This window comes from Oncorhynchus mykiss, chromosome 3 (genome assembly GCF_057628025.1).
Source record: "Oncorhynchus mykiss isolate SJ-2025 chromosome 3, ASM5762802v1, whole genome shotgun sequence".
NCBI lineage: Eukaryota > Metazoa > Chordata > Actinopteri > Salmoniformes > Salmonidae > Oncorhynchus > Oncorhynchus mykiss.
The window spans coordinates 48,504,046-48,572,124 of record NC_143024.1 but is presented as its reverse complement, the minus strand read 5'-3'; the positions used below and the strand labels follow the sequence as shown (position 1 = coordinate 48,572,124).

At 42.4% G+C, this 68,079-nt stretch overlaps 2 protein-coding genes across 2 annotated transcripts; one reads left to right on the top strand and one right to left on the bottom strand.

Annotated features, from left to right (window-relative positions):
* Positions 1–24,943: 24,943 nt before the first annotated feature.
* On the bottom strand, positions 24,944–41,033 carry LOC149984568 (uncharacterized). The gene is made up of 2 exons (XM_090230584.1): positions 40,171–41,033; positions 24,944–25,271 (listed from the first exon to the last, which is right to left on the bottom strand). The coding sequence occupies exons 1-2, from the start codon at positions 41,031–41,033 to the stop codon at positions 24,944–24,946; spliced, it is 1,191 nt and encodes a 396-aa protein (XP_090086710.1).
* Positions 41,034–59,044: 18,011 nt separating this feature from the next.
* On the top strand, positions 59,045–59,976 carry LOC149984567 (G protein-coupled receptor 183-like). Its single transcript, XM_090230553.1, has one exon. The coding sequence runs from the start codon at positions 59,048–59,050 to the stop codon at positions 59,912–59,914; it is 867 nt and encodes a 288-aa protein (XP_090086679.1). The 5' UTR covers positions 59,045–59,047; the 3' UTR covers positions 59,915–59,976.
* Positions 59,977–68,079: the final 8,103 nt, after the last annotated feature.

Sequence of the window (68,079 nt, the reverse complement as noted above, 5' to 3'; positions counted from 1 at the left end):
CTGTAAACAGCCCATATATTGTATCTACCTACCTCATCCCCATACTGGTATTTATTTATTTTGCTCCTTTGCACCCCAGTATCTCTACCTGCACATTCATCTTCTGCCGATCTACCAATCCAGTGTTTAATTGCTATATTGTAATTACTTCGCCACCATGGCCTATTTATTTCCTTAACTTACCTCATTTGCACTCACTGTATATAGACTTTTCGTTTTCTTTTGTTCTACTGTATTATTGACTGTATGTTTTGTTTATTCCATGTGTAACTCTGTGTTGTTGTATGTGTCGAATTGCTACGCTTTATCTTGGCCAGGTCGCAGTTGCAAATGAGAACTTGTTCTCAACTAGCCTACCTGGTGAAATAAAGGTGAAATAAATAAAATAAAATAAATGGTTGTGGTAAGTAGTTGTGGTCAGTAGTTGTAATCAGCAGTTGTGGTCAGTAGTGTTCAGTAGTTTTGGAAAGTAGGTGTGTGGTTCAGTAATTGTGGTCAGTAGTCTTGTGGTTGTGGTCAGTAGTTGTGGTCAGTAGTGGTCAGTACTTTTGTGGTTGTGGTCAGTAGTTGAGGTTCAGTAGTTGTAGTCAGTAGTTATGTGGCTGTGGTCAGCATTTATTTTTCTGTGTCTAAACTACAATTGATGCGTGTGAAATCTGAAAGAAGTGTGATTAGAATTGATTTGGTGAAATATGAAGTGCTTGAACAGAGACAGCTTCACTCTATCCAATCAGAGCAGCAGGATCAACATACTGCTCGCTCTTCTTTTCACAGAAAGGAAAACTAGCCAGTTATTTAGAGCACAGGGCACAATTCTGAGAAGGAGGACGATGCCTTAGCTGCCTCCTTATAGCCACTTGGTTTTCACAATTCATCATTATTACACTATTGTTCCGAAGTCAATCCTCTTCTCCACCTTCCTCATCATTTTTGCCTGTGCTGCCACGTGTGTTTCTCTTCCTGTGTGAATATCCATAGCAATGGCTTCATTTGGGCTGCTCAATGATGATACATGAAAGAGCTGTTTGCTGACGTTAGCTAGCTACATTAAGATCTAGAGGCAAAAGAAACGCACTCCTATTTAGGCGAGGTGCTGGCTAGCGGAGTTGTTTTCATCAGGGTATAATGACAAACACTGCGAGATGACTCATTTGTATAGTGTCAAAAGACACACAGGTGTCTGTAATCATAGCCGGGTGTGGGCTGATATCATTGGTTAATTCTCATATATTAAAAAAGCATGCAAAAAACATATGGATAGCGTACGATCATAGATACAATTTGGCTACATAAGCCTGCAAACATTTACATGAGCAAAATCACAATAATCACAAGAATGGCAAGAAAGATCAAAGTCTACATTGAGACCGAAGGGAGCAAGGGTCTTTAAATTAAAGATCCAAGCAGCCTCTCATTATAACAATAAATTGTCAAGGTCATCCCCTCTCCTAGGGAGGGTGACATATTCGATGCCAAAATAACGTAGAGACGAAATTGAGTGGTATTATTCCAAAAAGTGGGCTGCAACTGGGTAAGTCGAGTTTTTGCACCTAAATGGTGCTCCGAGATAGGTACTTTTAATTTGCGCTTTGTTTACCCACATAATTTTTACCACAAGGACAAGTTATAAGATAAATAACTGTCTTAGTGAGGCACGTGATAACAACTTTGATTGGAATGTGTTTCCCTGTTTGGGGGTGTTTGAAGGATCTACATTCATAAGTGCCATTGCATTGAGCACAGCCATTACACTTGTCGTTTCCATCCAGTAGGGGCGCAAATACATGTTGTGCAGGGATATCTTGGGGTGGTAAATCAGAGTTTACCAGTTGATCTCTGAGGTTTCTGCCCCGCGAGAATACGACCAGGGGAAGGTCCGAAAAACACATTACCGATACTATCGTCAGATCTTAGAATGTGCAAATGTTTGTGAACGATTCCCTTAATTTGTTCAGTGCACTTTGAATAGCGGGTAGTTAGAATGCAAGAATGCTTATTTTTGCGAGACTGACCTTGAAAAAGGTAATGTCTCGTTTTGAATTTTCTCAATGGCAGTATTAATGTTTGCGTCACAGCCATATTTCTGTCAAAATCTGATTGTTTTTTACAATTTATTTTGATTCGACAGAATTGGCTGTAGGGCAAACTGTTTTTCAAGGGAAGTGGGTGACAACTATCAGCCCTCAACAAACTGTTATGGTCAGTAGGTTTCCTGTAAAGATCAGTGTATAGTACATTATCTTCACACAAGATCTGAAGATTAAGAAAACTGATTTGACGTGTATCAGATTGCAATGTAAATCTCAGATGCTCGGAACATGAGTTAAGAAAAGCATGGAACCCCTGGAGCTGTTTTGCATCACCCTTCCACAGAACAAAAATATCATCAATATACCATTTCCAAATAACGATGTTAGGCAAGAAAACACTTTTGAGAGGATTGAAAATAGACTGTTTCTCCATGTAACCCACATACAAATTCGTATAGTTAGGAGCCATGGGGGATCCCATAGCAGTACCCTTCATCTGAATAAAGAAATAATTTAGAAACATGAAGTAATTATGTGTGAGTACTCCTCCTCGTTAAAACCTCTAAGGGATAGTTGTTGCTCAATATGCAATAATGTGACTAGAAAACGTTGTATACAACAGCCAACTTTCCAGTACATAGACATTACCTATATGGGCAGAAAGCTTAAATTCTTGTTAATCTAACTGCAGTGTCCAATTTACATAAGCTATTACAGAAAAAAAGACCATGCTATTGTTTGAGTAGAGTGCACAACAACAAAACACTTTTCTCACAGCAACTGGTTTGATACATTCACCTCTGAAGGTAAATAATGTACTTACATTCAGTAATCTTGCTCTGATTTATCATCCTGAGGGTTCCAAAGATAAAATGGGTTGTGTAGAATAGTGTAGTCTAGTGTAGTTTTGTTTGAAAAAATATATTTGTAAATTCAAATGTAGGAACTGGGTTCTTCAATTTGGCCCCACCCACTGCTGTCTCTAGCTCCAAACCCCACCCCGCTCGGCCATCTAAATGTGGGAGTGGGAGTGGGAGTGTGTAAATTAAATGTTTTATTACTATAGCATTTTTGTATGTTCTCTATAGTTATGTACTTGAAAATGTATAAATTGACCAATTCGGCACATTTGCGAAAATTCCTGACAGACATGCTGCAAAATATTGTGTTGTGAAGTAATTCTTCACTGAATCAGTCTGAAGCTTTGCACGCAAACTGCTGCCATCTTGTGGCCAAAATCTAAATTACACCTAGGATCCTATCTTATTACATCCTCCTTTTACAAAAACGCTTGTTTTTTTGTTTGTATTATATTTTACCAGATCTAATGTGTTATAGTCTCCTACATAAATTTCACATTTCCACAAACTTAAAAGTGTTTCCTTTCAAATGTTATCAAGAATATGCATATCCTTGCTTCAGGTCCTGAGCTTCAGGCAGTTAGATTTGGGTGTGTGACTTTAGGCAAAAAAAATTAAAAAGCGCACAATCCATATTAATTCACATAGAAGTAGCCCATTTCATTGTGGCGGACAATTTACATTTGAGGCATGTTATGCTCATGTCAGGCGAGGACTAGCTAGATGAGCCAGACAAACTTCTCTCTTCGATGAGAGCCCAAAGCACTTCCCCAGTGTTTTGCCAGGTCAAGTAAATCAAAGCAAATTTTATTTGTCACATACACATGGTTAGCATACATAAGGGAGCATTTTGACATTCGCCATATGGTTAGTGAGACCGACCACATTGCAAATGTACGGTCCCTTACTAGATGTCCGAAAACGTTTGTAAAATTCGCGGACGGCGTCGGGCCGGATCTTCCGGGAAGTCAGCAAACGAACTCTCTCGGACATTTCCGTTTTATAAAATAATCTAATTTTGGTAATTTTTCCGCTGTCCCGGCAAATCCCACAAGAGGGCAAATGCAATCATATTGCAATTGTACAAAATATCACGAATCACGACGTGGCCTTATCTCCTAAACGGAAAATATTTCGAAGCCGAAACTTGGTGAGCATAGGTTTGGCATAATGGGCAGTTGGCCCCGAACAAGATGGCGTCTAGGCCTCAACGGTTTTTGAGTTATGGCCATTTTTCTGAGATTAAAGGTCCAAAATGAAAATAGAGCAATAATTTTTCCGCTTCACGTCAAAGTCAAGGAACCTCCGGTGTCAATAAAAAAAGAACCAGCCATTTATCTATCATCATTTAAGAGAAATCGTACAATGTCAAATTGGTGATGTTCAAAAATAGGTGTTTAAAAAAAAAACAGTTACAGATCCAGTTGCAGCGTGTTCATACGAATCTTTTTAAAGTGTGCTTCGGAGCTCTGCGAGATTTCTGTGATTTTCTGTGATTTTCTGAAATAACACACACTCACTAAACCCTCCGTAAATAAGTCAGTTCTTAACATAAAGACGGAAAACTCAAAATTATATAATTGCCTACCCCAAGGAGGATATGTGTTCACTTTCAGCATCCTGTGTAAACCGGAAGTGCCTTAAAATGGTGTCATAGGTGCTGTTTCGAAGGGTTAAAAAGGTCAGATCTTTTCAAAACTTCATATGTGTGATTAGGCAACCCCCATGAACTGTAAGTCAGTCATTTCTCCCAACAGATGTCAAAGAAAAGCTGTCACACACACACACACACACACACACACACACACACACACACACACACACACACACACACACACACACACACACACACACACACACAGCAAGGATGGAGTGACAAAGTGCGGTGCTTAAAGACACACAGAGCCTGCAATGGCATTTCCATATACTCTAGGCCATGCCGAGTTCAACGAGATGCCCCGCTTGACCGTAGCTCGCTCTGAGTGCAGCGACCGTGAAAAAAGTAGGCCCAAAATGAAGCCTGGCCCTAAATGTAATTTGCTTTTGGGTGACAGTGAGAGAACCGTTAGGGTGAGAAGCACAATTCAACCTCAGGTACGATCCTGAGGTCCTCCCGATCTGTGCAAACCTTGACCGTGTGGCATTAACCCTTAACAGTAAAACAGGGTTTTTTGATCTCACAGATTACAATGACATTTCTCCCCATAGGAATACATTGCCTGCTCCTCTAAAGTCAACCTGAAGCCTATGTGGGTTATGAATGCCTTATGAACCTGTCTTCTATGACAGTCCATCAGGACACTATGAGGTCTGCCTGTGTCAATTCTAAGCTTCCTGAAGCAACCGGAAGTGGTTAAAATCACCCTAAACGTGTTTTTCCATACCCAACCAGCAGTTTGTGATAAATAGTGCATTCAACCCTGAGTAAATCGGTCAGTTCTTAACGTAAACACTTAAAACTCAGCATTCTGTAAAGGCATACCCCAATGAGGATATGTGTTTACTTATATAGAACGTAACTATGTGTTTTCCGTTTTTATTATGGTTTGAACAGAAGGCGTTGTGAATTTTGGGCCAGCTCTGAAGTATGTGATAGTTGGCTACTAAACGAGATGGAAAAAGTGGGTTTGGTGTCAGTTTGTATCAGTTTGTTATCAGAATGATATCTAATTGACTGATGGACGGTGACTTGCTGGTGACTATTGTCCATTTGCAATATGTTTAAACAGTGAGGTACCATCACCAAAGTGACATTCTGAAATCAACCCTAACGAGCGATGGAGAGGAACCAGAATCACTGCCCAGCCATCCCGAGTTCATCGGGCCAGTAAATTTTGCATTCCTGTAGGATTTTTGAGCATGCCAAATTCGTGATGGTAAATGCACCTTGAAACATATGGCAAATGCACGTGAATTTGCAATATGATTCAATAGTGAAAAAAACATCACCAAATGGACATAATGAAATCAACACAACGAGCGATGGAAAGGAACAACTATCACTGTCCGGCCATCCTGTGTTCATCAGGCCAGTCAATTTTGACATTTCTGCAGGATTTTTGAGCATGACAAATTCGTGATGGTAAATGCCCATTGAAACATATTGCAAATGCACGTGCATTTGCAATATGATTCAACAGTGAAAAAAACATCACCAAATGGACATGATGAAATCAACACAACGAGCGATGGAAAGGAACAACTATCACTGCCCAGCCATCCCGAGTTCATCAGGCCAATCAATTTTGCATTTCTGCAGTATTTTTGAGCATGTCAAATTCGTGATGGTACATGGCAAATGGACATAACATCCGGATTTGGCATTTTCAAATCTTTCATATTGCATTTGGACATTTCTTATGGCATTCGGCCCCCAAAAAAGTGACTTTTGATTTTGACTTTGACTTCCTACGAAATCATATTGCAAATGGACAAAACATATGCCTTATGCACAAGTAAAATTTAAAAAATATGATAATAAAAGTTGACAAAAGTATATTCTACAGTTCTTACACATGATTAATTGACAAAAAAATCGTAAGATTTTTGAAAAACGGTCCAGAAAGCACTTTTTAAGGGGGTGATAAGTTTTTGAAAAAAAGTTCACATTTGACTTTTGGATGTTGACTTGTGTTACATTTGCAATATGAAAAACCACGGTGGAGCGCACTCGCCACCTGTTGGATGTTTAAAGTGTTTACACCTGGCATTTGCCATATGGCATTTGCAATCAACTTTGAATGAAACAACGCCGAATTGAGTGGTATTGGACACCGTGTATATGGTTTGTCGAGTGCCAATGACTTCCCATTCATTTTTGTCCATTACAGGGGGGTGTTCCCTTACATGACACCCACTTCAATTTGCTCACCGCCCTAATAGATTCACAGATGATGCAATCGCCATTGTACTGGAAACTGCCCTATCCCATCTGGACAAGAGGAATACCTATGTAAGAAGGCTGTTCATTGACTATAGCACAGCATTCAACACCCTAGTACCCTCCAAGCTCATCATACAGCTTGGGCCCTGGGTCTGAACCCCGCCCTGTGCAACTGGGGCCTATACTTCCTGACGGGCCACCCCCAGGTGGTAAAGGTAGGAAACAACACCTCCACTTCACTGAACCTCAACACAGGGGCCCTAAGGGGGTGCGTGCTCAGGCATCTCCTGTACTCCATGTATACCCATGACTGTGTTTCCATGCACGTGCCCAACTCAATCATCAAGTTTGCAGACGACAACAGTAGTAGACCTGATTACGAACAATGACGAGACAGCCCACAGAGAAGAGACCCTGGGAGTGTGGTGCCAGGAAAATAACCTCACTCAATGTCGACAAAACAAAGGAGCAGATCGTGCACAGGAAACAGCAGAGGGAGCACGCCCCTATCCACATCTACGGGACCACAGTCGAGCAGGTAGAAAGCTTCAAGTTCCTTGGAGTACACATCACTGATGATCTGAAATGGTCCACCCACACACAGTGTGGTGAAGAAGGCACAACAGCACCTCACCTCAGGAGGCTGAATAAATTTTGCTTGGCCCCTAAGTCCCTCACAAACCTTAACAGATGCACAATTGAGAGCATCCTGCTGGGCTGTATCACCGCCTGGTACAGCAACGGCACAGCCCGCAACTGCAGGGCTTTCCAGAGGGTGGTGCGGTCTGCCCAACGCATCACTGGGGGCAAATGACCTACCCTCCAGGTCACTTACAGCACCCGATGTCACAGGAAAGCCAAAAGATCATCAAGGAAAGCAACCACCCAAGCCACTGCCGGTTCACAGGTGCATCAAAGCTGGGACCATGAGACTGAAAAATAATTATATCTCAAGGCCATCAATAGCCATCACTAGGCGGCTTCCCCCCGGTTACATAACCCTGCACCTGAGAGGCTGCTACCCTATGTACATAGAAATGACTGGCCACTTTAATAATGGAACACTAGTCACTTTCATAATCTTCACATATTTTTACTTTTCTCATCTCATACAGTTAACATACACCTTAGCCAAATACATTTCAACTGAGTTTTTCACAATTCTTGAAATTTTATCTAAAAATCCCCGTCTTAGGTCAATTAGGATCACCACTTTATTTTAAGAATGTGAAATGTCAGAATAATAGTAGAAAGAATCATTTATTTGAGCTTTTTATTTCTTTCATCACATTCCCAGTGGGTCAGGAGTTTACATACACTCAATTAGTATTTGGTAGCATTGCTTTTAAATTGTTTAACTTGGGTCAAACATTTCGGGTAGCCTTCCACAAGCTTCATGAGAGAGCTGGTGTAACCGAGTCAGGATTGTAGGCCTCCTTGCTCACACACGCTTTTTCAGTTCTGCACACAAAATGTCTATAGAATTAAGGTCTTTGTGATGGCCACTTCAATACCTTGACTTTGTTGTCCTTAAGCCATTTTGCCACAACTTTGGAAGTATGCTTGGGGTCATTGTCCATTTGGAAGACCCATTTGCGACCAAGTTTCAACTTCCTGACCGATGTCTTAAGATGTTGCTTCAATATATCGACATAATTTTCCCTGCCTCATGATGCCATCTATTTTGTGTAGTGCACCAGTCCCTCCTGCAGCACCCCACAACAGCACCCCCACAACATGATGCTTCCACCCCTGTGCTTCACGGTTGGGATGGTGTTCTTCGGCTTGCAAGCATCCCCCTTTTTCTTCCAAACATAACGATGGTCCTTTTGGCCAAACAATTCTATTTTTGTTTCATCAGACCAGAGGAAAATTCTCTAAAAAGTGCATTCTTTGTCCCCATGTACAGTTGCAAACCGTAGTCTGTTTTTTTTATGGCAGTTTTGGAGCAGTGGCTTCTTCCTTGCTGATCGGCCTTTCAAGTTACAGTATGTTGATATAGACCTTGTTTTACTGTGGATATAGATAATTTTGTACCTGTTTCCTCCAGCATCTTCACAAGGTCCTTTGCTGTTGTTCTGGGATTGATTTGCACTTTTCGCACCAAAGTAAATTAATCTCTAGGAGATAGAAGGCGTCTCCTTCCTGAGTGGTGTGACGGCTGCATGGTGCCATGGTGTTTATACTTGCATACTATTGTTTGTACAGATGAAGGTGGTACCTTCAGGCGTTTGGAAATTGCTCCCAAGGATGAACCAGAATTGTGAATGTCTACAATTGTTTTCTGAAGTCTTGGCTGATTTATTTTGATTTACTCATGATGTCAAGCAAAGAGGCACTGAGTTTGAAGGTAGGCCTTGAAATTAATCCACAGGTACACTTCCAATTGACTCAAATGATGTCAATTAGCCTATCAGAAGCTTCTAAAGCCATGACATAATTTTCGGGAATTTTTCTATCTGTTTAAAGGCACATTCGACATACTGTATGTAAAGTTCTGACCCACTGGAATTGTGCTACAGTGAATAAGTGAAATAATCTGTCTGTAAACAATTGTTGGAAAAATGACTTGTCATGCACAAAGTAGATGTCCTAACCGACTTGCCAAAACTATAGTTTGTTAACAAAAATTTGTGGAGTGGTTGAAAAACAATAAATAATGACTCCAACCTAAGTGTATGTAAACTTCTGACCTTAACTGTATGTTTTTACTGTGTTTTAGTCTATGCCACTCTGACATTGCTCATCCTAATATTTACATGTTCTTTATTTCCATTATTTTACTTTTAGATTGTGTGTATTGTTATGAATTGTTAGATATTACTGCACTGTTGGAGCTAGAAACACAAGCATTTCGCTACACACGCAACATCTGCTAAATACGTGTTTTTGACAAACAAAATTTGATTTGATGTTGTTGCCTTACCTAGCTCAAGTCACTTGATAAATGACCTAAATGTAAATGTGGTAGCACTTCTTTAAGCTTAACTTCCGACCACACTTTCATTTTGTACAAAGAAAGTACTGTCAATATGGTGCCTTTCTTTCGCTTCCTCTCTCTCTATGCCAGTGAGATTGAACATGCGGGTACAACCCGCTGTCCATGCTGGAGTTGGCCATCACTACAGAACAGTCCGTAGAGACCAGCATTGCCAACTGGAGGTCCAAGTACATCAGCCTGAGTCAGAAACAACAACCTTGCCTGGAGTATAGCTCCTTATTTGGCCCTGAAACTGCCTGCAAGGTACACACGCACATACACACACATACAGGCATAAACGTACGTGTGCTCAAAAACACACCTCCAATATGAAAACACACACACTGAAATATATTCTATTCGCTATGGTTTATTCTTTCTCCTTTTTATCATCTTTAATCCTGGATGTGGGTATGCCGTGATATGGCTGTATGTATTTTTAGATGTTCAAATGTAATCTATCTATGGATCCATCAGGTTTAAGAACAGTGAGGCCATTGTAGCGGAGGTGACTTGTCTGGTGCATTTGGACCTAACAGCTGTGGGTGACATACCTGAGGACGTCAAGGTGAGAGAGAAAGACCTTGTGCCTGAGAGCATCCAATAGCCCCTCTCAGGCTGCACTTACTACACTTGGATCAGTTGATTTATTTTCACATAGAAACATTAAAAACTGAGGAGACTATGACTTGTACACTCGGACATGTGCTCATCTCTCTAGACTGGCACTTACACAAAATCTTCTCCCTTCAGGTCTGCAAACATTGAAGAAGTAGAAGCCAAGATCAGGAGTAAGGCCAGGGTGTAGGGCACAAAAACCTGATTGAGCTCCAGGGTTGATGATTAGTTCATTAGTTGAATCAAGTGTCTTATAGTGCTAGGCCAAAAACTAAAATGTGCACCCCTAAAGGTCTGTAGGACCGCGATTGGGAAAACACTGGTCTATGGGTTGTTTTGAGTCATTACTGCTGTTGAAGACAGCTCTCGTGTTCAGTCTGTTCTGGTGACTTAGTTCTGCATGGATAGGCCTTCCTGGTAAACTGCCTAATGAGCCCCCCCCCCCCGTAAGGGGGAGGGGTGATACTCTGAAGGGGTAGGGCTCGTCTCTGGACTACCGTTCATAACAGCTCCACCATTCCCTCAGTTAGTGGAGAGGTGATGCTCTCTGACAGGCCATGGCTGTTTGTTCCTTTCCCCTTCTCCTCACTGGTCCTCTGGGGTGTGTGGTGAAGTTGTTCTTAGATGCTGATCTAGGGTCAGTTTAACTTTTCCCCCACTTAGCAGTTAAGGTTAGAATTGCAGGAGGTGAAGCTGATCCGAGATTTGCACATAGGGGAAACTTCATTCGTGAGTGATCCTCTGGAGGCGGAGGCTCATTAGCACCATCACAGCCAGGGGGATTGGGCAACTTTGTGCCTTATGAAATTTGGTCGGGCAAAACAATGATGGAATAATATCACTTTCAATTTATGATAACCAAGAAGTTGTACGGGTGACACAATAAGCATAGGATAACACATAGAGGTTAAATATGTGGATTTACAGTAGTAACCTACTCATTCACTTCTCCAGACCCAGACCACCTCTTCTGAGACCTGGACAAAAAAACTATTTTAATGGAAATTCTCAATTGTGCATGCTTTTTATTACAGGATTAGTCTTAATCTCTGTCTGCAAAACCAGCCCCCAAAATGGGTATAATAATAATAATAATAACTCTTTTCAACACAAGTAACAAAATAGCTATTCAAATAATACATTGAAATCATACACTTTTATATAGATGTTTTTAATATATCTTCAGCAGGGATATAAAAAGAGGCACTGAATCGGCAAGCCTGATCTCCTCTGGCAGACCATTCCAAAGTCTAATGGCAAATGTCTTTCCTTTTCAACCTAGAATTTGGAATGGTCAACAGTGCCCTGCTGGATGATCTCAGGCTGCATTCTGGCTCATAAGGAGGTAAAATATCTGAGAAATAGAATGGGGCTAAACCTATCCTTAAACGTGATCTATCTTATGTGTAAATTCAAGGTGGGTGCTGCTATGGTGACCAGTGAACTGAGATAAGGCAAGGTTTTACTTAGCAAAGAATTATAGATGACCTGGAGCCAGTGGGTTTGGCGACGAGTATGAAGTGATGGCCAGCCAACGAGAGCATACATGTCGCAGTGGTGGGTAGTATATGGGGCTTTGGTGACAAAACGGATGGCACTGTGATAGACTGCATCCAATTTGTTGGGTAGAGTGTTGGAGGCTATTCTGTAAATGACATCGCCAAAGTCGAGGATCGGTAGGATAGTCAGTTTTACGAGGGTATGTTTGGCAGCATGAGTGAAGGAGGCATTGTTGCGAAATAGGAAGCCGATTCTAGATTTAATTTTGGATTGAAGATGTTTAATTTGGGTCTGGAAGGAGAGTTTACAGTCTAACCAGACAGCTATTAATTTGTAGCTGTCCACATATTCTAGGTCAGAACCGTCCAGAGTAGTGATGCTGGACGGGCGGGCAGGTGCGGGCAGTGATCGGTTGAAGAGCATGCTTTTAGTTTTACTTGCATTTAAGAGTAGTTGGAGGCCACATAAGGAGAGTTGTATGGCATTGAAGCTCGTCTGGAGATTAGTTAGCACAGTGTCCAAAGCAGGGCCAGAAGTATACAGAATGGTGTCGTCTGCGTAGAGGTGGATCAGAGAATCACCAGCAGCAAGAGCGACATCATTGATGTATACAGAGAAGAGAGTCGGTCCAAGAATTTAACCCTGTGGCACCCCCATAGAGACTGTTAGAGGTCCGGACAACAGGCCCTCCGATTTGACACACTGAACTCTATCAGAGAAGTAGTTGGTAAACCAGGCGAGGCAGTCATTTGAGAAACCAAGACTATTGAGTCTGCCGATAAGAATGTGGTGATTGACAGAGTCGATAGCCTTGGCCAGGTCGATGAATACGGCTGCACAGCATTGTCTCTTATCCTCCTACTTGTCTCTTATCCCCACGAAATTGTCTCTTATCCCCCTGCACCCCATCACTGCTCAGTACGGGGTAAAAGTACTGCGCTCCTTTCTCCCCGGTACGCATGCACGAACACACACATGCCAAGTAGGACTGATCTGTAACATCATGGGCCAAAAAGGTGACAAAAAATATTTTTGTATGGTGCAAGGAACCACTTTACAAAATAAACTCCCAATAATGAGAGCTTGAGAGGCGGTTTTACAATAGGACTTGGGGATGCAGATAGCCTAGTGGTTAAAGTATTCGACAATGGCAGCTCTTCCTTTAAAGAACTCCAGGCCTCAAGAGAGCAGATAACCAAAAACACGGGTGGAACTAAAAAATTGAGCCAGGATTTCTGGAGGGACTACTTTTACATGCGCACCTGGCAGGTAAGCATGGGTATAAAATGTTTGGGCTTAGCTTTGCTTGGGTCCTCAACATACAAACAGCTTATTGTTCAACCCTAAAGACGCAACTGGTATGTAATGTTTGGAATTATTTATTATGTTGCATCCAGTGCTTAGCACAATTTACATGTTTAACTCTGGTAGGAGTGGTGACTTATTTTCTGACTGCAGAAGTAATTGCTTGAAGTACTAGATTAAATTGTTTAAACGTTTACTTTATTCAAAGCTATGCTGTCATGCATTGTTTGTGTAAAATAATGCATGTTTATTCTCTGTTTATCAACCTATTCCTATTCCTTATTCCTATGTCATTCAACTACTCTATTCAACAAATCAACTGTTTCAACATATTCAACAAATGGCATCAAAACCGTAATAAAACACTAAAAGGGAATTGAGTTGTCCCTTTGCATCCTTCACGTGTTGAGCAAGCCGTTTTCAAGTTTGGGCAGAGCTGAAATAATTACAACACCTAGACAACTTGACAGTTGATAACCAACGTGGCAGTGAAGACAAAAGGATTAACGGCCCGAAGTCAGGAAAGCTGTCGTCGCAGAGAGAGGAAAACCGTGAAGGAGCTGAAGCAAGAAAGAACTTTAGCTAAGAGTGCTTTTACCAAGCAAGCAAACTTCCTTAGCAGAGGTGCAAAACACATGACTAAGAGCGAACTGCGAGAGGAGTTCAAGAAGCTCACGTCGGAGGCAAGGAAGGTCAGTGAGACAAATTATGAATACAGGGCTGGACTTCTGGCAGACATTGAAGCTGAAACCGATGAGGGTGAAGAAGCTGACCTGAGCAAACAGCAGCAGACTGAACTTGAGAAGACATTCCAAGAATGCAAAGTACGATTGGATGAGGTCAGGGGGATGATCCAGTCCAACCCATGGCCTAGATACGGGGAGGACAAGGTGAATTCGGCAATCAAAAAAGCTGAGGCCGCCAGTGATGGAGTTGCTCTAATACCTGTTACTGCTGTAAATAGAGATGGCTTCGAGCTACGGTGGGATAGTGCGAAGGCACAAGTCCAAGATGCAATCACAAGCCTAGCAGAGTGGGAGATGTGGATTCCAGTAGCAGAAAAAGAATGACTAGAAGCCAGAGTAAAGGATCTGAAAGCATTCAGAAACAACCTTGAAGCAAGGAGGGCAGGATTTCTCACAGCCCAAAGAATTGCAGAAGAGGATAAAGACAGAGGGAGAGTGCCGCAGATGCCCGTGCCAGCTCCACAGCCGACACTGAGAATAAAACCAACCTGTTTACCCAGGTTCAGTGGGTATAAAAGGAATTTCCATCGATGGAGGAGAGACTGGGAGAGTCTACAGAAGCAGGGGGAACCAAAAGGCTCAGTCGAAGTAAAGAAGATCCTTGACAGTGTAGATGAGAGAATGTGCAGAGACCTCAGTTTGTCTACGTACAATACTGCTGAGGACATGTTCAGGGTGCTTGAGTACAGGTATGGAAACAAGTCTACAATTGCCTTGGAGATAATTGAGGATCTGGAGAAAATTCCTGCTTTAAGAGCAAATCAGCCAAGGAAAGTTATCGACATGATCCAAACTATAGAGAAGGCACTGGATGATCTCACAGAGCTTGGAGGCACAGGAGCCATCAACAACCCTCTAGTGATCAAATCCATAGAAGGCAAGTTACCTGACAACGTCAAGCGAGATTGGCTTGTCTTCATGGTTAACCCGAGGAATAATGTCACGCCGGACAATCACTTTGAGAACCTTCTTAAATTCCTGAAAACACAGGAGGAAATTCTTGAAAAATTAGAGCAGCTGGGAGTGAGTGAAAAGCCAGAAAATAAATATGCTTGTGTGGAGATGGCAGAAATTCAAGAAAGCATTCACCAACATCACTGCGAAAACAAACTGTGTCGAAAAGAATCAGCTGGGAGTGACCGAGTCAAGTGCAGTAGAAGAATTGCCAGTTATTCTAATGCTGCTCAAGGTAACTGCCAATGCAGGACAAAAAATTGGAACCCTGATCGACTTGGCATCGGACACAAACTACATCACTCACAGAGCTGCCAGAAGATTAAATCTTCGAAGTGAAAACATTACTTTAGTCGTTCATGGAGTCGGAGGAATGGCCATGAAGGTTAGAACCAGAAGATATCTCCTCACAGTGAGGGTCAAAACCCCCATAAGCACGGAAAGAGCTCATGAGCTTATCTGCTATGGTTTGAATGAAATTGCCAACGTCCACAGAGTCATCAAAACTGAGCAACTCAAGAAGTTCTTCCCAGAAGTCAATCTAGGAGATCTGAGTAGACCGGAGAGTATTGAGATACTGATAAGCCACCGCGAAGGAAGACTTGCTCCGCAAAGAGTGAAGGTTATTGGAGACCTTGTCTTGTGGGAAGGCCCGCTAGGAAAGACTGTTGGTGGAGCACATCCAGATCTGTTTGAAGAAGTGGATATAGCCGCACACAGGTCTGAAACACATTTTGCTCGATCCATGAGAGCAACCGCTGTCAAGTATCAAGAGATAGCTAAGCTGTTCACAGCTGAAACCAAAGGCACAGTTGCTTGCAGAGAGTTCTTGGATTGGTGGAAATGGGACAGCATTGGAGCAGCTTGCGACCCAAAGTGTGGAGGATGCCGGTGCGGCAACTGTCAACCAGGAGGCTAGGAAATGACTCTGAGTGAGGAAAGAGAGCTGGAGATCATAAGGAAAGGCCTCACCTACATCAAAGCAGATGCTCACAGTGATGAACCCCACTGGGACACAAAATACCCCTGGATTCAAGATCCAAGTTCCCTTCCTGACAACAGGAGTGGGGTGGAAGCCACCTTCTTGAGAACAGAAAAGCAACTCAAAAAAGAGCCAGAGTGGAGAATAGCATACACAGCTCAAGTCCATGAAATGGTGGAGAGAAGAGCAGCGAAGAAACTCACCAAAGAGCTCATTGCCAGCTGGAAGGGGCCAGTATGGTATGTCAGTCACTTGGTGGCGCCAAACCCGCACTCTCTCACAACACCTGTGCGACTGGTATGGAACAGCAGTCAGAAGTTTAGAGGGGTCAGCATGAATGACCTTCTGCTGAAAGGGCCTGATGTCCTCAATCCCATCCGAGCAGTACTACTCAGGTTCAGGAGAGGCGTCCATGCTGCCCTCGGAGACATTAAGAAAATGTACAATTCTGTGTGGTTGGAAGACCTGGAGATGCACCTCCACAGATTTCTCTGGAGAGACACTGGGGAGGAAGAGATTGAAGAGTATGCGATCACCAGAGTCAACATTGGCGATTGACCAGCAGGGTGCATTGCGCAATTGGCTATGAGAGAGACAGCCAAACTGCCCATGTTTTTTCACCTGGAGGAGGAACGTAGGATCCTTGAAGAGGATACCTATGTCGATGACATCCTGACTTCCCATAATGACTTGCAAAAGCTGGACCAGAACACCAAAAGGGTTGAAGAGATCCTGAAGGCAGGCGGCTTCTTCCTCAAGCCCTGGGTCCGGTCAGATCAATGTGGGAGGCAGGAGATCGTACCAGGAGAACAAGGAGCGCAGTCAAGCACAGCACTCATTCTCCCAAACCAAATGAGGAAAGGAGACAATAAAGCCCTTGGAGTTGGATACCTTGTTGAGGAGGATAAACTGTACCTCTTGACTTCAATCAATTTCTCAGAGAGGAAAAAGAAAATGAGTCGGCCAAAATCTCCTTGATGAAGAGGTGAGAGGGAAAACTCCAAACCCACTGACGAGAAGAGAACTGCTGAGCCAGGTAGCTAGCCTGTATGACCCAATAGGCCTCGTCACACCTGCCAAACAAAAGGGCGCCATTCTTGTCAGAAAGGCGTTTCAGGAAGCTGGAGGCAAAACTCTGACCCGAAACACTTGGGACAACCTTTGTCTGAAAATTTGAGGGAAGAAGCCATCCAATTCTTTGAGGAATACACACGTCTTGGCCAAATCACCTTTCACAGAAGCCTCACACCAGTCAACTGGATTGGAAAACCTTGGGGAATAACATTCTCTGATGGAAGTGACGAGCTATGGAGCCGTAGTGTACTTAAGATGGGAGACCCAGCAAGGCATCAAAGTCAGACTGGTTGAATCGAAAGCAAAGCTCACACCATTGGACCAAAAGGGAGAACCAGTAAAAGCTGAAATCTGCAGTGCTGTCTATGCAGCACGACTTCGAAAGTATGTTGAAAAGCAGAGTCGAATAGAAATTGAACGATGGCTCCATCTACTGGACAGTCAAACTGTGTTGGGAGCAATCCAGAGAGACAGCTATGGATATCAAACTTTCTTTGCGAATAGAGTTGGAGAGATCCAGAAATCCACTTCCGTAGAAGACTGGTGGTGGATCCCAGGAGGCCTGAACAGTGCTGACATCATAACAAGAAGGGCAGCCCCAGAAGACCTCCAGGAAGATTCCATCTGGCAGGATGGACCAGCATTCCTGAGGCAACCTGTGAAAGAGTGGCCACAAGTCAGCCAAAGAAATCGCTGCGTATGCCAAGGCATAAACAAACTTCGAAGGAAAGCTTTCTCGACAGCACTGACCAGAGCGCAGGTCAAGAGAAACCAGAGCGATGCACAGCAAAATAACCCAGATGAACCCAAGACTCTGATCCGAAGATCACCAGCCTGCTCTGCGGTAACCAAACTGATTGACATCAGGAAATTCAGCAGTCTGACCAGGCTGATCCGAGTCATTGCCTGGGTTTGGAGAGCCGCAACGAGATGGAAAGAAATGTTGACCAAGAATTCAGCCTTAGATAAACCAAAGTGGGATGACACTCTTTCAACAAACTGGAGGTCCAGAGCCAAACAAGCTGTACTCACTGTCGGGGAGTGTGAAGATGCACTATAAGAGACTTGTTCCTTGCAGCTCAAGAAGGTATAACCTTTCAAGACACCACTCTCAACAGACTCGCTGTTTACAGAGATAAAAAGACTGGGCTCTTAGTTTGTGGAGGAAGGTTCCAGATCTTTGATGAGGACAAACTGCCGTACCAATTCTACCATATGAGGCATGGATATCCACTCTCCTAGCTCAAGAGGCCCATGGTGCAAACCATGAAGAAATAGCAGGCACACTCCTCCGGATGAGGAAGAAAGCCTGGGTGATAAAAGGCCGGAAGCTGACTAAAAAGAGAGTTGACAACTGTGTGGTGTGCAGAAAGGCCAGGGCCAGAAAGTGCCAACAGATCATGAGTGACCTTCCATCCGAGCGAATAACACCAGCCAGACCATTTGAGTACACAACAGTGGACTTATTTGGACCGTATGAATTCAAGGACGAGGTGAAAAAGAAAACCAAGCTCAAGGTGTGGATTGTCTTCTGTTGAATGGTATCCAGAGCTATACACAGATGTTGTCAGTGACCAGTCGACTGAAGGCTTCCTACTGGCTTACCAAAATGCCTGGAGGGGTCACTACAAACTAGCCAGAGTCATCAGTGTCAACATTGACAAAAAGGGCATCGTCAGAGATGTGCATGTCACGCATCATTGTTTTACTTCCTGTTGATGAAGGTAAAACCTGATAGCTGAAATCGAACCTGCCCCAATACCGAGGTTCGTGTGACCTCCTTAGGTTCAAGAACCAGGAGGTCAAGTGGGAGGTGTTGCGTCAAGAAACAGAACACTCAAAACATGAGCACAATGGCAGTTCTTCCTTTAAAGAACTCCAGGCCTCAAGAGGGCAGATAACCCAAAAACACGGGTGGAACTAAAAAATTGAGCCAGGATTTCTGGAGGGACTACTTTTACATGTGCACCTGGCAGGTAAGCATGGGTATAAAATGTTTGGGCTTAGCTTTGCTTGGGTCCTCAACATACAAACAGCTCATCGTTCAACCCTAAAGACGCAACTGGTATGTAATGTTTGGAATTATTTATTATGTTGCATCCAGTGCTTAGCACAATTTACATGTTTAACTCTGGTAGGAGTGGTGACTTATTTTTTGTGGATATTTTCTGACTGCAGAAGTAATTGCTTGAAGTACTAGATTAAATTGTTTAAACGTTTACTTTATTCAAAGCTATGCGTTGTTGCTGTGTCATGCATTGTTTGTGTAAAATAATGCATGTTTATTCTCTGTTTATCAACCTATTCCTTATTCCTCTGTCATTCAACTACTCTATTCAACAAATCAACTGTTTTAACATATTCAACAAATGGCATCAAAACCGTAATAAAACACTAAAAAGTAATTGAGTTGTCCCTTTGCATCCTTCACGTGTTGAGCAAGCCGTTTTCAAGTTTGGGCAGAGCTGAAATAATTATAACACCTAGACAACTTGACAACTAGTAACCGGAAAGGTGCAAGATCGAATCCCCGAGTCGACAAGGTAAGATTATGTCGTTCTGCACCTGAACAAGGCAGTTAACCCGCTGTTCCTAGGCCGTCATTGAAAATAAGAATTTGTTCTTACCTGACTTGCCAAGTTAAAGGTAAAAATGTACCTACCACTTCATCAACTGTGTGTAGTCCATTATGATTATTAACGAGTGCCGGTGTTTTTAGGACATAACAATGACATTAAAACATGCAAATAGCTAAATAGTTAACTACAAGATACACAATGTGTACAAAATTATGTGGACACCCTTTCAAATGAGTGGATTTGGCTATTTCAGCCACACCCATTGCTGACAGGTGTATAAAATCAATCACACAACCATGCAATCGCCATAGATTAACATTGGCAGTAGAATGGCCTTTTTGAAGAGCTTAGTGACTTTCACCATGATACTGTCATTGGATGCCACCTTTCCAACAAGTCACTTTGTCAAATTTCTGCCCTGTTACAGCTGCCCCGGTCAACTCTAAGTGCTGTTATTGTGAAGTGGAAAAGTCTAGGAGCAACAACAAGCTCACAGAATGGGATCACCTAGTGTTGAAGCGTGTAGTGCGTAAAAAATCATCTGTCCTCAGTTGCAACACTCACTACCGAGTTCCAAACTGCCTCTGGAAGCAATGCCAGAACAAGAACTGTTCGTCGGGAGCTTCATGAAATGGGTTTCCATGGCCGAGCAGCTGCACACAAGCCTAAGATCCCCATGTGCAATGCCAAGTGTCTGCTGAAGTGGTGTAAAGCTTGCTGCCATTGGACTCTGGAGCAGTGGAAACGCATTCTCTGGAATGATGGATTGCGTTTCACCATCTGGCTGTCCAACGGACTAATCTGGGCATGGTGGATGCCAGGAGAAAGCTACCTGCATGAATGCATAGTTCCAACTGTATGCATAGTGCCTGTCACATGAGTTGACGCTGGAGAGACTAAGCAGGTACGGGGAGTCAAACATTTAATCAAATGTTATTTGTCACATACACATGGTTAGCAGATGTTAATGCGAGTGTAGCGAAATGCTTGTGCTTCTAGTTCCGACAATGCAGTAATAATCAACGAGTAATCTAACCTAACAATTTCACAACTACCTTGTACACACAAGTGTAAAGGGATGAAGAATATATACATAAACATTTATGAATGAGTGATGGTACAGAACAGCATAGGCAAGATGCAGTAGATGGTATTGAGTACAGTATATACATTTGAGATGAGTAATGTAGGGTATGTAAACATATAAAAGTGGCGTTGGAACGAGACAGGAACAGCGTTAGCATACAAAAAACAATCAATGCAGAAGCGGGGAACAGAGCTGGGGAACTGACAAATATAGGAGGTAATAACAGGTGATGAGTGAGTCCAGGTGAGTACAATGTCGCTGATGAGCGTGACGAGGAAAGGCAGGTGTATGTAATGGATGATCGGAGCACATGATGCAGGGCACCCTGGGGGATGGGGGAGCAGACGTGACAGTGCCAACTGAGGAGGAATAATGGTCTGGGGCTGATTTTTATGATTCAGGCTAGGCCCCTTTGTTCCAATTGTTAGCTTCTAAATAAACATAATAAAAAATTCACGGACAACTAGAAAAGCTCTCTACCAAGTTTATTCACCCACTGGGTCACGCAGCTGCATAGATAGACATATTTACAAAAGCATTGGTATTTAAACCTTACTCCTATACTGAGTCTCCTCCTTACACATCTGGACAGCCAGTACATCTGTTTCTAGACAGGACTTTAATGATGTCTGTTCTTTCTCACTTCATCTGACCTGACCTCGGCACACAACTCCCCAACTCACGGATGTCCTGTTGACTTGTACCAGACTGTGGCCCTTTTCTGTAGCCCTTTTCCTTTCCATAGGATACGTAATGTCTAACAATATGTTCTGACAGAATGTGAACATTCTGCATCCCCCTCTCTCCTCAGTAAAAAGGATATTTCAAGTTTAGAACCCATCACAGTGAAGGGAAATCTTAACGCTACACCACATGATTCTGTGCTTCCAACTTCGTGGCAAAAGATTGGGGAAGGCCCTTTCCTGTTTCAGTATGACAATGCCCCCGTGCAAAAAGTAAGGTTAATACAGAAATGGTTTGTCGAGATCAGTGTGGATGAACTTGACTGGCCTGCACAGAGCCCTGACCTCAACTTCATCGAACACCTTTGGGATGAATTGGAACGCCAACTGCGAGCCAGGCCTAATCGCCCAACATCGGTGTCGACCTCACTAATGCTCCTGTGGCTGAATGGAAGCATGTACCCGCAGCAATGTTCCAACCTCTAGTGGAAAGCCTTCCCAGAAGAGTGGAAGCTGTTTTAGCAGCAAAGGGGAACCAACTCCATATTAATGCCCATGATTTTGGAATGAGATGTTCGACAAGCAGGTGTCCACATACTTCTGGTTAGGTAGTGTAGCTAGCATGATTGTACTATATGTTTTGAATTGGCTATCGGGTAAGTCTGTCATTATTTTAGGCTACCTGCTGCAATCTCTCTCTCTCAATGGCCCTCTTCCACTGACACACACGCAGGTGATGCACACATTACATTTCCAGGATTTTCATGACCATATGAAAGACTGCTCGTGCCTGTCAATACAATAGGTTACTATTCTACTTCGATGCGCTCTGCTGAAATTGGGAGAACACTGATCCAATTCTGATCGAGTAATTGTTTTTGTCCGAATTTTTTTGTTGTCCATTCAGACAACTTAGATCTGTATTCTCCTTGCCCCCCAAAACATTTTTTACTTGTCCCATAGAAGTGGAGAAGCGTTATTGTCAAGCCTTGCACTATATCCAAACATCTCACAGCTGAAACTCTCAAACTGCTGTCCTTTCCCCTATTACACACACACACACACACACACACATGACAGTTGATCTGTTAATTTTTGTCCTTTAATTTTCAGGATGCCGCCTTGTTCTTCATTCCTCAAATAGTTCAAGCCCTCCGCTATGACAAGGTAAACACACCATTTGCGTGTGTGCATGTTTGTGCGGTGTGTGTGCTTGTGCGCACACGTGTGTGTGTGTGTGTGTGTGTGTGTGTGCGCGCTTGTGCTCGTGTGTGTAGTTCCAGGTGCGTTACGTGTGTGTTCTACATGTGCTATGTGAGGGAGTACATCCTGTGGGCGGCTCAGAAGTCTCAGCGGCTTTGTCACCAGTTAATCTGGAACATGAAGACCATCTGCCTAGACAAGGAGGGACACCAGAAAGACCATGAGACCCTCACATACATACCCTCTTTTGTATGTGTGTGTGTGTATGACAAAGGAGAATACCTGGAGGATTGGGCTGAATGAAAAGGAAGACCCACTTTGTTACAATGTAAATAAGCTGTCCTTTGTGTAGCTGACATAAATGGTCGAGAAGATGACAGGTTCTCTGTGTGGTTCAGCCACAAAACACACAGACACTTTTACAACATCTCTTCTTTCTTGATCTTTGTAGCTGACATAGGGGAATTACTCAAACAGATGGTCGAGGAGATCACTGGTGCTCTAACCGGTCCCGCTAAATAATTTTATCAGTTAGAGTTTGACTTCTTCAATAAGATCACCAACGTATCTGCCATCAAGTAGGCCCCAACAAACACACCTCCTACACACATACACCATCCTAAACCACAATGCTAATGAGTTCCTCTATTGGCCTAAATGTTCATTGTCAGGCCTGTTCCCATAGGTACGTTCCACTGCTGTTATGGTCTAGTGGTCCCTGAATGCTGCTGCTCAACCATTATTATCCACTGTGTCTATGTGATTATTTAGCCATCTGGAATGACACTGGTGTCATGGAGCATTATGTCCCATTAGCTCCTTAGTTACCTGCCCATCTGTGTATTAATTGACTACCTGAGTGTAGGCTAAGGCTGCATCCCAAATAGCCCCCTATTGCCTAAATATAAGTGTACTACTTCTAACCAGGGCCCATAGGACTCTGGTCAAAAAGGTGTCCTGAAAGCCCATAAGTGCTGGATTACAGATGGAGTGTTTAGTGTTTATGAGAGGAACAGGTCGAATTAGAGAGGGAGCATTTAAACCCCCTATGAGGGATTCAGTTCGCTCTCCTCTTTCCTCATTAGGGCTGATAATGAGAGGTAATTATAACAAGCTGGGGGGAAAACATCTCTCCCTCCCTTCACTATTTCCCTTCCTGTCTCCCCTCCTTCCTTTGCTCCCTTCACCTGAGGGACTACCCTAGTACATTGAGGGACCATCACATACAGGGGTTACATCCCAAATGGCATCCTATTATATATATAGGGCTGTGGTCAAAATTAGTGCAATATGTGAGGAATAGGGTGCCAGTTGGGACACAGACATAGATGTAGAACAACCAGCAGAGCTACAGGTACAGAGTTCAGTCTGTGCTTGTTTACGATGTTGCTGTTTATCAGGCCCATCCCTAAGGGAGACGAGAGGAAGAGAGCCTGTCTGAGGGCTCTGTCGGACATCCAGGTCCAGCCAGGCTGTTACCTGCCCAGTAACCCAGAGGCCATAGTGCTGGACATAGACTACACGTCTGGGACTCCAATGCAGAGGTAGGCCTAACCAACCATTCTTCAACCCTGGTATGAGAGAGCCAGCCTGGATTCCAGTATGTTTTTGCTCTCATGCCAACTCCTTATAGAATTCTCATGCCAAACATATGTAAGAGCAGAAACAGATCTGGGACCAGGCTACGAGAGAGCTGCAGGCCTAGACTTTTACCATGAATTAACAATTAATAATGAAACTACTGTAATCAATTCATATTTAGTTATTTTAAATAATTCATATTCCATCCCAAAATTGTGATCATCCCTATTTGTCTCTTTAGTGCTGCCAAAGTTCCTGACCTGGCCAAATTCAAAGTCAATAGGTGTGGAGTCAGTGAGCTGGAGAACGAAGGTACTTTCTCACTAAATTGAATAGTCTCAACTAATGTCCTATTTTTTTCCTTACCTTTCTCTACCACTAATCTGAAAAGAACATGACAGATGCAAGCTATACTGTATAAACCTATCCAGTCCTTTCACTAAACCTATCCAATGCCTCCCTTGTTAATGAAAGAAGGGAAGGCATTTTATAGTTTTGTTGGTAGCAATGCTACTAGAAATATCCTCAACAAAGATTTTTTTTAAACTAATCTAATTTCCTCTCCCCTGTTCCCCCTCTCACTCCTCCTCTCTTCCCGCTCTCCCTCCTCCCATTTTCTTCCTCTCTCCCTCACCCAGGTCTGCAGTGTAGGTCAGACTCCCTGGACAGTGAGGCTGACGGTGAGGATGAGGTCTAGAGGAACTGCTGGCAAAAAGCCATCTTTAAAGTGGGCAAGGACTGCAGACAGGTCTCTCTACACACACACACACTGTCTTTCGATCTATATCAGAATCTGTGTTCATCTTCTCTTGATGACTTCTTTCTCTCGCTCCCATTGTCTCCTTTCACACTATCGCTGTTTCTTCTCTCCTCCTTGTTTACTCCTTCTTCTGTCCTCCTGTTTGCTCTTTCTGCCTCTCTCTCTTGACAGTAGCCCCCCTTCTAGGAGCGGCTCCAGCCGCGGAGCCAGGGCGACCACCACGTAGTTGGTTGAAGTCCCGAATAAGTTCCGTATCCAGGATGTCTCGGGCAGGCACCCATGTCCGCTCCTTGGGGCTGTAGCCCTCCCAGTCCACCGGGAACTGCAGGGTTCCTTGGACCCGACGAGCCTCCAACAGATGCCGGACAGTGTAGGCTGGGCGACCATCAACAGTCGAGGGGGCAGAGGGGCAGGTAAGGGGGAGAGAAGGGACTGGTCCTTTCCAGCTTGAGACAGGAGACATTGAAGGATGGACAGACCGTCATAGACCTGGGAAGCTAGAAACAAAAGATGACCGGGTTGATGCGTCTCAGGATCTTGAATGGTCCTATGTACAGTGGTTCTTCCTTCTAAAAGTTGCATCGTATTGCAGCACAGCTTGCGGGCTGCCGCAGAATTCTATGGCATGCTGTATCCGGGAGCGTAATCATATGCTAATGCGTTTGAGGCTAACGCAACTTTTCCTATTCATGAAAATCGCAAATGAAATAAATATATTTCAAACACAAGCTTAGCCTTTTGTTAACAACACTGTCATCTCAGATTTTCAAAATATGCGTTACAGCCAACGCTAGACAAGCATTTGTGTAAGTTTATCATGGCATAATGCTGTGCTAGGCTCTGCTGGCAGCAGGCAACATTTTCACGAAAATAAGAAAAGCAACCAAATTAAATCATTTACCTTTGAAGAACTTCAGATGCTTTCACTCAGGAGACTCCCAGTTAGATGGCAAATGTTCCTTTTTTCCAAAAATAATATTTTTGTAGGCGAAAAAGCTCCCGTTTCTTCATCATGCTTGGCTGAGAAATCGACCGAAAAATGCTTCAACTATAACGGCAAACTTTTTTAAAAATTTGCTCCATAATATCGACAGAAACACGGCAAACGTTGTTTAGGATCCATCCTCAAGGGTGTTTTTAACATATATATATTCGATAATATATCCGTCGAGGCAATTGGTTTCTCATAAGAGGCGATTGGAAAAATGGCTACCTCAGTATTTTACGCAAGCTTTTCTCCGGGAGACTCATGTGACCACTCGCTAAATATGGTCCCTTACAGCTATTGTCCAATGGAAATGCCTAAAAAGACGTCACAATGCTGTAGACACCTTGGGGAATGCGTGGAAAACGTAAGCTCATTCGTAGCTCATTCACAGCCATATAAGGAGTCATTGGCATGAGGCGGTTTAAAAAAATGCGGCACTTCCTGGTTGGATTTTTATCTGGGTTTCGCCTGTAACATCAGTTCTGTGGCACTCACAGACAATATCGTTGCAGTTTTGGAAACGTCAGTGTTTTCTTTCCAAAGCTGTCAATTATATGCATAGTCGAGCATCTTTTCGTGACAAAATATCTTGTTTAAAACGGGAATGTTTTTCATCCAAAAATGAAATACTGCCCCCAGAGTATCAGCCATTGTGTTTTTATTCCAGAAAAACCAAACCCTCACGGTTTCTGTTAGGAAAATATGGCACTGTACAACGTGACTGGTCGGTAGTAGGCTGCTAAGTGACTGCGAATGAAGAGCAAAATAATCCTAACATTTCCACACCCTAATTGTAGGCTAACCGATACCCAAATGGAGTAGCCCAAAACGGTGCTGAAATAGTTGACCAACGCCGGTAGGCTATTGCTTCAAATCCTATTACAACAATTGGATGACTTTAGGTGTTCCAGTAAGCAACAATTCGTTGGCTTCAATAGCCTACATTATTCCAATAGTTCTGTCATTCAGTGATATTTATTCTCATAGTAATTTGTTATGGATCGATCCAGATGTGGTTAGAAAACAATGCATTTGGTGGACTTGGTAAGAGTCTATTGTCCTGCTGATAGCCCATTTAAGGGTGCATGGCTTCTTTTGTATTCTTAAAAAGAACTCCAGGCCTAATAATGCTAAAACATTATTCTTAAATAAATCGACTGCTGTATGCTGCACATTTTTACATTGTATTCCATTTCCAGAAAGACTATTCAAGCCATCGACTTACTGATGGGTGAAGATGATGAGCGATCAGCAAAGGCAATCAACATCGCTCTAATCACAGTTGACAGTCAGAAGACAGTTGAAAAAATTTGGGCCCATGTGCACCTTCATCAAGTGAACCGCAACATGTTGGCAAAAGCAATTTAATTCATGAATCATTTGAACTTTTTTTAATATTGTGCAGCACAATATTGTGTAAAGGACTGAGGGTCTTCCAAATATTGAAAGTGTTCTTTTTTAAATGTATATATTTTTTCATGTTTTTTCTCAATTTATGTTTTTGGGGTGGGTGTGTTAGAATACCATTTTGGTATTTTGTATATAGTTATTCCATTTAAAATGTACAACTTCACCAATTTGGCCACTTGGGTACATTTGGGCTACTTGTGTGGGACACCTGGGTGACTTCATGATAAATGTCATGTAGCACACTCATTTTGGAAGTTATCATTCTGAAATTTTGCACAAGTACTGGTGCCCTCTTATGTTTTTCACTGCAATTGACCCTATCATCCTATCTGAATGTTTGTTTTATCTTGTTCATTTTAAAGATGATGACACAACAATATTAAAGACAAAACGTATGTTTTTTTCATTGTATTATCTAAACCAGATCTTGTGTTATTCTCCTACATTCAATTAACATTTACACAACCGTCAGTGTTTTCTTTCGAATGAAACCAAGAATATTTATATCCTTGGTTCTGGGCCTGAGCTACAGGCAGTTAGATTTGGGTATGTCTTCAGGTGGAAATTGAAAAAAGTAGGGGGGTTTAAGAGCAAATTCTTATTTACAACGACGGCCTACCAGAAGGCAAATGGCCTCCTGCGGGGATGGGGGCTGGGATTAAAAATCGAAATAAATTAAATAAAAATATAGGACAAAATACACATCACAACAAGAGACACCACAGCACTAAATAAAGAGGGACCTAAGACAACAACATAGTATGGCAGCAACACATGAAAACACAGCATGGAGCAACACAACATTGCAGCAGCACAACATAGTAGCAGCACAAAACATGGTACAAACATTATTGGGAACAGAGAACAGCACAAAGGGCAAGAAGTTAGAGGCAACAATACATCACTCGAAGCAGCCACAACTGTCAGTAAGAGTGTCCATGAGTGAGTCTTTGAATGAAGAGATTGAGAAAACATTCCAGTTTGAATGTTTTTTTTGCAGCTCGTTCCAGTCGCTAGCTGCAGCGAACTGAAAAGAGGAGTAACCAGGGATGTTTGTGCTTTGGGGACCTTTAACAGAATGTGACTGGCAGAACGGGTGTTGTATGTGGAAGATGAGGGCTGCAGTAGGTATCTCAGATATGGGGGAATGAGGCCTAAGAGGGTTTTATAAATAAGCATCAACCGGTGTTCTTGCGACTTGTAAACAGAGATGACCAGTTTACAGAGTAGTATAGAGTACAATGATGTGTCCTATAAGGAGCGTTGATGGAAAATCTGATGGCCACATGTTAAAGAACATCTAGCCGCTCGAGAGCACCCTTACCTGCCGATCTAAAAATTAGATCTCCGTAATCTAGCATGGGTAGGATGATCTGAATCAGAGTTAGTTTGGCAGCTGTGGTGAAAGAGGAGTGATTACGATAGAGGAATTCAGGTCTATATTTAACTTTAGCCTGCAGCTTTGATATGTGCTAAGAGAAGGATAGTGTACTGTCTAGCCATACTCCCAAATACTTGTATAACTTCTTATGGCTGGGGGCAGTATTGAGTAGCTTAGATGAATAAGGTGCCCAGAGTAAACTGCCTGCTACTCATGCCCAGTTTCTAATATATGCATATTATTAGTATATTTGGATATGAAACACTCTGAAGTTTCTAAAACTGTTTGAATGATGTCTGTGAGTATAGCATAACTTATATGGCAGGCAAAAACCTGAGAAAAAATCCAACCAAGAAGTGGAAAATCTGAGGTTTGTAGGTTTTCAACTCATTGCCTATCGGAGATACAGTGGGATATTGGTCATATTGCACTTCCTAAGGCTTCCACTAGATGTCAACAGTCTTTAGAACCTTGTTTGATGCTTCTACTATGAAGTGGGGGCGAATGAGAGGGGAATGAGTCAGAGGTCTGCCAGAGAGCCATGAGGTCAGTCTCACGCGCTCACGTGGTAGTTAGCTCCAGTTCCATTGCATTTCTGAAGACAAAGGAATTCTCCAGTTGGAACATTATTGAAGATTTATGTTAAAAACATCGTAAAGATTGATTCTATACATCGTTTGACATGTTTCTACGAACTGTAATGTGACTTTTCGTCTGAAATTTTGCATGGACTTGCCAGTGCGTCGTGAGTTTGGATTGTGTACTGAACGTGCGTACAAAAAGTAGGTATTTGGACATAAATTATGGATTTTATGGAACAAAACAAACATTTTTTGTGGAACTGGGATTCCTGGGAGTGCATTCTGATGAGGATCATCAAAGGTAAGTGAATATTTATAATGCTATTTCTGACTTCTGTTGACTACACAACATGGCGGATATCTTTTTGGCTTGTTTTGGTCTCTGCGCACCGTACTCAGATTATAGCATGTTGTGCTTTTTTGGTAAAGCTTTTTTGAAATCTGACACAGCGGTTGCATTAAGGAGAAGTTCATCTAAAGTTCCATGTATAACACTTGTATTTTCATCAACATTTATGATGAGTATTTCTGTAAATTGATGTGGCTCTCTGCAAAATCACCGGATGTTTTTGGAACTACTGAACATAACGCGTCAATGTATACTGAGATTTTTTTGATATAAATATGAACTTTATCAAACAAAACATACATGTATTGTGTAACATGAAGTCCTATGAGTGTCATCTGATGAAGATCATCAAAGGTTAGTGATTAATTTATCTCTATTTCTGCTTTTTATGACTCCACTCTTTGGCTGGAAAAATGGCTGTGTTTTTCTGTGACTTGGCTCTGACCTAACATAATTGTTTGTTGTGCTTTCGCCGTAAAGCCTATTTGAAATCGGACACTGTACTGGGATTAACAAGAAGTGTATCTTTAAAATGGTGTAAAATACTTGTTTGTTTGAGGAATTTTAATTATGAGATTTCTGTTGTTTGAATTTGGCGCCCTGCACTTTCACTGGCTGTTGTCATATCGATCCCATTAGCGGGATCTCAGCCCAAAGAGGATCAGGTGATTACCTCAAGCTCTAAACCGTCAATGGTAGTAATCACACTGGTTGGGAGAGGGGCATTCTTCTTACCAGTACGCATTAACTTTGTTTTGGAGGTGTTCAGAACAAGGTTAAGGGCAGAAAAAGCTTGTTGGACACTAAGAAAGCTTTGCTGTGGAGCGCACAAAATCCAGGGAGAGGCCAATCTGGTATAAGACTGTATCATTGGCAACTAAACGGATGACAGATCTTCCAACTGCTTGTGCTATGTTGTTGATGTAAATTGAGAAGAGCGTGGGGCCTAGAATCGAGCCTTGAGGTATTCCATTGGTAACAGGCAGTGGCTGAGACAGCAGATGTTCTGACTTTTATACACTGCACTCTTTGAGAGAGTTAGTTAGCAAACCAGGCCAAAGACTCCTCAGAGACACCAATACTGCCTAATTGAACTCAAAATATGCTATTTGATTCCTTTGAAAATACATTTTATTAGTCGTATAATTTTTCTTAGGACCTGTAACAATTGTCCTATTTATAAGGGGTCAAATAAACATAGCTTATTTTTTACAGGCTAAATATAGTAAATCGTATGTGAAACCAGTAATAGGGGTTTGAAGTGACAGATCTTTCAACATGAAGTCCCTTCACCAGCTCTTTGTAGCCTAACAATGTAGCCCTACTTAAATTATTTTTTTCCAAATGAACTCCATAATATCGACAGAAACATGGCAAACGTTGTTTAGAATCAATCCTCAAGGTGTTTTTCACATATCTATTCGATGATAAATTATTCGTGGCAGTTGGGTTTTTCCTCAGTAGCAGACGGAAAAGTACTGCAGCTGGAGATTACGCAGTAATTGCGACGGAGGACACCAAGCGACCACCTGGTAAATGTAGTGTCTTATGGTCAATCTTCCAATGATATGCCTACAAATACGTCACAATGCTGCAGACACCTTGGGGAAACGACAGAAAGTGTAAGCTCATTCGTGAGCCATTCACAGCCATATAAGGAGTCATTGGAACACAGCGCCTTTAAAATCTGGGGCACTTCCTGTTTGAAATTTCATCTTGGTTTCGCCTGTAGCATCAGTTCTGTGGCACTCACAGACAATATCTTTGCAGTTTTGGAAACGTCAGAGTGTTTTCTTTCCAAAGCTGTCAATTATATGCATAGTCGAGCATCTTTTTGTGACAAAATATCTTGTTTAAAACGGGAACGTTTTTTTATCCAAAAATGTATATAGCGCCCCCTATATCCAATAAGTTATTTAAGATTTTCTGTGAGTCCCTGACATCACCTTCTACCCTGTTATAATTCTCAATTTAAAAAAACAACCCCTTCCTACAATGATACTACATTTGTTAGTCTGTACTGTATTGTGTTCCCAACCTCGAAGAGGGGCTTTTCAAACGGGAATGGTGCTAATTTCTACAGGTTGGCGGGAGCTTTGTTACCGTGAACTGTCTGTCGATCATAGATTGCTATATCATTACAATGGCTGCTTCACAATAAATAAAATTGGACAGGGGGAGCCGATCCCAGATCAGCACTCCTCCGAGACGCTTGATAAAACATGTAGACATGAAGGGGATTAAAGGGGACCCATTTCACCGTGAGTAGAGGAATTGTTATAGCCAAATCAATCAATCAATATCAATGATATTAGGGATAATTAAAATATGAACAGTTATATCTATGTCTATTGCTTGACATAGCCTACCTATTCAAATATGAGCACTTTCAATTAGATAATGTCAATGAATTTGCCGACTCAGTCACCGGATTCATTACAAAAATGCATAGATAACATGATAATGATAGTATCTTTCAAAACGTACCCAAATCAAAAAGTGTAGATTGGTAGCAGCCTTGTAGGAGAACTGAAAGTGAGAGATGTTGCTTATAAATAGGGCAATGTGACCGGGGACAATATTTTGTATTGAAAAAACTATTGTAAACGTGTTTTTGTCGATTCAGCTGTTCCATCCTTTGGGAAGAAAAAACTTGGTTTGAGCTTTCACAATGTCCATCTAGTTCTTATTCTAATAATTATAACTGAACAAGGGGATGCTGTTCATTGACTACAGCTCGGCCTTCAATACCATAGTGCCAGCTGTTTACAAAGCTCACAGCCCTGGGTCTGAACTCTTCCCTATGCAACTGGGTCCTGGACTTCTTGACAGGCCGCCTCCAAGTGGTGATATTACCTCCTCAACACTGATCCTCTACACAAGTGTCCCACGAGGGTGCATCCTCAGTCCCCTCCTGTATCCTCTGTATACCCATGACACAGTTCCATCTCCATCATCAAGTTCGCTGATGACAGTACAGTAGTAGGCCTGATCACCAATAACGAGACAGCCTACAGGGCGGAGGTAGACACTCTGATGGGGTGGTGCCAGGTGAACAATATCTCCTTCAATATTCACAAAACAAAGGAGTTGACACATTTCAGAGAAGCTGAAATGGTCTAACCACAAGGACACTGTAGTGAAGAACGCACGACAAATGCAAGTAGACCGGGTAGCCATTTGACTAGCTGTTCAGAAGTCTAATTGAGGTAATATGTACATGTAGGTAGAGTTAAAGTGACTATGCATAGATTATAAACAGAGAGTAGCAGCAGCATAAAAGCATAAAAGAGGGGTCTGGGTAGCCCTTTGAGGATTCAGGAGTCGTGTGACTTAGGGGCGTGCTCGGTCCTTCTTTTCCTGTATTTCACAATCAGCTCCTTTGTCTTGATCAAGTTGAGGGAGATGTTGTTATCCTGGAATCACACTCTCAGGTCTCTGACCTTCTCCCTATAGGCTGTCTCTTTGTTGTCGATGATCAGGCCTTCCACTGTTGTGTCATCTGCAAACTTAATGATGGTGCTTGGTCATGCAGTCATGAGTAAACAGAGAGTACAGGATGGGACTGAGCACACACCCTTGAGGCCCCCGTGTTGAGGATTAGCGTGGTTAACGAGTTGTAGTAATGGTAGTACCTCCTGCCTACACTAGTGACCATATCCCCCGTGCATCCCGCAAAGGCGGAGGTGTTGCTAACATTTACGATAGCAAATTTCAATGTACAAAAAAATAAATGACGTTTTCGTCATTTGAGCTTCTAGTCATGAAATCTATGCAGCCTACTCAATCACTTTTTATAGCTACTGTTTACAGGCCTCCTGGGCCATATACAGCATTCCTCATTGAGTTCCCTGAATTCCTATCGGACCTTGTAGTCATAGCAGATAATATTCTAATCTTTGGTGACTTTAATATTCACATGGAAAAGTCCACAGACCCACTCCAAAAGGCTTTCGGAGCCATCATCGACTCAGTGGGTTTTGTCCAACATGTCTCTGGACCCACTCACTGTCACAGTCATTCTCTGGACCTAGTTTTGTCCCATGGAATAAATGTTGTGGATCTTAATGTTTTTCCTCATAATCCTGGACTATCGGACCACCATTTGATTACGTTTGCAATTGCAACAAATAATCTGCTCAGACCCCAACCAAGGAACATCAAAAGTCGTGCTATAAATTCACAGACAACACAAAGATTCCTTGATGTCCTTCCAGATTCCCTCTGTCTACCCAAGGATGCCAGAGGACAAAAATCAGTTAACCACCTAACTGAGGAACTCAATTTAACCTTGCGCAATACCCTAGATGCAGTTGCACACCTAAAAACGAAAAACATTTCTCAGAAGAAACTAGCTCCCTGGTACACAGAAAATACCCAAGCTCTGAAGCAAGCTTCCAGAAAATTGAAACGGAAATGGCGCCACACCAAACTGGAAGTCTTCCGACTAGCTTGGAAAGACAGTACAGTGCAGTACCGAAGAGCCCTTACTGCTGCTCGATCATCCTCTTTTTCTAACTTAATTGAGGAAAATAAGAACAATCCGAAATTCCTTTTCGATACTGTCGCAAAGCTAACTAAAACGCAGCATTCCCCAAGAGAGGATGACTTTCACTTCAGCAGTGATAAATTCATGAACTTCTTTGAGGAAAAGATCATGATTATTAGAAAGCAAATTACGGACTCCTCTTTAAATCTGCGTATTCCTTCAAAGCTCAGTTGTCCAGAGTCTGCACAACTCTGCCAGGACCTAGGATCAAGAGAGACGCTCAAGTGTTTTAGTACTATATCTCTTGACACAATGATGAAAATAATCATGGCCTCTAAACCTTCAAGCTGCATACTGGACCCTATTCCAACTAAACTACTGAAAGAGCTGCTTCCTGTGCTTGGCCCTCCTATGTTGAACATAATAAACGGCTGTCTATCCACCGGATGTGTACCAAACTCACTAAAAGTGGCAGTAATAAAGCCTCTCTTGAAAAAGCCAAACCTTGACCCAGAAAATATAAAAAAACTATCGGCATATATATAATCTTCCATTCCTCTCAAAAATTTTAGAAAAGGCTGTTGCGCAGCAACTCACTGCCTTCCTGAAGACAAACAATGTAAACGAAATGCTTCAGTCTGGTTTTAGACCCCATCATAGCACTGAGACTGCACTTGTGAAGGTGGTGAATTACCTTTTAATGGCATCAGACCGAGGCATCTGTCCTCGTGCTCCTAGACCTTAGTGCTGCTTTTGATACCATCGATCACCACATTCTTTTGGAGAAATTGGAAACCCAAATTGGTCTACACGGAATAGTTCTGGCCTGGTTTAGATCTTATCTGTCAGAAAGATATCAGTTTGTCTCTGTGAATGGTTTGTCCTCTGACAAATCAACTGTAAATGTCGATGTTCCTCAAGGTTCCGTTGTAGAACCATTATTGTTTTTACTATATATTTTACCTCTTGGGGATGTCATTCGAAAACATAATGTTAACTTTCACTGCTATGCGGATGACACACAGCTGTACATTTCAATGAAACATGGTGAAGCCCCAAAATTGCCCTCGCTAGAAGCATGTGTTTCAGACATAAGGAAGTGGATGGCTGCAAACTTTCTACTTTTAAACTCGGACAAAACAGAGATGCTTGTTCTAGGTCCCAAGAAACAAAGACATCTTCTGTTGAATCTGACAATTAATCTTAATGGTTGTACAGTCGTCTCAAATAAAACTGTGAAGGACCTCGGCGTTACTATCCACCCTGATCTCTCTTTTGAAGAACATATCAAGACCATTTCAAGGACAGCTTTTTTCCATCTACGTAACATTGCAAAAATCAGAAACTTTCTGTCCAAAAAATGATGCAGAAAAATTAATCCATGCTTTTGTCACTTCTAGGTTAGACTACTGCAATGCTCTACTTTCCGACTACCCGGATAAAGCACTAAATAAACTTCAGTTAGTGCTAAATACGGCTGCTAGAATCCTGACTAGAACCAAAAGATGTGATCATATTACTCCAGTGCTAGCCTCCCTACACTGGCTTCCTGTCAAGGCATGGGTTGATTTCAAGGTTTTATTGCTAACCTACAAAGCATTACATGGGCTCGCTCCTAACTATGTCTCTGATTGGGTCCTGCCGTACATACCTACACGTACGCTACGGTCACAAGACGCAGGCCTCCTAATTGTCCCTAGAATTTTTAAGCAAACAGCTGGAGGCAGGCCTTTCTCCTATAGAGCTCCATTTTTATGGAACGGTCTGCCTACCCATGTAAGAGACGCAAACTCGGTCTCAACCTTTAAGTCTTTACTGAAGACTCATCTCTTCAGTGGGTCATATGATTGAGTGTAGTCTGGCCCAGGAGTGGGAAGGTGAACGGAAAGGCTCTGGAGCAACGAACCACCCTTGCTGTCTCTGCCTGGCCGGTTCCCCTCTTTCCACTGGGATTCTCTGCCTCTAAGGGGCTGAGTCACTGGCTTTACTGGGGCTCTTTCATACCGTCCCTGGGAGGGGTGCGTTACCTGAGTGAGTTGAGACACTGATGTGATCTTCCTGTCTGGGTTGGCGCCCCCCCCCTTGGGTTGTGCCAGTTTGGAGATCTTTGTGGGCTATACTTGGCCTTGTCTCAGGATGGTAAGTTGGTGGTTGAAGATATCCCTCTAGTTGTGTGGGGGCTGTGCTTTGGCAAAGTGGATGAGGTTATATCCTTCCTGTTTGGCCCTGTCAGGGGGTGTCCTCGGATGGGGCCACAGTGTCTCCTGACCCCTCCTGTCTCAGCCTCCAGTATTTATGCTGCAGTAGTTTATGTGTCGGGGGGCTAGGGTCAGTTTGTTATATCTGGAGTACTTCTCCTGTCCTATTCGGTGTCCTGTGTGAATTTAAGTGTGCTCTCTAATTCTCTCTTTCTCTCTTTCTTTCTCTCTCTCGGAGGACCTGAGCCCTAGGACCATGCTTCAGGACTACCTGACATGATGACTCCTTGCTGTCCCCAGTCCACTTGGCCGTGCTGCTGCTCCAGTTTCAACTGTTCTGCCTTATTATTATTGGACCATGCTGGTCATTTATGAACATTTGAACATCTTGGCCATGTTCTGTTATAATCTCCACCCGGCACAGCCAGAAGAGGACTGGTCACCCCACATACCCTGGTTCCTCTCTAGGTTTCTTCCTAGGTTTTGGCCTTTCTAGGGAGTTTTTCCTAGCCACCGTGCTTCTACACCTGCATTGCTTGCTGTTTGGGGTTTTAGGCTGGGTTTCTGTACAGCACTTTGAGATATCAGCTGATGTACGAAGGGCTATATAAATACATTTGATTTGATTTGATAGTAATTTAGGCAGGTTACCTTGGTGTTCCTGGGCACAGGAACTATTGTGGTCTGCTTGAAATATTAGACTGTTAATTTACCATGGTAAGGTAGCCTTCCGCTCCTTTGAGGAAAACCAATTTTTCCTTAGACAAAATGGTTGAAAATATACTGCATTATGAGTTTGTTAAAACTCGAAATGTGAAAATGACCCGACGGTTAAGGGTTGTTTAACATCTGAGTGCTGCTGTTTCCTCTTTTCTCTAGTGTGAGTCCGGGACCATGACGATATAGTGCTATAGAGCGCTATTTGTATTTATCTTGTTTTTTATTGCCATTTTCCTTATTTTATTTCACTAGTCCTGCATGCTGGAGCTCGAAGCCTAAGATTTTCACTGTACTATTAAAACATCTGAATCTGAATCTGAACCATAAGAATCAATTTATGATTAGAGGACAATTCAACTAACATAGCCTAAATGTTTGAGTTGATAAAGATTATTTTTTTCAAAGAAAGTATTTCAAATATATCTTGTTAACCTTCAATATTTGCTTTCATTCTTCAACAAAACTCCATGTACTTGTTGTTATTTTGGGGATTTTTAAGGCTCATCTTATATATGCTAGTTATAGCTGGCTAGACCTATAGTCTACATACCTGCAGGAGCATTCAAAAGTTTTAAACAGTAATTAACACATCAATAGGCAAAAAGTAGAGAATATAAAATGTTGTTTTTAAAAGGTGTCAAAACAATAACTGCTCACCAAACAATATCCTTTTGATTGAACATGAATTATCCTACCAAATAAGCATTTGGGCTTAACCTATTCTTTATCAAATTTGGTTCAATTACACCCATTTCAAACAATTACACCCAGCTACAATTTTCTATTACAATAGAATAATGTTATTATTGTGTAGGAAAAAAAGTTACATTTCCAAATATGGTTTCAACAAGGCTACATTTTGTTGTTTTAATTCATCAACAATAGATCATTATTATATAACATAAATTGTTCAGGGAAAGGACGAGTGTCAAAATTGTGTCTTGGTTAGGAGATTTACCAGGCTTATCAAAACTTAAATGACAATGATCATATTATTTAATTAATGAATCACATCTAACCTTCGATAGTAGCCATAGGGCTATCCACAGTGTAACAATGATTTTAACCTACATGAGAAAAATGTATATAGGCCTATAACCTATATAATTCAGTACCTATTTTCAACATATTCACACTTAGAATCAAATTCTCTTTAATGTTTTGTCCCCCTTTATTGCAACATTCCTAATGTTTTGAGATGATCCTCTCTTGTTTGTAAGGGAACCTCATGTTTTGAAGACAGTATTAACCAGATGTCCGTTGGGTCCAGGTCGTAGTGGTCCTGGACTCACACTAGAGAAAAGAGGACACAGAAGCATTCAGATGTTAAACAACCCTTACTTAGCCTTCGGGTCATTTTCACATTTCGAGTTTTAATGAACTCATGAACTTAATGAATGGGCACATGACAGGTATATTTTAATCCAAATTGACTATAAGGAAAAATTGGTTTTCCTCAAAGGAGAGGAAGGCTACCTTACCATGGAAAATGAACAGTGTAATATAGGCTACTTTAGAAATAAATAAAACATAGAATTATCATAGGCTAATAATATATAACTTTATCATTGCCTAAGCATTCTGTAAGGAAACATGGAGAACTATTTATAAATGCAATTAATTTCCAATAGAAAGTGGATAACTCTCCACAGTATGACAACTAATTGTAACAAGAAGATAAATTTTTTAATTTAAAGCATGACCCTTCAAAGTCATTAAACAAAATCTGCATGATGGGGTATGTGAACACCACTTCAAATGAGTGGATTCGGCAATTTCAGTCACACCCGTTGCTAACATGGGTATAAAATCAAGCACACCGCCATGCAATCTCAATAGACAAACATATGCAATAGAATGACCCGTACTGAAGAGCTCAGCGACTTTCAACTTGGTACCGTCATAGGATGACACCTTTCCAACAAGTCAGTTTGTCAAATTTCTGCCCTGTTAGAGTTGCCCTGGTCAACTGTAAGGGCTGTTATTGTGAAGTGAAAATGTCTTAGAGCAACAACGGCTCAACCACGTAAAAATCACCTGTCCTTGGTTGCAACACTCACTACCGAGTTCCAAACTGCCTCTAGAAGCAATGGCAGCACAATAACTGTTCATTGGGAGCTTCTTTAAATTAGTTTTCATGGCAGAGCAGCCGCAAACAAGACTAAGTTCACCGTGCGCAATGCTGGAAAGGTGTCATCCTAAGCATCAGCTAGAGTGGTGTAAAGCTCAACGCCATTGGACTCTGGAGCAGTGGAAACGCGTTCCTTAGAGTGGCAGTCCGACAGATGAATCTGGGTTTGGCAGATGCCGGGTGAACGCTACCTGCCAAATGCATAGTGCCAATTTTAAAGTTTAGTGGAGGAAAAATGGTCTGGGGCTGTTTTCCATGGTTCGGACTAGGCCCCTTACTTCCAGTGAAGGGAAATCTTAAGGCTACAGCATACGATGACATTCTAGACAATACTGTGCTTACAACTTTGGTAACAATTTGGGGAAGGTCCTTTCTTGTTTCATCATGACAATACCCCATACACAAAGCGAGGTCCATGAAGAAATGGTTTGTCAAGATCAGTGTGGAAGAACTTGACTGGCCTGCACAGAGCTCTGACTTCAACTCCATCAAACACCTTTAGGATTAATTGGAGTGCCGACTGCGAGCCAGGCCTAATCGCCCAACATCCGTGCCGACCTCACTAATTATCTTGTGGCTGAATGGAAGGAAGTACCAGCAGCAATGTTCCAACATATAGTGGAAAGCCTTCCCAGAAGAGTGGAGGCTGTTATAGCAGCAAAGGGGTGACCAACTCCATATTAATGCCCTTGATTTTGGAATGAGATGTTCAACGACCAGAAACCTTGGTAGTAAGCTCACTTTAAAATAGAACTAGAAATAGAAGCATAAATCAGTTAGGCTATATCAGTCAGATATAAGATATAAATCCTAATAAGATATATAATCATTTACATGGAAACAAATGGATGTGGACAGGCATATTTGCATGTATATCAACTAATGACAAATGATACATTCTTGTCAACCAAAAAATACACTTTTAGGTGCTTGGCCTGAAAATGTTTAATTGCACAATCAACTTTTGGAGAGTTGGCGTGCAGGCATACCAAAGACCTTTTCTGAACATAAAATACTTTCGGGTAGATATGTGCCCTAAATGCATAAAGACTCCAATTGAAGATTATAAGAAAGGTGCCCAAAATGCTTGACTAATACCTCCTTCTACAGCAAGGTTTCCAAACCTTGGTGAACAGCGTTGCCCTGAGTGAGGCACAGCCTCTGATGTACAACAGCGGGGTTAACACAGCATTTAAGCGTGGAAGAATTCTAAGGGGATCGGTTCCTTCGTTTCTAAAAGAATAACACGTTGACCCGATAAAATTACAACAAATTATGTGGATGAAAATGGGTAACCATGCCGCCAGGAAAAACACTGCTACTACTATGATTAGGTACACCGAGGAGCGCTTGTTCTCTCTCTCCACAGAGGGCGGCTCTCTCTCCAACTGGAATTTAGCTATAAAGAACAGTCTAATATTCAGGCCTATCATAATGATCACAGTGAAAATGTTCCCAACAAAGGTACCGATACCCGTGACTTGTTTCGCGATCCCCATTGAAACTAGATTGTTCACCGCTACAATGGCAAAAGCGTAAACCCAGTAAAATAGAATGACAAGCAGCGTCCTGTTGCGGGTCATTCTCTGGGAGTATTTAAAAGGTGCTGTCACGGCATGATACCTATCGGACTGTGCTGCCAGTATAGCCATGTACGAGAGCCCTAGGAATGTGGGAGCGATGTAAAACGTTCTTTTAGGGGAGTCATAGCTGTCCCTCACGTCTAGGACGCCCACATAGTAATAGGATACCCCAGAACAGATGTCGCTGAAAGAGGTACTCAGCATGTACATAAAGCGGTTCTCGCTGCGCAGCGACTTGTTCATCATGATTGAGAGAAACACCGAGATGTTGAGGAAAGTAATTGCGGCTGCCAACACTATGCTGAAAAGAAACATCAGCACATTCCCGAAACTATTGAGGGGCAACACTGGTGACAGACCCACACTGTTGTTACTCATTGAGAGATAAGAGAGGGAGCAAAGATAGAGAGCATCACAGAGCTTCTAAAGAGTCAGAGAGAGGTGCCCACTGTAAGCACTTGCAGGTGATAGGCATGCCACATCTATGACTGGACACTGGGTTTATATAAGAGATGCACGAGGGGACCAGACTTCTCTTTGGCTGGTTAACAGGGATGGGCTCAATTCCCTTGGATTCTAATTAATGCATTGTTCGTATTCAAGGGAATGGTTGTGTAGCCTAACAAATTGGGTTGAGATGTCAAGGGAAAAATGCAATTTAATGAGCTATTGCCTCTGTTATGAATATTCGATGACAAATATCCACTTGTTTGGCTGGTTCATCTCTAGGTTTCTTTCTAGGTTCCTGCCTTTCTAGGGAGTTTTTCCTGGAGACCATGCTTCTAAATCATTACCTGTTTGGGGTTTTAGGCTCGCTTTCTGTACAGCACTTTGTGACATCGGCTTATGTAAAAAGGACTTTATAAATACATTTGATTGAATGATGCACTTTGTTCCATTTTCAGGATTAATCTTGGGTTGATTCAAATCTACAGCATATATCCATATTTAGCTCATGAAATCAATTGAGGCATTGAACAAATATAAATAAGACAGCCTACACCTACTTCGAACCCTAGCAAACTAATAAAGCATTGCTATTGCCTACACAATACCACAGATTATTTTGCAAGAGTCACAACATTTTCCTTTTTAGCTGGGTCACCAAATGTTTGCGTACTACTGGTAAAGTGAACAGGTTTAGCTAATACTGTGACATTTTGGAACAATGTTTTTTAAATTAAACAAATGGTTAGTGGGAGAGGCTGTATGGACAATCCTGGCCTACAAAACAATGATTTATGTAGCGCAGATGAGAGCTAAGTTTTTTTTACATTTATGCTCTCCCCATTGAGTAGAATATATCACATCTGGATGGCTACCAATATTAGTTATTTTTGTGATGGCTGCTATCCTACTTGACACTGTGGTCGGCTACACTGCGCTCAGTGTATTCTCTATTGCACTCAGAGGCTGCGCTACAGCCTATAATCACAATATTCTCTGGGTGATGTTTTTCTAGGTCACAAAGCTAGATATTTACGAGAAATTTAGAGCAGACCGAAATGGCATCTGTCAATTTGAGCTAGCTAGCTAGCAAACATTAGCCAGCTATCTAGCTAGGTTAGCTAAGGAAACATTCAGTAATTCAACGTTGGCAAGCGTTAAATATACTTATAAACAAGGCAAGGTACCTACCCAGCAGCTAATGAAAATATTATTCCACTTCACAGCCGCTTCAAGAAGCTATTTACAAAAATTGTCTGAGCTTCATGTGTCTCGCCTGAAATTGATCATTTTAATCTACAGTAGGCATAAGCTATTACTGTAAATAGATACAGTATGTTAGTCATTTTTACAGAAAGCTTCCGAATTACAGTTAATATTATGATTTCTGTAATTTGAATTTCGCACTCTGCAATTTCACCGGATGTTGTCGAGGTAGGACGCTAGCGTCCTAATGATCCGTAAGAAGTTAACAACAGTATTTTTCAGCATTTTAATGCAGTGCAATCTACAGCATGAAAGGCTGTAAAATACAGTGTTTTACTGTTGAAATTACAGTAAAGTCTTACAGTGTAGGCCACTGTGGGCTGCCCTTACTTATCATTGTTATGAGTGCCCTCTGGCATTTGGTATAGTGCATACTGACCCTTACAACATGCGGTGTGCACAATGGCCATCATCACAATTATTATGCACTTTTCTGCCCCCACAGCGTGGTATTGTGCACTCTGACGCTCCTCACAGCTTAAATGTGAGAACTCTTTGTGGTGACTTTGTCATGAGGTGAAAGAAAAGACAAACAAACAAGTGGACCAAACCCAAGAATGCAAATAACAACAATAGCGGGAATTCAACACGATGGACAGAGGTAGACCAAATCCCTGCGAATCTCAGGTTCAGAACCACAGAGATGTGGACAGCGGCCGTCAGGTGAAGCTGGGCACAATCCCAAATGGCACCTATAGACTACCTACACCCTATGCACTTATGGAGATCTAAGAATATTTGACAGGTGTATGCAAGATGGTAATACATCTGCCTTGCCATTTTTTTTGCAATTATATGTTGAAGTTCTCCATATTGCTTCTACCAATCAAATCCTCTCAGATCTTCACAAGTGCATCGGACATAGGGTTTAGGTGTCCATTGGGATTGGGCCATGTTGACTCTTGACCACAGGGAGAATCAAATCACCTCTCTGATTAATAGCCTACAGGAAGGCCTAGTGTAATTGTTCCCAGATATACGCCTGAACAAGAAAGTGTTCATGTCGACTTACCTACGGATCTCGATTCCCTTATCACTTTGACCATCCGAATTGATGGACGACTACAGAAACAACGGAGGGTTTGGAAATTCAGTTTCGCTCGCATATCCAGGGATTCCACCTTGCCTCCGAGTCATCCCGAGAAGTCCCTGACAATCCATTTGCTGAGAGAACCTGAGGATTCCTGACCTTCCCTGAGAGTCGCCGAAGATGGTTGAGTGACCGCTTCCCGAGCCTATGCATCTAGGTAGAGCTAGGCTATCGCCAGCGGAACCGCAATGCAGGATCTACACTAAGAGTTGTCTGTATTGCGGGACTCTTGTCATTTTCTGTCCTCTTGTCCTTTGAAAGAGATCAGGCTCACTGGTAGGAGTACTCTGGTGGGCCATATGGATAACTTTCCTGTTTCCCTTGCTCGCTCCCCTGTTCATGCCATTCTGCTGTGGGGAGGCCAGTCTAAATCTCTCCAGGTCCTCATTGACTCTGGGGCCGATTAGAGTTTTTTTGGACACTACCCTGGCTTCCAAGCTGAACCACTCCTATGGATGTTAGAGCGCTGGACGGGTGCTCTATAGGCTGGGTCACTCGTAGTACCACTCCCATCAACCTACTGGTTCCAGGGAATCACAGCAAGATTACTCGATTACTGCTCATCAAGTCTCCTTAGATTCCCGTGGTATTGGGATTCTCCTTGCTCCAGTGATGCAATCCCCTCATCAACTGGTCCACTGGTGCCATCATGGGCTGGTGTCCGTTCTGCCACGCCCAGTGACTGAAGTCAGCATGACCTGCAACCGGGACGTCTTTCTGGGGGCTCGGAAGGTGCCCCGGACCTCTCAGCCTTTCCCGTGGAGTACCAGGACCTTTAGGAGGTGTTCAACAAGGCCCGGGCCATTTCACTTCCGCCACACCAACCTTATGACTGCGGGATTGACCTTCTCCCTAGCACCCCCCCCGCCACAGGGACGACTAAATTTGTTGTCGGGACCGGAGACCAAGGCTATGGACACCTACTTTGAGGACTCCCTAGCTGCAGGATTTATACATCCTTTGTCCTCTCCCAACGGTGCAGGATTCTTCTTTGTGGAGAAGAAGACCAAAGACCCTGTGCATCAACTACCGGAGACTCAATGACATAACAGTGAGGAAATGCTACCCGCTACCTCTCATCTCCTCGGCCTTTGAGCCACTCCAGGGGGCCACCATGTTTTCGAAGCTGGATGTACGGAACGCCTACCACCTGATGCAGATACGGGAGGGGGATGAGTGGAAGACCATCTTCAATACATCTTCAAGTATTTGGTCATTCCATTTGGCCTCACCACCACCCCTGCTGTATTCCAGGCTCTGGTAAATTATGTTCTCTGAAACATGTTGAACCGGTTTGTCTTTGTTTTAATTAAGAGGCTCCTCTGTCCACCACTCGTTACCAGTATTAATGGCACCTGTTTGAACTTGTTATCAGTATAAAAGACACCTGTCCACAACCTCAAACAGTCACACTCCAAACCCCACTATGGCCAAGACCAAAGAGCTGTCAAAGGACACCAGAAACAAAATTGTAGACCTGCACCAGGCTGGGAAGACTGTATCTGCAATAGGTAAGCAGCTTGGTTTGAAGAAATCAACTGTGGGAGCAATTATTAGGAAATGGAAGACATACAAGACCACTGATAATCTCCCTCGATCTGGGGCTCCACGCAAGATCTCCACGCAAGATCTCGCTTTGGGGCTGTTTTTCTGCAAAGGGACCAGGACGACTGATTCATGTAAAGGAAAGAATGAATGGGTGAGTGAAAACCTCCTTCCCTCAGCAAGGTCATTGAAGATGAAACGTGGCTGGGTCTTTCAGCATGACAATGATCCCAAACACACCGCCCGGGCAACGAAGGAGTGGCTTCGTAAGAAGCATTTCAAGGTCCTGGAGTGGCCTAGCCAGTCTCCAGATCACAACCCCATAGAAAATCTTTGGAGGGAGTTGAAAGTCTGTGTTGCCCAGCAACAGCCCCAAAACATCACTGCTCTAGAGGAGATCTGCATGGAGGAATGGGCCAAAATACCAGCAACAGTGTGTGAAAACCTTGTGAAGACTTACAGAAATCGTTTGACCTCTGTCATTGCCAACAAAGGGTATATAACAGAGTATTGAGATAAACTTTTGTTATTGACCAAATACTTATTTTCCACCATAATTTACAAATAAATTCATTAAAAATCCTACAATGTGATTTTCTGGATATTTTTTTCTCATTTTGTCTGTCATAGTTGAAGTGTACCTATGATGAAAATTACAGGCCTCTCTCATCTTTTTAAGTGGGAAAACTTGCACAATTGGTGGCTGACTAAATACTTTTTTGCCCCACTGTATAACCCCAAGGCTATTACCCTGCAACCCGAGACCATCCTTGCCACCTTCTGCCGAGCAACGGCACTCAGCTGGGGTGTAGGGAAACAGTTCTGGGAGGCACAGCGTTCCCAGCTAAACCCCAGGGGGGTCCTGATAACCGGACGTTTGTGCCTGACGATCCACTCCACAGTTCTGGAGTGGGCCAACTCCTCCAGGCTGGCCTGCCACCCAGGTTCCCTCCAGACCCTGGTTTTGTTCGACGACACTTCTGGTGGTGGTAGAACGGTTTTCCAAAGCTGCCCACTTAATTTCTCTGACCAAACTACCCTCTGCCAAGGTGACAGCCCAGCTCATGGTGCAGCACATCTTCCGGATCCATGGACTGTCAGTCGGTCTCTGACCGGGGCCCTCGGTTCTGGAAGGCGTTCTGCACCCTCATTGGGTCGTCGGCCAGCCTGTCCTTTGTTGGTCAATTTCTTCAACAGATTCTATACAGGTCTATATAATTATCTTTTTTTCTTTAAAAAAAATGTTTCCCCATTTTTCTCCCCAATTTTGTGGTATCCAAATGTTAGTAATTACTATCTTGTCTCATCACTACAACTCCCGTACGGGCTCGGGAGAGACGAAGGTCGAAAGCCATGCGTCCTCCGAAACACACCCAACCAAGCCGCACAGAGTGCATCCAACACGGAAGCCAGCCACACCAATGTGTTGGAGGAAACACCGTGCACCTGGCGACCTTGGTTAGCGCGCACTGTGCCCGGCCTGCCACAGGAGTCGCTAGTGCGCGATGAGACGAGGATATCCCTGCCTGCCAAACCCTCCCTAACCCGGACGACGCTAGGCCAATTGTGCGTCGCCCCACGGACCTACCGGTCGCTGTCGGCTGCTACAGAGCCTGGGCGCGAACCCAGAGTGTCTGGTGGCACAGCTAGCGCTGCGATACAGTGCCCTAGACCACTGCACCACCCGGGAGTCCCACAGGTCTATATAATTATCAAACGTATTAATTGGTAGTAGAAAGGAAACACAGAATCTTTGTTTAACCTCTCTAGGGTATGTGGGATGCTAGCGTCCCACCTGGCCAACATCCAGTGAGATTGCAGAGTGCCAAATTCAAATACAGAAATACTCATTATAAAAATTCAGAAAACAAAACATATTTTACATAGGTTTAAAGATTAACTTCTTGTTAATCCAACCACGGTGTCAGATTTTTTTTAATGCTTTACGGCGAAAGCATACCTTACGATTATTTGAGAACATAAGCAGACAAATCATTACAAACAGTAACAAGCCAAGTAAAGAGTTACAAAAGTCAGAAATAGAGATACAATTAATCCCTTACCTTTGATGATCTTCATATGGTTGCACTCAGAAGACATTCATTTACTCAATAAATGTTCATTTTGTTTGATAAAGTCTCCTTATATCCAAAATTCTCAGTTTTCTTTGTGCTTTTTCTTCAGTAATCCACAGGCTCAAAAGCAGTCAAAACAGGCAGACAAAAAATCTGAAAAGTTAATAGAAACATGTCAAACGATGTTTATATTCAATCCTCGGGTTCTTTTTAGCCTAAATTATCCATAATATTTCAACCAGACAATAATGTCATCAATATAAAAGGTAAACAAGAAAGGCACTCTCTCTGGTCGCGTTCATGAAAAAGCTCTGTGACAAGTCAGGGTCCACTCATTCAGACGGGCCTTACTCCCTCATTTTTCAGAATACAAGCCTGAAACAAATTCTAAAGACTGTTGACATCTTGTGGAAGGCATAGGAACTGCAATTTGAGTCCTAAATCAGTAGATACTGTAATGGCATTGAACTGCCAAATCAGTTCTGTTATACTCACAGACACTATTTTAACAGTTTTGGAAACTAGAGTGTCTTCTATCCAAATCTACCAGTTATATATGAATCGTATCTTCTAGGCCCGAGTAGCAGGCCGTTTAATTTGGGCATGCATCCAAAATTCAGAATGCTACCCTAGAGAAGTTAAGAATTAGGATTCTCCTTTAGTAATACAATTGTATGGCAGAAGTTGGTACAGAGTACAGTATATGATAGTTCTCCCCAAGTTCAGCAAGGTGTTTAAAACCTCTTACAGCTACCCCCTACCTTTTTCAATATCTGCCTGAAGACACCCAAATCTAACTGCCTGTAGCTCAGGCCCAGAACTAAGGATATTCTTGGTTTCATTTGAAAGAAAACACTCTGACGGTTGTGTAAATTTGAATTGAATGTAGGAGAATATAACACAATAGATCTGGTTTAGATAATACAATGAAAAAAACATCTGTTTTTTCTTTTTATTGTTGTATCATCTTTAAAATGAACAAGACAAAACAAACATTCAGATAGGATGATGGGGTCAATTTCAGTGAAAAACATAAGAGGGTAACAGTACAACAGTGCAAAGTTTAGAATGATAACTTCCAAAATGAGTGTGCTACATGACATTTATCATGACATTTATATGACATTTATCAAGTCACCCACGTGTCCCACACAAAGTAGCCCAAATGTACCCAAGTGGCCAAATTGGTGAAGTTATACATTTTGAATGGAATAACTATATACAAAACACCAAAATGGTATTCTAACACACCCCCCCCTCCCCAAATAAATGGAGAAAAAACATGAAAAATATATATATATACATTCACAAAATAACACTTTCAATATTTGGAAGACCCTCAGTCCTCTACACAATATTGTGCTGCTGATGCCAGGTGCCATAGCAGTCTCTTTCTGCTGTAAAGCAGAGGGTCACCAAGCATGTGGTGCAGGTGATGGGGGACTTCATTTTGCAAAGAACACAGCGACACCTCCATGCTGTGCCCTTTTGGTCCTGAGGCACATCCATGCCTGCAGAAATACATTTGGGCAGATGAACACCACTTGTGGCAGGAGCAGAAGGGACAGAGTTAGAGGGGCCAGAATGTGGTGCAAGTGGTGCTGTGGTGCTGTAGCCAGCAATCTCCTTGATGAGCAGCTCTCTGAAGGCTAGCTGTGAGATGGGTGGCTTTCCACAGCTCTTAGCCATTTCCTTGTGTAGGATGAATGCATTCATCACAGCAATGTTGATGAAATTATACAAGAAGGTCTTGTACCATTTCATCGTCTTATGGAGAACATTGTAATAGCCTATCAGCGCATCTGACAGGTCCACACCTCCCATGCTCTTGTTGTTGTACTTTATTGCACTTGGAATGGGTTCATGCCCCAGTAGCGCTGAGACAACAGGTGTCCAGCAGGATGAACCAGCTTCAGTGGGAGATGGACACCTTGGCTCTGGGGGCTCCCATTCGGAATCAGTGTCACTGTGAAAGAAAATGTTCAGTTAGAATAGTTTCACATATGAGCCCTGTATCAACAGGTATAATAAACAGATATATATAGAGTACAGGGAACATAAGGTTGAATATATTATTATAGACCTGCTAGATCTACTGTCTCATTGATATTATGACAGACCAGCTGTATCTACTGTCTCCATTTCACTTTGGCCATTGTTGTGGGCCTGCCCTCCCCTCAACAGCCTCAAATAGGCTATTTCATGTGGGGGTGGGGTGGGGTGCAGCGCTAGACACACGCATCTCGGCCATGCTCCCTTTAACCCACAATATGTATATATACACACACACAAACATAGGCTATGGGTCATACACATACATACAACCATAGGCTATGGGTCATACACATACATACAAACATACCCCCACCCACAATGTATAGTGTACTTTACACATTTCATTAAATTTTTATATATTGCTACTAAAATGTAAAAAAAAATCACAAATAATATTTTATATTATTAATTTCAAACAACGGTATTGAGAAGAACTTACCAGTCCAAATCGATGTCCTCTCCGTTCAAAAAATATTCCTGTCACACCCTGACCTAGTTTCCTTTGTATGTTTCTATGTTTTGTTTGGTCAGGGTGTGATCTGAGTGGGCATTCTATGTTGTGTGTCTAGTTTGTCTGTTTCTGTGTTTGGCCTGATATGCTTCTCAATCAGAGGCAGGTGTTAGTCATTGTCTCTGATTGGGAACCATATTTAGGTAGCCTGTTTGGTGTTGGGGTTTGTGGGTGATTGTTCCTGTCTTTGTGTTTGTTACACCAGATAGGGCTGTTTTCGGGTTTTCACGGTTCTTGTTTTTGTATATTGCTCTATTTTCATCTTTATTAAAGACGTATCAAAATAACCACGCTGCGTTTTGGTCCGCCTCTCCTTCAACAGAAGAAAGCCGTGACAATTCCTCCATTTGGGAATCAAAGCTATCCTAGCTAAATTAATCGTTCTCCAACAATCTCTGTCTCACTTTCCCGATCAATTTCTTCTAAAATTGTGTTTACATCTGTATATCTAGACTTCGATTTAGCTTTCCCTGACTTAGTCGCCATACTGATTGATATATAAACAGCTGAAGATGCGCTTTACCAAAATAGTGCTGTGCGTAACGTGTGGCTCCAGTATGAATTTTCAATGGCGAATGACCCTCTTTACGCCGGAGTTTACTACATGGGTTGGTCTTCCAACACATAACCATTACATATTGCCGTTTACCTCAGCTCATTGGCTATCGACAAAGCTAGATTTCAAGACGATCAGTGGTCATTGTGTTAAAATACAGTCAATCAACGAAACAGCGGTCATATCATTGGTGCACAATGATGTCATTACTTGTTGTCTTCAAATCGGTTTCTTTCAGTCAACAAGTCCCGAGAAATGACCCATCAGTTTGGTTGTGTTTCAAACAACAAGTTGATTGCAATGAAACCAAACATGACTGGATAAAGTCACGTTTAGTGTGTATATTTACATCGAATGTGTCGTCGAAAATTGAATGAGACGGAATTCACGACACAAGCGGTTCACAAAATGTTTCATGTTAGGCTATAAAAATGTATTTTATCAAACAAAATACCATTCATTGTGTAACAATGAGCATTGGGATTGCAAACAGAGGAAGATAGTCAAAGGTAAACGATTTATGTTATTGCAATTTGTGATTTTGTTACGCCTGTGCTGGTTGAAATAGTTTTTTATGGGGCTCTGTCCTCAGATAATCGCATCGTATTCTTTTGCAGTAAATACTTTTTTATATCTGACAACGCAGTTGGATTAGCAAGATTCTAGGCTTTCGAAACACGTGAGACGCTTGTATATTCATGAATGTTTAATATGACTATTTATGTAGCCAGGGTTCGGTGTGCAGAGAGGTTAACTTGTTATGGCTGCAATTCCATTAACGGGAGCGATTTGACAACAGCCAGTCAAAGTGTAGGGCGCCATTTTCAAAACATCAAAAATCTCATAATTAACATTCCTCAAACAGACGTGTGTCTCATACCATTTTAAAGCTATTCTCGTTGTTAATCCCACCAAAGCGTCCGATTTCAAATATGATTTTCAGCAAAAGCACTACAAACGATTATGTTAGATCTCCACCAAACCACAATAAGCACAGGCATTTTCCAACTAAATATAGCAGCCACAAAAAGCAGAAATAGAGAGAAAATGAATCTTGAGTTAAACTAACCTTGAGTTATCTTCATCAGATGACATTCATAGGACTCATGTTACACAATACATGCATGTTTTGTTTGATAAAGTTAATAATTATATAAAAAAATCTGAGTTTACATTGGCTTATTAGATTCACTAGTTCCAAAAACATCAAGTGATTTTGCATAGCCACATCGTTTCAACAGAAATACTCATCCTAAATGTAGATGATAATACAAGTTATACACATGGAACTGTTAAGGGTTAATGCCACACGGTCAAGGTTAGGCTGGCACAGATCGAGAGGACCTCAGGAACGTACCTGAGGTCGAATTGTGCTTCTCACCCTAACGGTTCTCTCACTGTCACCCAAAAGCAAACGACGTTGAGGGGCAGGCTTCATTTTGGGCCTACTTTTTCTCATGGTCACTGCGCTTAGACCGAGCAAGCTATGGTCCAGGTTGAATTGAGGGGAGCAGGCAATGTATTCCTATGGGGAGAGATGTCATTGTAATCTGTGAGGTCAAAAAACCCTGTTTACTGTTAAGGGTTAATGCCATGCGATCAAGGTTAGGCTTGCACAGATCGGGAGGACCTTAGGAACATTCCTGTGGTCGAATTGTCCTTATAAACCTAACGGTTCCGCCACTGTCCCCCAAAAGCCCATGAAATTTTGGGCCTGCTTTTTTTCACTGTTGCTGCACTCAGAGCGAGCTACGGTCAAGCGGGGCGTCTCATTGAACTCGGCACAGTCTGGAGACTATGGTGATGCCATTTTTAGTGTTGATTTCAGAATGCCATTTTGGTGAAGGTCCCTCTCCGTTTAAACATATTGCAAATGTTCAAAAGTAAACTAGCAAGTCACCGTCCATCAGTCAATTAGATGTCATTCTGACACCAAACTGATACCATCTGACACCAAACCCACTTTTTCTAACTCATTTAGAAGCCAACTATCACATATGTCAGAGCAGGCCCATAATTCACAGCGCCTTCAGTTTAAAACATAATAAAAATGTAAAACACATAGTTACGTTCTAGCTGTGGGTCCAGTTTTGACATTATGTGTAGGCCTATGTGAGGCGACCCCCGAATCCCGAGTTTCGGCTCGATAGGTCCTTCGGTGCCCGAGCAAAACCCTAATTTGTGCTGAAAATCCACTTTTTTCCATGCCTTGCTACGGGGTCCTTGAATGAGCTATCGGACAGAAACGTTGGGGTCCGTCTCTATGGGCCGAGCCGGTTTCAATGCACCTAGTCTTGCGTCTCTGAGACTTTTCTAAATGTCGTCATTTTTGTAATATTCAAAATGAATTGAAGTCATTGCAAATGTACGAGGCTGTTTCTCGGTCCGAGAACCTTCTAGAGCCACGTAACTCACCACGCACTATCGACCTGAGGTCTAGAACAGGTTTCTAAAGTTTCAGAACTCTAGGTCTGACGGTTCTTTTTTAGCTCGAACAAAGCTAACTATTGCAGCCACTGTCTGTCTCTACGCAGCCCAATACGTCCCTCCTTCCAAGTTGTGTGTCTGTGTGATTTAGTTTTCCTTTGACAATTTATGGGAAAAATGACTGATTTACAGTTCATGGTGGTTGCCTAATCACATATGAAGTTTTGGAAAGATCTGACATTTTTAACCCCTCGAAACAGCCCTTGAGACACCAATTATGGCACTTCCGGTTGGCACAGGAAGCTATAAGTCAACACACATCCTCATTGGGGTATGCTTTTACAGAATCCTGAGTTTTAAGGCTTTACGTTAAGAACTGACTGATTTACACAGGGTTGAATGCACTATTTCTATCAAACTGCAGGCAGGGTATGGGTATACACTTTTAGGGTGATTTTAACCACTTCCGGTTGGTCCAGGAAGCTTAGAATCAACACAGGTAGACCTCATAGTGGCCTGATGGACTGTTACCGAAGACAGGTTCATACAGCATTCATAACCCATATAGGCTTCAGGTTGAATTCAGGGGTGCAGGCAATGTATTCCTATGGGGAGAGAAGTCAATGCAAACTGTTTGATGTAAACACCTTCTTTTAACTGTTAAGGGTTAATGCCATGGTTAGGCTTGCACGAATCGGAAGGACCTTAGGAACGTACCTGAGGTCGAATTGTGCTTCTCACCCTAACGGTTCTCTCACTGTCACCCAAAAGCAAATGACATTGTGGGTCAGGCTTCATTTTGGGCCTACTTTTCTAAAGGTCGCTGCGCTTAGACCGAGCGAGCTACGGTCAAGCGGGATATCTCGTTGAACTCGGCACGGCCTAGGGATTATGGTAATGCCATTGCCTGCTCTCTGTGTCTTTAAGCACCGCACTTTGTCACTCCATCCTTGCTGTGTGTGTGTGTGAGAGCTTTTCTTTGACATCTGTCGGGAGAAATGACTGACTTACAGTTCATGGGGGTTGCCTAATCACACATATGAAGTTTTGAAAAGATCTGACCTTTTTAACCCTTGGAAACAGCCACTGTGACACCATTTAAGGCACTTCCGGTTGGCACAGGAAGCTATAAATAAACTAATATCCTCATTGGGGTATCCCTTTACAGCAGGGGTGTCAAAGTCAAATGGACGGAGGGCCAAATAAAAAAATCAGCTACAAGACGAGGGCCGGACTGTTCGAATGTTCATTGAAAAAAATTTAAATGACGCATATAGTCTAGTGAACCTAATTGAACCTACTGAAAACCTAACAAATATATTACAATATGATCAGATAAATAAAGCAATATTTTCTTATGGCTCTGTCAGTAATCTTTAATTTTCAACAGACACAAAAGACAAATTTCCTTTATATAAATATCCCCATAACATGAACATTAAATGAAAGAAACCGGTATTCAAGGCACCATCAGTAGACTATATTTTCTATTTTAGCAAAAGTGGGCTAAATTTACTTCAAAGAAAAAACAATAATAGCAATTTTCTATCATCCACTCAACTGAAATATTTTTAAAATATAATTGGATTGAAATACAAAAAAATAAAGTGCAAAAATCTATTAATCAAAAACAACACTTTGTTTAAGGAGAAGTAACATGCAGTGAAAACAAATATTAAATTTTAACTTTTAAACTTGAACTGAGTAAAAACTCTAAATATGTGATTGCACAGTAATGTTCACTTGTTTGAGGTTGAGGGTGATACTTGGTGGTGTCCCATCTTTTCCACAAGTTCATCAATGTTCGGGGTAAGGCTCTGAGCTGAAGAAATCCTCAGAATTGAGTGGAGGTGTTCAGCAGTAAGTCGACTTCTGTGTGATGTTTTGTTCAGGTTCATCAAAGAAAACAGTTGTTCACACAGGTATGTGCTGCCAAACATAGACAACGTTTGAGCAGCCTGGATGCGCAGCTGGGGCATTGTGCCGGGGAGGAAACGGGCGAACTCCGCAGCACCCACTGCCGCATATTTTGCCCTCAGTGCATCATTGCATTGGAGGTCAATCAACTCCATTTGGAGGTTTGGTGGTGAGCTTTCCACGTCAACAGCAAATGGGTTACCGAGCAGTTCCAACCTGCTTTTTTGTGCTTCAAAGTCAGCAAATCGGCGTCGAAAGTCAGCGGCAAGCATACCTATTTTATCAGCCAACTGTGTGCTCGGGAACGCACTGGTAGAGAGCTTCTCTTTCATGGTCTGGCAGCTGGGAAAGTGGCTCAAATTTTCTTTCCGCATCTGCGTCTCCCACAGAGTCAGTTTGGTTTTAAATGCCTTCACTGTACTGTACATATCAGAGATGACACGATCCCGACCCTGCAGCTGCAAGTTTATTGCATTCAGATGACTCGTAATGTCACACAGAAAAGCCATTTCACACAGAAACATTTCGTCTCGGAGTTGTGTTGTGTCTTTCCCTTTGCTGTCCAAGAACAGACAAATCTCCTCACGAAGCTCGAAACATCTTTGAAGCACCTTTCCCTGGCTTAGCCATCGCACCTCTGTGTGATAAGGCAAATCACCATGCTCCGTTTCTAACTCTGTCAGAAATGCCTTGAACTGGCGGTGATTCAAACCTTTGGCTCTGATAAAGTTAACTGTGCGCGTGATGATGCTCATTACATGCTCCATTTTCAAGGCTTTACCGCACAACGCTTCCTGGTGTATGATACAATGATAAGCTGTCAGCTCACCTGTCGCGTTTTCCTCTTGCATCTTTTCCCGTATCTTCGCCACCAGTCCGCTCCTGTGTCCACACATCGCAGGTGCTCCGTCGGTTGTCAAACCCACGAGTTTTTCCCAAGGCAGCTCCATCTCATTTACACATCTTGACACCTCTTCATACAAATCATGCCCCGTAGTTGTGCCATGCATAGGACGTAAAGCCAAAAACTCCTCTGTCACGCTTAGGTTGGAGTCCACTCCGCGGATGAAAATTGACAACTGGGCAATGTCAGAAATGTCGGTGCTCTCATCCACAGCCAAGGAATATGCAATAAAATCTTTTCCCTTTTTCACAAGCTGCTCTTTTAGATTGATGGACAACTGGTCTACTCTCTCGGCAATGGTGTTTCTGCTCAGACTCACATTTAAAAAGAGTTGCCTTTTTTCTGGGCAAACTTCGTCACAAACTTTAATCATGCAGTTTTTGATGAAATCCCCCTCCGTAAATGGCCGGGCTGATTTAGCGATCTCTTCTGCCAAAATAAAACTGGCCTTGACAGCAGCCTGGCCTTGTGATTTGGCTTTTTTGAACAGAGCCTGTCGAGATTTGAGGCCTCGTTTTAATTCCTCTGCCTTTTGTAGCCTTTGTTCCATGTCCATATTCTTGTTTTTGTCCGCGTGTTTCGTTTCATAATGTCGTCTCAGATTATACTCTTTCAGTACCGCCACACTTTCTCCACACAGAAGACACACAGGTTTTCCAGCTACCTTCGTGAACATATACTCCGACTCCCACCTTGTTTGAAACCCCCGGTTCTCAGTATCCACCTTCCGTTTTGCCATTTTTGATGGGTATCTGAAAGTTAATTTTACTGTGATGCTGACGACTGCTGTGCCAATAAATATTGAAATGAAGCAGCCTACTGCTCGGTGCGTCACCTTTGCATTGTGGGAAATGTAGTATTGGTGCGTGTAAAAGATCTGCGGGCTGCCGGCTTGCTGCGGGCCGGTTCTAATAATAAATCAAAATCATCCCAGGGGCCGTAAAAAACCTTCTTGCGGGCCGGATGTGGCCCGCGGGCCTTGACTCTGACATATGTGCTTTACAGAATCCTGAGTTTTAAGTTTTTACGTTAAGAACTGAGTTATTTACAGAGGGTTTAGTGAGTGTGTGTTATTTCAGAAAATCATAGAAAATCACAGAAATCTCGCAGAGCTCCGCAGCACACTTTAAAAAGATTCGTATGAACACCCTGCAACTGGATCTGTAACTGTTGAAAAAAAAATAACACCTATCTTTGAACTTCACCAAGTTGTCATTGTACGATTTCTCTTAAATGACGATAGATAAATGGCTGGTTCTTTTTTTATTGACACCGGAGGCTCCTTGACTTTGACGTGAAGTGGAAAAATTATTTCTCTATTTTCATTTTGGACCTTTAATCCCAGAGAAATGGCCATAACTCAAAAACCGTTGAGGCCTAGACGCCATCTTGTTCGGGGCCAACTGCTCATTATGCCAAACCTACGCTCACCAAGTTTCGGCTTCGAAATATTTTCAGTTTTGGAGATAAGGCCCCGTCGTGATTCGTGATGTTTTGTACAATTGCAATATGATTGCTTATGCCCTCTTGTGGGATTTTCCGGGACAGCGGAAAAATGACCAAAATTTTATTATTTTATAAAACGGAAACCGAATGTCCAAGAAAGTTCATTTGATGACTTCCCGGTAGGTCCGGCCCTACCGCACGGCCCAACACCGACCGCGAATTTTACAAATTTTCGGACGTCTAGTAAGGGAACGTACATTTGCAATATGGACTTTCTCACTAACCATACAGCAAATGTCAAAATGTTCCCTTAAGGTATTTAAGTTAGATCACCACCAAGTCACAGAGAAACACAGCCATTTTTCCAGACAAAGAGAGGAGTCACAAAAAGCAGAAATATAGATAAAATTAATCACTAACCTTTGATGATCGACATCAGATGACACTCATAGGCCTTCATGTTACACAATACATGTATGTTTTGTTCGATAAAGTGCATATTTATATCAAAAAATCTCATTTTTCATTGGCGTGTTATGTTCAATTGTTCCAAAACATGCAGTGATTTTGCAGAGAGCCACATCAATTCACAGAAATACTCATCATAAACATTGATAATAGATACAACTATTATACATGGAACTTTAGATAAACTTCTCCTTAATGCAACCGCTGTGTCAGATTTCAAAAAAACTTTACGGAAAAAGCATACCATGCAATATTCTGAATACAGCGCTCAGAGCCCAAACCAGCCAAAGTTGCGCCATGTTGTGTAGTCAACATTAGTCAGAAATAGCATTATAAATATTCACTCACCTTTGATGATCTTCATCAGAGTGCACTCCCAGGAATCCCAGTTCCACAATAAATGTTTGATTTGTTGATAAAGTTAATAATTTATGTCCATATACCTGCTTTTGTTAGGGCGTTTGGTAAACAAATCCAAACGCGTGTGCATGTCCAGTGGATAGGTCGGACGAAGTCAAAAAAGTTATATTACTGGTCGTAGAAACATATCAAACGAAGTGTAGACTCAATCTTTAGGATGTTTTTAACATAAATCTTCAATAATATCCCAACCGGAGAATTCCTTTGTCTGTAGAAAAGCAATGGTAACTTTTACATGACCACGCGTCACGAGCTCGTGGCTGCTGGCAGACCTCTGACTCATTCCCCTCTCATTCCGCCGACCTTCACAGTAGAAGCCTGAAACAACGTTCTAAAGACTGTTGACATATAGTGGAAGCCTTAGGAAGTGTAAGATGACCAATATCCCACTGTATCTTCAATAGGGGCTGAGTTGAAAAACTACAAACTTCAGATTTCCCACTTCCTGGTTGGATTTTTTTCTCAGGTTTTTGCCTGCCATATGAATTCTGTTATACTCACAGACATCATTCAAACAGTTGTAGAAACTTCAGAGTGTTTTCTATCCAATACTAATAATAATATGCATATATTAGCATCTAGGACAGAGTAGGAGACAGTTCACTCTGGGCACGCTATTCATCCAAAAATGAAAATGCTGCATCCTATCCCAAAAAAGTTAAGCTAATCAATTTGAGAAAAGGTCCATAACAACTCATTTCATTCCTCCAGTGCACAATATAATTATATTACAAGACATTTGGGAGTGTGACATCATTCAAGAGTCTATGGAGGGATGAATCAGGTTGATAGGTCACCATTAGGCCTATAACCTACTGATTAAAGGTCTAATTAACTCAAACTAATGTGTGGGCTCTTCTTTCCCTAGCAAGGCCCAATATGTGGATAGTTAGCAATAAGTAAGAGAGGGAATTAGGCTCCTTCTACCCCTCACCTCGCATATTAAAGAGCATTGGGATTTGGCGATGGCAAACATGGATTCCTTGACATGGCAATTAAGTCATTGTCCTTTATGCATTTTGTAATCTAAATACGATAAGGCATTGTTTTTCACCCAATACAAATCATATAGTGGTTAAACTTTCCATGTTCCCATCTCAGGCCCAATCTACCCCTGACCTTGCATAACAACGCTAATTGTGTGCCTGTAAACATATTTACTCTGGTGACAATGTGCTGACCCTCAGGAGAGGCGTGCATTCATTAGACATGGTGGTTCGGCTATAAATACTGATTCATCGCTCACCATCTGACAGAACGTCACGATGCTCTCAAACGCGACCATTCTACTGTGGGTTGACTTCGACAGCCCCAAGGACGTTCTTATCTTTATTTTCCACATTCTGTTCGCTACAAGTGCTATTCTCATCGCTGGCTCGGTAGTGATCACTATCTTTAGCACGAGATCTCTGCGAATACAGAACCGGTTCATATTCATGTTGAACACCAGCATCAGTGACACACTGACTGGTTTTTCCATTTATTACCTCGGTCTCTTCGACGTTCAAGAAGGCTACCCATCCAGGAATGGAACGTTTTACATTTTGCCTTCATTCCTAGGGGTGAATGTGCTCACATTTTTGTTTGCGCAATTTGACAGGTACTTTGCAGTGTGCCACCCCTTTTTTTACAATCGCTTCATGTCGCGTTCGTTTGTCATTGGAATTTGTGCGTTTTGTTGGATTTACACCTATTCCATATTAATGGTGCAAAACATGGTTCCCATCTCAAAAGCTGCGCAGATTAATGCATTCGGCGTTATGACTTTGCAAATAATAGTTCTTACCAAGGTATTGATGACCATCAAGTTGTACATCATAGCCAGAAACCAGCTAGGGCGAGAGGCACCCAGCACTGAGAGAGAAAACAAGAAAGAGTCTCTGCGCATCATAGTGTTTGTGGTCATGTGCTTCTTAGCGTTATGGGCTCCCTCCTTTGTCAATATCATAGTGCGGCAGCTAACTTACCATGGTCTGAAGTTTAGGAATGAGGCAACAAATCTGTTTGCCATCTTGGCGAGGTTTAACGCATTGGTCACACCAGCGTTGTACATCTGGGGCAGCCCAGCGCTAAGCTGTGCGGTATGGAGAACGGTGTGGAGGAGAGTGTGTCCCAAGCGGAAGGGAAGGTAGGCTATTACAAAGGAGTCACCAACCCTGGTCCTATAGAGACCCCACAGGGTGCCAAGTTTCTGTTTCAGACCTATAAACCAACTGAATATCTAAATGTTAGAACAAAAGTCTACAACCTGGCTCTCCAGGACCAGGGTTGGGAGTTAACACTGTCAACTATTTACGTAATGTGTCAAGACTGTAGGTGTTGATGTTTCTGTTTTTTTCTCTCACACACAGAATCGGTTTTGATCACTTAAGGATGTGCAAAGACAGAGGAAGAATTTTAAGCATTGCTGGGGTCTTGGGGCAACCGGTGTGAACAATCTAAATGCCTAATTTTGCGCAACACCCATGGCCCTTCTTTGCTTCAATTTCCTTTTCCACTATTTCTCCCCAAACTTACTCTGGTAGCCTACCCACGCTCTTGTATTTCTTTTTTTTGTTTTACTGTAAAGACTGACACATTTTCATTTCTAACCTGGTATTAATACATTTAATTTTAATGAATTAATGCACATGTTGTGGTGACATATTTGTGAAAAATATAAACTACACCTCATTTATCTTCTGTAAAAGTAAATTAACCAGTTTCAACGTGAACACCCAAAACATATTCCTATTACCATCATTGTCGGAGATAGGCTTCTGTATCCTTGTGTTGGGACCCTTCCAAGAATGATGCATGAGAAATGTAAATTCACTTTTGTTGTGGAAAGAGGTGAAATAGGATTTGAGAGATGGAATGGACCAGACTGTAAAATTGTCTCTCCTAACCAGCATTTATTTTTCCAGCTATCCAAAAAAAATTCACTAGGAATGTCATAGTATCGAATGCTACCTCAACTTCAACTTTAAAAATGGATGATTCATTAACCTGCACGTCTCTTGTGGTAAATTCTTGCAAACCCTGCGCCTATTTTATTACCCTGCATGTGAAATGTACGTAGTCCAACCATATGTGGTATGTCATCGTGGCTACAGACGTTCACAGATGGACAATATTGAAAATATTTAGATTAAAGCCTACATAGGCTACACGAGTTGCACAAGAGTTGTAGCCAACAAGACTACACCTGCTTATTTGTAATGTGTTGACTGCGTATATGTGATCACTAAAATGTCAGTATTTGTTCTAAATGTGAAGATGAACGTCAAAAGCCTGACTGAATAAATATGTTTAATGTATGACTTCACACTGTTTGCCATTGCAATCTTAGCATGAAAATCTTGGTGGGGCAAGATTTTTGATGCATGCCAGTAAAGCCACTACACAACACTAAACAATACATGAATTGTACTACAAATGGTGCCAAACGGTGCCCACAAACTGTTAGGGCTTACATTAAGCTGTCCAAACGGCAGAGCCTTCTTTTCAGCTCCATGGAGTGAATCATTACCACCGCTACCCCTGGTTATCAGCGGAGCCTTATCTGGCAGCAAAATAGTTAATTCAGCCTCATTTACTGCCTTTTTAAAAAACAGAGCTGATATGGCTGACTTCCTTAAACAAATGTGGTTTCTACTGACAATTCAGATGTACAAACCATGGCATAAGGGGACAACGAGCGGATAAGAGACCATCCGTAATTTAGATTAAGACAATAATGAGTGAGCCAGGATGGACGATGTCAATATAACTATTTGTTCAGCACTTTTGAAATGTGCAGCGAAAAAATTCAGAACATGGACCGTTCTTACAGTATTCTCCCTGTACACCAAGTCAGAACCGTAGGATAAATAAAAGGGGCATATAAGCAGACAATGAAAGCTCTTACAATATTCGATGATGACATTTCTCTGAAACAGGCTATAGCCTACATGTGCAACACCAAGTCAGAACAGTAGGCTAAGTTATGAGGGGGAAAGGGAACAAATGTGACTGAACAGCTCAAATCGGTATTATGCAGCAAAATTTGATATTGGGTTTGGGAAATTGAGACTCAGAGCTACAAAATGGTATATCATACACTGCAATTGAGGAATTCTGCTTTAAAAGTTGATCAACTTGTAAACTCACTTTTGAGAAAAGGGCCTTTCAAAGGTTTGGTACCTACTGGGGTCCTCTCCTTTGTCTACACCCATTCAGCATTGTTCACACCCTTTTAAGCCACCCATCTCTTTAAGGATTCACATGTGAGGTCATGTGCTAAACAGTGAGTAGTGCAGTAAATATTAAGACTAAGGGGTACCGTGGTTCCTCCTTTAAAAGTTGTGAACAAACACCACGGGACTTAGAGGTACCCAGCGTCACAGCTTCATTGCTCCAGACCACCAACAAGGGGGAGTTAGAGCACTCATTATTCATTTGGGTCCCAAGGTTTTTATATGACCAATCATATTGAGTGGTTCCAATGACAAATTTGACGCGGAGCCACCCTTCCCTGGTGACTTTCTTCAACAAAGATGGCTGACAAAACATTACGGGGAGGCAAATGTAAGTAGTTATAACGTTATAACGAGTCAAAAAAATGTACAATTGAGAGGAATATGTTAGTCAGTGTAGAGACAAACGATTGTGCATATTTTTTCGTCATAAAGTTAATTTACGAAAATCGCTATTTAGCGATTTTAAAAAAAAGAAAATTCTGTCATATCCAATACCAGATGTATAGAACTACATTCTGTGAATGATGCTGTGTCTGCGTGTATGTATTACAATCATACACTGTGTTATCAACCGTGTTTACTACTCCTGCTCCCGGGACATCAATTATTACACATTGTAACTATGCAATAGACTAGATACATGAGTTTTATAATTCATATATAATGACAATGACACGTGGAAGAGAGCAAGGAATGAGATGGGAGTAACAATCCAGGCTATTTGCTCTGAGACCTGCATAATAATGTAATGAAACAAGCAGGGAGCAGGTTTCGAACCCACAACATTCTAGCCCGATGTCCAGCACGCTATCGACCGTGCCCAAATGTATTCATTGGGGTTGGGGCCGATTGTGGCTAAAAAAACTTTATCTACTGGAATCTTTAACATGTGGAAAGAGGAAAAAGTATTATTATTAGTTTTTCACAAGTGTAGCAGGGTGGGCAATAGACTATTCAACCTTTACTAAAGAATTGTCTAATATTTTTTATTTCACCTTTATTTAACCAGGTAGGCTAGTTGAGATCATTTACAACTGTGACCTGGCCAAGATAAAGCAAAGCAGTGCGACACAAACAACACAGAGTTACAGATGGGATAAACAAACATACCGTCAATAACACAATAGAAAAAATCTATATACAGTGTGTGCAAATGAGGTAAGATTAGGGAGGTAAGGCAATAAATAGTCCATAGTGGCGAAGTAATTACAATTTAGCATTTAAACACTGGAGTGATAGATGTGCAGAAGATGAATGTGCAAGTAGAGATACGGGGTGCAAAGAAGCAAAAAAATAAATAACAATATGGGGATGAGGTAGTTGGATGGGCTATTTACAGATGGACTATGTAAAGTTGCAATGATCTGCGAGCTGCTCTGACAGTTGATGCTTAAAGTTAATGATGGAGATATGAATCTCCAGCTTCAGTGATTGTAACTATGCAATAGACTAGAAACATGATTTTATAATTCATATATACAGAATAAAAACAGTACAAAACAGTACATAATAGCCTAGCTAGGTGTGAACCCCCCCTCCCCCATCCCCAACTTGCAAAAATCATTTGTATCTATCTTTCCACATCTACCTACACACGTATCTACCTACACACAGTTAATGTTCCGGAAAAAAATATATATATTTATGGTTCGAATTCAGGCTGTATCACATCCGACCATGATTGGGAGTGCCATAGGGCGGCGCACAATTGGCCCAGCGGGTTTGGCCGGGGTAGGCTGGTGCTGGGGTAGGCTGGTGCTGAAAATATAGCTAGCTTGTTTTGCAAGTGTTGCACACTTGGAGAAAACCTAGACCGGTCGAGCAATTCATTTCAATAATAATCTTCATTTTAATTTGACTTTACAAACAACAAGAGGGCTTAATTGGAGTCTATTTCTTCAGAGCCTAGACCTATATAAAATAACTTAACTGGCTGAGGTAGGCTATAAAGGCTTTAATGGGCCTACTTACAATTGCAACTGGTCAAATATGTAGCATCCTACATAAAACAATAATTTAAAGAAAAAAATGTCTGCATGTTTGATCTAACAAAGTAACTAATAATTAAGTGCACATTCTTAAATTCCAAACTCTAAAAGTAATTGGAAAGGTAGATACAAATGATTTGTGACACAATAAAGAATGTTAACAAGATGCTGTGTTTTTATTTACAGTAGTGATGGACAACTGGAGGCATTTTTAAAACAGGTTTTCAAGCACTTGTTTTCACAACTGTAGCAGGTGTAGCCCATCTTGCAAATGTTTCCAGGACAATAGACTTTATAACCCGGCTACTTTTTGGGGAAAAATCGCCCAACTTGCAATGTATTCGATGCTTAAGTACTCTAATGTGTTACATTTCGAACTCAAAACAGCAGTACAGTATTTATTAAGCAACATCTTTATGTTTTTGTTAATAAAATACTATGCGGATGCTTATATAAACTACACTTTAGTCGCACTTCCACCCAGCTGCACTACCACAGGTAAAACCTTGCTGAGATGATCAATGGATTTGTTGCATCAATTTCTCTAGCCAAAACATCTTGATGGCCTTGAACCTCTACTTCCGGCGCCGACAGAGATGGCCGCCTCACTTCGCGTTCCTAGGAAACTATGCAGTTTTTTGTTTTTTTACGTGTTATTTCTTACATTAGTACCCCAGGTCATCTTAGGTTTCATTACATACAGTCGAGAAGAACTACTGAATATAAGATCAGCATCAACTCACCATCAGTACGACCAAGAATATGTTTTTCGCGACGCGGATCCTGTGTTCTGCCTTACAAACAGGACAACGGAGTGGATCCTATGCAGCGACCCAAAAAAACGACTCCGAAAGAGAGGGAAACGAGGCGGTCTTCTGGTCAGACTCCGGAGACGGGCACAGCGCGCACCACTCCCTAGCATTCTTCTTGCCAATGTCCAGTCTCTTGACAACAAGGTTGATGAAATCCGAGCAAGGGTAGCATTCCAGAGGGACATCAGAGACTGTAACGTCCTTTGCTTCACTGAAACATGGCTCACTGGAGAGACGCTATCCGAAGCGGTGCAGCCAACGGGTTTCTCCACACATCGCGCTGACAGAAACAAACATCTTTCTGGTAAGAAGAGGGGCGGGGGCGTATGCCTCATGGCCAACGTGACATGGTGTGATGAAAGAAACATACAGGAACTCAAATCCTTCTGTTCACCTGATTTAGAATTCCTCACAATCAAATGTAGACCGCATTATCTACCAAGAGAATTCTCTTCGATTATAATCACAGCCGTATATATCCCCCCCCAAGCAGACACATCGATGGCTCTGAACGAACTTTATTTAACTCTCTGCAAACTGGAAACAATTTATCCGGAGGCTGCATTCATTGTAGCTGGGGATTTTAACAAGGCTAATCTGAAAACAAGACTCCCCAAATTTTATCAGCATATCGATTGCGCAACCAGGGGAGGAAAGACCTTGGATCATTGTTACTCTAACTTCCGCGACGCATATAAGGCCCTGCCCCGCCCCCCTTTCGGAAAAGCTGACCACGACTCCATTTTGTTGATCCCTGCCTACAGACAGAAACTAAAACAAGAGGCTCCCACGCTGAGGTCTGTCCAACGCTGGTCCGACCAAGCTGACTCCACACTCCAAGACTGCTTCCATCACGTGGACTGGGAGATGTTTCGTATTGCGTCAGATAACAACATTGACGAATACGCTGATTCGGTGTGCGAGTTCATTAGAACTTGCGTTGAAGATGTCGTTCCCATAGCAACGATTAAAACATTCCCTAACCAGAAACCGTGGATTGATGGCAGCATTCGTGTGAAACTGAAAGCGCGAACCACTGCTTTTAATCAGGGCAAGGTGTCTGGTAACATGACCGAATACAAACAGTGCAGCTATTCCCTCCGCAAGGCTATCAAACAAGCTAAGCGCCAGTACAGAGACAAAGTAGAATCTCAATTCAACGGCTCAGACACAAGAGGCATGTGGCAGGGTCTACAATCAATCACGGACTACAGGAAGAAATCCAGCCCAGTCACGGACCAGGATGTCTTGCTCCCAGGCAGACTAAATAACTTTTTTGCCCGCTTTGAGGACAATACAGTGCCACTGACACGGCCTGCAACGAAAACATGCGGTCTCTCCTTCACTGCAGCCGAGGTGAGTAAGACATTTAAACGTGTTAACCCTCGCAAGGCTGCAGGCCCAGACGGCATCCCCAGCCGCGCCCTCAGAGCATGCGCAGACCAGCTGGCCGGTGTGTTTACGGACATATTCAATCAATCCCTATACCAGTCTGCTGTTCCCACATGCTTCAAGAGGGCCACCATTGTTCCTGTTCCCAAGAAAGCTAAGGCAACTGAGCTAAACGACTACCGCCCCGTAGCACTCACATCCGTCATCATGAAGTGCTTTGAGAGACTAGTCAAGGACCATATCACCTCCACCCTACCTGACACCCTAGACCCACTCCAATTTGCTTACCGCCCAAATAGGTCCACAGACGATGCAATCTCAACCACACTGCACACTGCCCTAACCCATCTGGACAAGAGGAATACCTATGTGAGAATGCTGTTCATCGACTACAGCTCGGCATTCAACACCATAGTACCCTCCAAGCTCGTCATCAAGCTCGAGACCCTGGGTCTCGACCCCGCCCTGTGCAACTGGGTACTGGACTTCCTGACGGGCCGCCCCCAGGTGGTGAGGGTAGGCAACAACATCTCCTCCCCGCTGATCCTCAACACTGGGGCCCCACAAGGGTGCGTTCTGAGCCCTCTCCTGTACTCCCTGTTCACCCACGACTGCGTGGCCACGCACGCCTCCAACTCAATCATCAAGTTTGCGGACGACACAACAGTGGTAGGCTTGATTACCAACAACGATGAGACGGCCTACAGGGAGGAGGTGAGGGCCCTCGGAGTGTGGTGTCAGGAAAATAACCTCACACTCAACGTCAACAAAACTAAGAAGATGATTGTGGACTTCAGGAAACAGCAGAGGGAACACCCCCCTATCCACATCGATGGAACAGTAGTGGAGAGGGTAGCAAGTTTTAAGTTCCTCGGCATACACATCACAGACAAACTGAATTGGTCCACTCACACAGACAGCATCGTGAAGAAGGCGCAGCAGCGCCTCTTCAACCTCAGGAGGCTGAAGAAATTCGGCTTGTCACCAAAAGCACTCACAAACTTCTACAGATGCACAATCGAGAGCGTCCTGGCGGGCTGTATCACCGCCTGGTATGGCAACTGCACCGCCCTCAACCGTAAGGCTCTCCAGAGGGTAGTGAGGTCTGCACAACGCATCACCGGGGGCAAACTACCTGCCCTCCAGGACACCTACACCACCCGATGTCACAGGAAGGCCATAAAGATCATCAAGGACATCAACCACCCGAGCCACTGCCTGTTCACCCCGCTATCATCCAGAAGGCGAGGTCAGTACAGGTGCATCAAAGCTGGGACCGAGAGACTGAAAAACAGCTTCTATCTCAAGGCCATCAGACTGTTAAACAGCCACCACTAACACTGAGTGGCTGCTGCCAACACACTGACACTGACTCAACTCCAGCCACTTTAATAATGGGAATTGATGGGAAATGACGTAAATATATCACTACCCACTTTAAACAATGCTACCTTATATAAATGTTACTTACCCTACATTATTCATCTCATATGCATACGTATATACTGTACTCTATATCATCGACGGTATCCTTATGTAATACATGTATCACTAGCCACTTTATACTATGCCACTTTGTTTACATACTCATCTCATTTGTACATACTGTACTCGATACCATCTACTGTATCTTGCCTATGCTGCTCTGTACCATCACTCATTCATATATCCTTATGTACATATTCTCTATCCCCTTACACTGTGTACAAGACAGTAGTTTTGGAATTGTTAGTTAGATTACTTGTTATTACTGCATTGTCGGAACTAGAAGCACAAGCATTTCGCTACACTCGCACTAACATCTGCTAACCATGTGTATGTGACAAATAAAATTTGATTTGATTTGAACAGTTCATCTTTGAGCAAATTGCTCAAGGGCCACGGT

Excerpts from the sequence above, each read along its gene's own strand:
- LOC149984568 (XM_090230584.1), bottom strand. The coding sequence starts at position 41,033 with ATGAGTAACAACAGTGTGGGTCTGTCACCAGTGTTGCCCCTCAATAGT. Across the intron at positions 25,272-40,170 it reads AAACCTTGCTGTAGAAGGAG|CTGGAAAGGACCAGTCCCTT; the intron begins GTATTAGTCAAG and ends TCCTGTCTCAAG.
- LOC149984567 (XM_090230553.1), top strand. The coding sequence starts at position 59,048 with ATGCTCTCAAACGCGACCATTCTACTGTGGGTTGACTTCGACAGCCCC.